The sequence below is a fragment of the Mytilus edulis genome, chromosome 4, assembly GCF_963676685.1.
Source record: "Mytilus edulis chromosome 4, xbMytEdul2.2, whole genome shotgun sequence".
NCBI lineage: Eukaryota > Metazoa > Mollusca > Bivalvia > Mytilida > Mytilidae > Mytilus > Mytilus edulis.
The window spans coordinates 80,813,674-80,869,995 of NC_092347.1; the positions used below are offsets into that span (position 1 = coordinate 80,813,674).

The window sequence follows — 56,322 nt, forward strand, 5'->3', positions numbered from 1 at the left end:
AAGTGTAACTTCGTTCAATAACAGGCGCTATCAATCAAATTTTCAGTATTAAAGTGAAACACATATATTTTTATTTCGATCTAAACCATGACAATCTTGACCAAAACCATGACGAATTTCTAGACTCTTAACCGAACCATGTCAATCGCTTAACCAAACCATAGCAATTCCGATATCTTGCTTATTCTGCGTTAATTTCGTGAGACAACAATTCCAATATAGATCGTTTGACCTCCAATATAGATTCAAACATCTTATTTGCTTTTTATCTGCTTGTGTGAATAGAACTGAGGCAAAACTTTAGGGAAGCAACATAAATTAACCATGTCAAACTTATCCAAACTATGACAAAATCACTGTACTAAACGCTCCTCGATATGACGACCTTACTACCCGTGATAGACGTCAAATATTGTAATTAGTCGGTACCTATCGCCAGTTGCTGGTTATCTCTGACATGTTATTACATGACCAAACTGGAATCAAACACACCTGAATCAATACCAACAGGTATCAAATAATATTTATATTGTATAGTAATTAATACAGTTCATACATGCTTAGGTGTACATGTATGTACCTATTCATACAAACCAAAGGGCAAAGATAGTTTCCGGTTATAACAAAATATGTTATTCTGTTTAGAAATATATGTTATAGTGTATTTATAATGTACTAGTGATACTTGTTTTCACCTAGAAATATATACATAGAAGAAAATTAACTTGGAATAAGCAATAATAAACCACAAATTTCGGGCAAAAGTACGAGAACTTAAGAATTTATGGCATAGAAAGCATACAAGTGGCCATAAGTACTTACGAAATACCTATTAATTCTTTTGAATTGTTACATTGTGAAAGAGAAACAGAATTCTTTTGAATTGTTAGATTGTGAAAGAGAAACAGAGACGGGGAATCAATACTCTCAGTTAAGGTGTGTTTTTTTTTATATTGTTCTTCTAAAACCAATTTCACTTCATTTATATTTCATCTAAGCTGTTTACAACCGTTTAGTGATTACGAAAATTTCTCATTTGATTCTATAATTCTTGACCTTTTCACTTATTGTACTGTAATAGAATGTCTGACGAGATTAAAATTTTAAGAATCCAATTTGTAAATGCAGCTCTGCTTAATAAGCGAAGTCGACTTCCGGAACAATGAGATTAATCATTAGCTTTTGGAATTTAGAATTCCTGTACCTACACAGTAAGTGTTGAAATACCCTTTGCTAATTGTGTGTTGTGTTGATGTATAGGTGTCTTATATAACAAATTACTACTTTTTGTGAGATAAAAACTGCAGAATCCCAATTTTAATTAATGAAATTTATGTGAAAGATATGTTGAGAAAAGGCTTAACTAAGATCATTTATTTTTGCACTTTTCAATTTCCTAAAAAGTATACTCGTAAACCTCTTTGGAATGAAAAGTTGTAGTTCTAAGTCTGAAAGTCAGAGTTTAGTTTCGGTAATATTATAATCTTCAGTTTTTCAGATCTTTGTCTTTTTTTTATAAGTCAAGATGTCTAGTTAGAAATCATAACACGTATACAAATAGGGAGATGCGGTACAGGTGGTCAAGCCAAGTTTCGAGGACAAAGATGTGAACTGCAGTGTGTTTTTTATATGACCGTACGCAAACTCTAATTACCTATACAGTAAACAACTTTTATAAATTTCATATCCACAATTATAATATAGAATTGAGAATGAAAATGGGATATGTGTCAAAGAGACAATAACCCGACCATAGAACAGACAACAGAAGAAAGTCACCAATAGGTCTTCAATGCAGCGAGAAATTCCCGCACCCGGAGGCGTCCTTCAGCTGGCACCTTAACAAATATATATATACTAGTTCAGTGATAATGAACGCCATACTAAACTCCAAATTATACACAAGAAACTAAAATTAAAAATAATACAAGACTAACAAAGGCCAGAGGCTCCATACTTGGGACAGGCGCAAAAATGCGACGGGGTTAAACATGTTTATGAGATCTCAACCCTCCCACTATATATATATACCTCTAGCCAATGTAGAAAAGTAAACGCATAACAATACGGTTCAAGAGAAGTCCGAGTCTGATGTCAGAAGATATAACAAAAGAAAATAAACAAAATGACAAAAATACATAAATAATAACAGACTACTAGCAGTTAACTGACATGCCAGCTCCAGACTTCAATTAAACTGATGGTTTTTACCAGTTATGTCTTAATAAGCTATTGCCTATTCATCTTTTTTTCTTAAAATCGGGAGTCTAAAACCATGAAGGTTGGGCTATGTTTATTATGTGAATTTCGGGAATTAGTTGTCATAGCACTAGGCAACTCATTTGAAAAAAAATGTTGCGAGTAATCTAATAGTTCTGATCACTTCAGTCTATTTTCTGTCTAGTTTGTTCATTAGCTATAAGTATACAAGTTTTCATCAGTTCACCCATACCAATGTGACAAATCACATGTAAATAAAGTGCAAATTTATAAAAAGGAGCGTTGTTTTATTTTTTTTAAACTATATATGATACGATCCAGCATACACGCAGAACTTCATCGTCATACTTATTGAGTGGGCGCATTGGCGTGCAATGATATTGGTCTACAGTAAATATAAAAAAAGAAGATGAGGTATGATTGCTAATGACAACTCTCCACAAGGGAACCAAAATTATACAGAAATTAACAACTATAGGTCAACGTACGGCCTTCAATAATGAGCAAAGCCCATACCACATAGTCAGCTATCAAATGCCCCGAAATGACAATGTAAAACAATTCAAACGAGAAAACTAACGGCCTTATATAAGTACAAAAAATGAATGAAAAACAAAAATGTAACACATATACACAAACGACAACCACTGAATAACAGGACCCTGACTTGGGACAGACACAAAGTAAAGCATGTTGTCCTACCTAGATACATTTTAATTTAGATATATTAAATGTTTTTTTAGTCGAAATGCACATCTGGTGCGGTGAAATTTGTACCGTTAATGATATTACTTAACCCAGGGTGACTCGAATCAAAAAGCATCTTAGTATTAATTGATCAGAACTGCATGTGTTAACCTCGAACTGAAGATAAGAAGCTTTAAATTTACAGAAGTTAAAAATAAAATTGAAATATTCAAATGCAACACGAATGCATACGTTGGTACTATCTCGTCTATCCATGATTATATATTCTAATGTGTATGCGTAAATAATTGTATTTCAAGGTTAACATGAACGTATATATTAATAATAGCTTTATTTAGTTGTTAACTTTACATATTGTAGAAAAAAATCTTTTGTACGAGAAAGGACGTACTGACTGCAAAATCATATCATTTTATGTTCGTGTTCAAGACGCTTGTTTCTTGTTCAAGTTTCAGACTATGATTTTTGAAATCTGAAATGTGGTCAGGTAATATGTAAAGAAAGGTAACTATTATCTGTACATAATAATCGATTATTTCTAGTTAGAATTATCTCCCTTTGTATAACAGATAAAATTTGAAAATTGTATGTGTTGACGTTTATAATAGATTGATTGTAGATTGATTGTAGGTTATTATTTACAAATTGGACGATTGTTGTTTGCTTATTGTCGAGAGGCAAATGTTTCATTAAGACGAAAGCGAATCAACAATAAATACGATATCTACAAAAGAATTCGACCGGACAGGTAGACTGCATACTAAACGATGACTTCTTGAATGTGTGCAGACATTCCTTCTTGAAATAAGGTCTCCAACGCACCCCTTTGAAATAGAATTAATTGCATAACAGTGTGGTCGACAGTAAAACGTTTGTAGGTTGTAACTTGTTTGTCAACGGCTATGATTTTATGCTCACCCAGTCTGTCAGAGGCCTTCCAGTGGGGATTGAAATATTCACTTGTTACACATTCCGATACATAAAATAAAACTTTCTTTTTACAAAGCTTGAAAGGAATTTGTTTTAAATATTTATTATAATCATCACATACAACCGTGTCATTTATAAGAATAATAATGTTCAGAGATGATATTATTTAATAATATAAAAAAAAATAGGTTTATCCATTGTAAAAAAAACTATTAAGTTGATGGGGTTAATTCACAAAATATCTCATTGATTAAGAGCACAACTACTTCTACGGTGTGATCATTTAAGAATGGCCTACTATTTATTCAATGCGTATGCATGTAGGTTTTGTTTGTGAAGAGTTCTGGATAATTAAAAAATCATTTGATTTCTTTGTTTAATACCATAAAACGATTCATTCTTTCAGATATTTGTCACTTTGCCTTATCTTCAAGTCCAACACAATTTCTCACGTTTCTTACAAAACTTATATTCTTGTGATGTATTCTTTTGTTGAAAAAAATGTATAGATATAGATAGATATAGGAAGATGTGGTATGAGTGCCAATGAGACAACTCTCCTCCCAAGTAATAATTCATAAAAGTAAACCATTATAGGTCAAGGTACGACCTGCAACACGGAGCCTTGACTCACACCGAACAGCAAGTTATAGAGGGCCCCAAAACTACTAGTGTAAAACCATTCAAACGGGAAAACCAACGAGAAACGAAAAACACATATGAACTACATAAACAGACGACATCATGCATTGTAACTTTTAAAGCCAATTAAGTAAAAAAAATAATCTGAAAGAACGTGCGATATCATATTAGGAAAATTGATGGTCAAACCATAACAAAAAATCAAGTAGAGAATTTTAAGTATTCAACCTTTATAGCTTGCTGTTAGGTGTGAGCCAAGACTCCGTGTTGAAGGCCATTTTTATTTCTTTTCAAATTACAAAGGTTATTCCTGATTAGTATTTTTAATTATTTTATTTAGGCGTTTAGAACCTTTGGTGACCTCACAGTTTAAATTTCTATGATAAGTACGTCGTGAGCAGTGGGCATTACAGACGAACGTTCACCTAATTTCCCCCAGTCAATGAATGGCCATAGCTACACTGTTATGAATTTCATTCTATAGATATGCGGCAGATAATATTTGACTTGTAGAGAGCATGACATTTGCCCGACACACAAAAAATCGGGTTATGATTTCTAAATTTCGACCGGAAGCGACTGCTCCGTATTTGTACATTCTGCAGTCAAAAGGACATCCTTCTTAAGCATGAGTTTTATTGTCGTGGCAAAATCCGTGCGGGGCCTAATTTCTGAACCTCGGTCAAACCATAGGGCTTCTTAATTTATACATAAACAGGAAATATGTAAAACAAATCGAAAAAATATGACGTTTTTAATGTATTTAAGGGGACTATATTTCTGGTTGCAATATGGTTTTATGGTTGATATGTTTGCCTTAGAAGCATGATTAGTTGTTGGTGGCTTTGAACTAGCTGTCAGAAACTGCGAGTATTCTCAGATCAGTACTTCGTGTCTTTTTGTTGTTGAGATACACAAGTACCCGGTCACGTCCACTCTGTTTTTGTTATATTTTTTCTATTTGTATCCATCTGATGAATTAAGCCTTGTTCAACTGATTTTATAGATCGTTCACATGTTGCACGGTTACACCACTGTCTCAGGTGAGGGGAGGGTTGGAATCCCGTTAACATGTTTAACCCCGCCACATTCTGTATGTGTGTGTCTGTCCCAAGTCTGGACCCTGTAATTCAGTGGTTGACGTTTGTTGATGTGTAACATATTTTTTTTTCGTACATTTTTTGTACATAAATAAGGCCGTTATGTTTCCCGTTTGAATTATTTAACATTTGTCATTTCGGGGCCTATTATAGTTAACTACATGTATGTGGAATGGGCTTTGCTCATAGAATGAAATTCAAAACAGTGTAGCTGTGGCCATTGATTGACACAGTAAAATCATCCATTGACTGGGACAATTTACGTGAACGTTTGTCTGTAACGACCACTGTTTACGACGTACATACGATAGACATTTAAACTGTGGGGTCACCAAAGGTTTCTTAACGCCTTTAATTATAAAATAATTCGAAAAATTAATCAGGAATAACCTTTATGTTTTGATTTATATAATTGATATAAATCAAAATATCGTGTTATTTCTGATTAATTTTTCGAATTACTTTATTTAGGTGTTGAGAACCTTTGGTGACCCCATAGTTTAAGTGTCTTTAAAAAGTACATAGTGAGCATTGGTCGTTACATACAAACGTTCACCTAAATTGTCCCAGTCAATGGATGATTTAAATGTGTCAATCAATGGCCACAGCTACACTGTTTTGAATTTCATTCTAGTTGAAGCCGTACGGTTTCTACGAGATTTCTCAGATTTTAATTTAAAAGTGTATTTTTGTTGTGGTTATGTATAAGTACATGTATGTATAAGTATGCTGTCTTTGTTTTTGTAAGATTTATTTAACTTTGTATCGATATGATGAGCAAAGTCCTTCCCAACAGATTTTTTCCCAGGTTAGGGGAGGACTTGCGCGCCTTCAAACTAGTTTAACCTCGCCTCATTGAGAATTGATGTTGTTTAGTTGCTTTCTAAGCTGTTGCTAGTTAAGAAAGACACTACATTGAACCAAAAAAAACTTTTTTTAATCTGCAGATCTTTTTTGCATATAGTTTAATGGTCGATTTTGATGATGAATGATTGGCAGCTGTTTTGACGTCTAGTGGAAGTTTTAAAAAGTCCATATCAAAGACGAGAATAGATTGATGTTATATAAATATGAACACTGTTTTGACGTTATCTAATAGTTCGTTATGTATGTTGCATTGTCGTTTGTTTTTGTTGCACTTCAGTGTTTCTGTTGTGTCGTTGTTTTCCTCTTATAGTTGATGTGTTTCCCTCGGGTTTAGTGTATAACCCGGATTTGTTTTCTCTCCAGGCAATCGACTTATGACTTTTGAACAGCAGTTTGAACAGCGGTATACTATTGTTGTCTTTATCTTGTTCTAGACAAACATGCTGAATCCGATTTTTAATGTGCTAGATCACAAGGTAACAGTTCACAGACAGATATGCCACCTTTAGCAGATACATAATTCTGAATCCGGGTCGCCCAAGTTTTTGCCCTTGTCCATTAGAGACGCGTGCTTAGAGAAGCAGCAGCTAATGCAGACTTTCAAATCTTTGTAAGACCTGCCTGAGATCGAAGCAACGACCTTCCATATTTGGGGAGAGCATGATCGAGACCACCGAAGCGGTGACCGTTGTTGAAGACCGTTCTTTGAACTACTAGATTGCATATATTTATTTTTCGGTCATTTGTTTTTTGATTGGCTTCAAACAATTACCGCAACTAATCAATTTTATGAATAAGAAGTTTGTGAAGAGACCAACGGGAATTTTAGATCAATTAGGTACACAAAGTTTTATTATGTAAACTAGATAACAAATACCATGTCTGCTTTAGATTGGATAGTCTGTGTCTCTTCACAACTTGCGTAATGACAAATGAAGAAAAACTATGCGCTGTAATTTGTCAAATGGCTTGTAATTGACGTTTGATTATCTTTATTTTAAAGTGTTTATAACTGCTTTGATGATAGCCTAATTGGATGTCTTTTATTCAAATGTAGGTAAGATATTTTGATATATACATTTAGAATTAATGTATAGAGAAAAATGTAGTGTCTGTCTACAACTTTGCACGATTTGTTCATCAGTGCACAAGGGTAGCATCAAACAATCTGGTAACATTTTCAAACTCAAATATCATTGGTCCTTGTATGTTGAAATTTTCAACCAATGATGACGAGGCAGTTATTCACTAAAACCAATCAAACATACGTAATGCTAAACAAGGAATTGATGCTCGCATTTTTCTCTTCAGCATAAGAAATAAGCAAAATGGAACGGTGTTTGATTGAAACGAATATTGTAGATTAACATGCATCTATCTGAATATATCAGATGTTTTATTATTTATTCATTTTATTCTTTATTTTTGTTTTCCTTGTTTTTTTTACCATTTATCAAGCTGATCAAGTGATGCACAGCAGAGGTTAAGGTTTTCTATTCTAAAAACTCCAGAAAATATAATAAGTATAAAAATAATGAGAGTTAAAGTTCAAATATAAGCAATTATGTGTCTCCGTACGGCCTTCAATCAACAATAAGCAGAAAGCGCATACTACGTATACATTATACCTATAGTCGTCTATAAAACGCCCCTATGTATTGCTTATGCTGTCTACATGTGTAGCAGGATCTGCCTACCCCTAGTTTTTGAGTGGATTCGTGTTGCTAAGTCTCTAGTTTTCTATGTGTGTATTGCCTACTGTTGTTTGTCTCTAGTTTTCTATGTGTGTTTTGTCTACTGTTGTTTGTCTCTAGTTTTCTATGTGTGTTTTGTCTACTGTTGTTTGTCTCTAGTTTTCTATATGTGTTTTGTCTACTGTTGCTCAGTCTCTTGTTTTCTATGTGTGTTTTGTCTACTGTTGCTAAGTCTCTAGTTTTCTATGTGTGTTTTGTCTACTGTTGTTTGTCTCTAGTTTTCTATGTGTGTTTTGTCTACTGTTGTTTGTCTCTAGTTTTCTATGTGTGTTTTGTCTACTGTTGTTTGTTTGTTGTTTTTCTATGTGTGTTTTGTCTACTGTTGTTTACTGGTAGGATTCGTGTTGCTCATTCTCTATTTTTCTATGTGTGTTTTGTCTACTGTTGTTTGTCTCTAGTTTTCTATGTGTGTTTTGTCTACTGTTGTTTGTCTCTAGTTTTCTATGTGTGTTTTGTCTACTGTTGTTTGTCTTTTGTTTTCTATATGTGTTTTGTCTACTGTTGTTTGTTTCTAGTTTTCTATGTGTGTTTTGTCTACTGTTGTTTGTCTCTAGTTTTCTATATGTGTTTTGTCTACTGTTGTTTGTTTCTAGTTTTCTATGTGTGTTTTGTCTACTGTTGCTCAGTCTCTAGTTTTCTATGTGTGTTTTGTCTACTGTTGGTTGTCTCTAGTTTTCTATATGTGTTTTGTCTACTGTTGTTTGTTTCTAGTTTTCTATGTGTGTTTTGTCTACTGTTGTTTTTTTTTTTTGGGCTAGTTTTCTATGTGTGTTTTGTCTACTGTTGTTTGTCTATTGTTTTCTATGTGTGTTTTGTCTACTGTTGTTTACTGGTAGGATTCGTGTTGCTCATTCTCTAGTTATCTATGTGTGTTTTGTCTGTTGTTTGTCTTTTCGTCGTTTTTCGTGTATCATGGCATTTTCATTTGTTTTCGATATATGGATTTGAATTTCCCTTTTAATATCTTTTGTCTCAGTCTCTTCTGCATATCATCCGTATTGTAAATGTTAAAACGAAAAGACTTGAAAGACCGAGTCACTAGGTAAAGTGAATGATGAATATTGACAAGTATAATTATAAAAAAAAACAAAGACAGCGTAGTAAAGACACAGATCAGCACACAACTGTTTATTTTTTAGACACTATCCGTGTATTTTTAACTACACCAGAAGACCTGCAGTCTATAATCAACTTTTTTCAATAAGTGTCAACAGAAGTATACAAGTATTACTGAGTGGTTTCTCAGCCATGATAGGAATCTATGTCTGTTACAAGAACGAAATAAATTCATCGCGTTTCCCCCCCCCCCCCCCCCTCAAAATATAATATCGAATCTATAAAGCATATTTACAAATTGATAATTATATATGGTAAGTGTGATAAGACGATTCGGGAAGGTCGCATTTTCTTGATATACATTTTGTATATGGATTAATTTGAATTCTAGTAAAACAGTTTGTAATGTTAAATCGTCAGTAAATATCCGAACGTTTTACATATGTAATCATCAGTAATGACTGTCATCCTGACCTTTGGTATGGTTGGGGTTTTTTTTTTTCACTTATGAATACAGATAAATTGATATTGACGTTGGCCCTCTAGTTTTTGTGTTGTGAAAAAAAGTTTCAAGAACATTTTAGGAAAAATATTGATATTTATTTTGATAGGTCTCAATGCCTCGAAAAAGTACAAAAGTCTAAAATAACCAAATCAATAGCACCCTAATATAACATTATTTTCCTGCGTTCTGTTAATTTGGGGTACAATAACAATTAGTGGGGACTCCCGTTCAACTAATGAGACCTGCAAGAACTTTATGATAGTCATGAAGAAGACTCGTGAGTGCAAGAATGATCAACCCCTTTCTTTATGGCACACATTTGATCTTCCGTATACGTACTTTTTACATGCTTCTAATTGTGATTTAAAGCAGGAATTTAGTTAAAATATATGTTAGAATAGTTTTTTGACAGTTTTAGACACAGTAAGTTTAACATGATCTACAATGCATGATTGAAGAAATACATATTTTTTATTTTCCTCTGGTCTTTCAAAGTACAAGTTGTAATATGCTAAATTGTATGTCAATGCACTTTTTATGCTAGACCATTTTTAAAACAATCACTTTAGTAAATTATTAAATATTATAGGTTATAAATAATATTACATTTAAGACACATTGAATTACATCTAACATGAAAAAATGATATACATCAAGGAAAATAGTGATGAAATCTAGTCACCTACAAATGACAACACATGTGTATCTGAAAGGAACCACTTGACCGGTATGTAAGTTAGAAAGAAAGACAGAGAGGGTGTGTGTGACATTTCACCGGGACATACCGATAAGACATAGGATTTCTTGTAAATATTTTACTAATTATTTAGTACAGTTGTATGTAAACCAGGTAGGTATGCAGTCGTGTTTAAGTTATTGTCAACATTATATTTTTTCATTATAATTTTAAAAAATAGAAACAAAATAACAGATGTACAATAGCAGATAATTTCCCTTGAAACACATGAGCCTTTTCAAAATTTCCTTAAACTTACTGTATTATATCTTCGTGCTTATGAACATTGAAATACTAAAAATAGTTTTTTGGTGTACTTCCTAGGTATATGAACAAATGTTGTTTGATATAGCTCAACCTGAAAGTGTTTTGTTCTCTTAGTTTGATTATTTTAAGTAAAAAGATACGAGAAGGACATTCTTTATATAAAAAAAAACAGTTTGAAAACAATCTAAATGTATAAATTTCTATGATGAGTTCTATTTCTATCAAAAATGTCTATAATAGAAATCACTTTTTGATATGATAACAATATGTAAAATTGTTTAAACAAGTATTGGATTTATATCATTAAACTTTTTCAACAACTTTTAACTTTCACCCTTTGAATGAAGCAAATTACATGGCATATTTGTCTGTTAAAACTGATAAGAAGCCAATTGCAATGGAAGATCCAGTTCCTTACTTTTATGCTATTACAATCTAGTTTGTGAATATGATTTATCGAAAAAAGCAAGAATAACTTAGATGCTATATGTAAGTGACATCACATATTCAAAACAATCATTCGTCTTTATGCACAGCCATCATGTATATCTGTTCAACTTGTCAGACGAACATAGATTTTTCAACAACAATCTATTGATCAGATCCCACATCCTCATGCTTTGAAGAAACAGTTCAAAGACGCACCGGAAATAATTTTATATGTTTGACACCTGTTAATTTTCCCAGATGCTTCATCCTCAATATTAACCTCTTCGCCTGCTCATTCTGTCTTTGAATTTTTTGTATCGTCTAAGGTTATGGTTGTCAATAGTTAGTGTGCTATTTCTCTCGTATTGCACTTTGATAGCGCCAGCGCCACACTCTCCGTCTTCAACGCTGATGTCATCTATCGATATATCACCTCTATAACCAGGTCGAGTAACTGCCTCAAATTTAACCTGAGTAAATAGACATATTCACAGTCAATAATTTACATTACAGAAATAAATTTTTTTTTATTTTTTGAAAAGAAAAAAGGAAATGAAAAATGTTAAAATCGAAAGAAAACATTTGTACTGTTACATGTTGAGCAGGATCTATCTACCCTTCCAGAGCACTTGAGATAACCCGATTTTTTTGCGGGATCGTATTGCTCAATTTTTGATTTTCTAGGTTATTGGTCTTTTGATTGTTTTTTTGTTTATCTAATGGCATATATCTGTTTTGAAAACACTCGTACGTAATATCCAAAAAATGTGTAAAAAGTCATTTAAGGTAACAAATGTATTAAAATTAAAAAATGTGTATTATGTAGTTGTTTCATAACAATTTAAAGTTTTAATCAAACAATTGTGTAAATCTTATCATTTTAATTTTTTTGTCAATTTGATTAATAAAAAATTCTACTATTTTGCAGTTTCAGGGTCCAGAAAATGGCTCTTATAACACCTCTTTTATATTCTCTTATCAAAAATAGTAGGATTGTGTTAATTTGTCAAACCTATTATGATATTTATATTAGATATAAACTCATCATAGATACCTGGATTGAAATTTTATATTTTATATTTACGCCAGACTCATCAGTGACGCTCGAATCAAAAAATGTTAAAAGGTCAAATTAAGTAAGAAGTTGAAGAGCATTAAGGACCAAAAATTCCTAAAGGTTTTGCCAAATAAAACTTAGGTAATCTATTCCTGAAAAGCCTTATTTTTTTCAAAAATTCTAAATTTGTTAACAGTTAATTTATGATTATGAACATATCAATGATAACTTAAGTCAACATGGTAGTGTTGACTACTGGGCTGGTGATACCCTCGGGGAAATAAATCTCCACCAGCGGTTGCATCGACCCAGTGGTTGTAAATAAACTCATCATAGATACCAGAATTGCAATTTCATATTTACGCCATGATAACAATGTTTTTTACATGAAAACTGTTGTAGAAACTATGAATATAAACGAAAATTAACACTCATTATAAGAAAAAATGAGTATCTCATTATCTATGAAAAGTGGTTCAGATTGTGTACAACTTTATTGCAGTTTGGGTTTCAACGATACGTTTTGGCCTTTCTGTTGTGTTGTTTTGTTTGCCACTAAGGAATATTATATAGACAAAACACGCCACTGACGTAAGTTATATGGTATCACTAACACAGAAGTCCAAAATCTAGTGCAGTTGATTTCTGTAAATTCACTTTTTTATCAAATTTACTAATCATACGACACATTAAGATTTTTCTAACCGAAAGGCATTGTTAGCCGTATGATTCGAGCATTGCTGTTCAGTCTTTGATTCCTTTGATGTGTTTGAGCTTTTGATTTTGCCATTTAATTAGGGACTTTCCGTTTTGAATTTTCTTCGAAGATCAGTATTTTTGTTATTTTAATTTTTTTTTTTTTGTAGATAAAAACATGTCTCGTGTTCTATATCAAAAGACTGTCATACTTGATGGCTTTGTACACATAATCTCCTACAGTTAATTACGATATGTGATTCTGACATGCATGCATGTTAGTCTGTTTAATTATAATATCCATGAAATTTCAATCAAAGAGAAGCTATTTTAAAGAAATCGTCTCTCTGTCACTTTACTTAATTACCAAACTCGATTGGAATGGAAGAACACTTGACTAAACTCCCAAAATAGTCTAGTCAATAACACTTAACGTACCAAACTAAAATAACGACACTCAAGTGTAATCAGATTTTTCTTGGAATGTATGAAGAAAGAAGATGGCTATAATATACGTTCAGATAAGCCCAGGAATCAGCACTTCATTATTATTGATGTAGTCATAATTATAACATAGCTTTGATTGTTTTTGTTAGAATATTAAGGAATTTCAACTGCAAGGATCTTTTGGAAAAACTATCTTTAATTCTAGTCCTCTTTAATTTCGAACGTTATTTTGCCTTTTTAACCGGATTTTTGTGACAAAAATGTCGGTTATTGATTTGGAGATGTACGGCGGGCGGCCGGGCGGGCGGGCGGGCGGCAATCAAATGTTGTCCGTGCATTAACTCATGAACCGTTCAACCAAAGCTTTTAATATGTTGTTACTGACAACTAAATGAAGGTCAAGTTAAATAATGGACATTTTGACTTTTACCGTTCAGGAGTTATGGTTCTTGAAAGATTGAAAAATGGAGTTTCCAGTCGTGTCTGTGCATTTACGCATGAACTGTTCTACCAAAGCTTCCCAAATTTTAATATGTTGTTACTGATGGCAAAATAGAGGCCAAGTTCAATAATGACGATTTTGACTTTTACCGTTCAGGAGTTATGGTTCTTGAAAGATTGTAAAATGGCGTTTCCATTCACGTTGTTGCATTTACTCATGAACCATTCAATCTAAGCTTTTCGAAGTTTAATATGTTGATACTGATGACAAAATGGAGGTCAAATTTGATATTGACGATTTTCACTTTCACCATTCATCAGTAAAGGTTCTTGTGATATTGCCAGGACACAAATAAATATTAATAAATCCGGTTTGCTGTCGTTGTGACAGCCTCTTGTTTAATTCAAGGGTCACTGGTTCGTCTTTTGTAGTCCAGTTTTTGTAATATAATTTTGGTGTGGCTCGGATTAGATTACCTTATCCGTATTTGGCATAATTTGTTTGGAATTTTGGATCCTCAATGCTCTTCAACTTTGTAGTTGTTTGGCTTTATAACTATTTTGATCTGAACGTCACTGATGAGTCTTGTGGAGAAGAAACACGCGTCTGGCGTATCAAATTATAAGCCTGGTACCTTTGATAACTATTTATACATCCTGCCATATTGTTATTGTGCTATGGCCTTTTTTGTATTCTTGTGTATTTTCATTTTTGCTTTTGAACTTAGTTTCCAAAGTGTCTTTATGCCATGTTTTTTTCTTTATTTAAATAGGTTTTTTTTTGTGTTTTGATCGCGATTTAGAAGTAAATAGGGATAAGTATCGAACCCCTAGGAAAATTCAAATTACAAAACATATCATAGGATGGAAAACAACTGTCATCTTCCTGACATGCTATCATTGCAATCGATCAAGCACTGATTTAACTAAGGGGATACAGAACACATTAGAGAGTGGACTCTTTAAAAAAGACCGAACTTTTAACCACACTCAATTAATGAAGAGAAATCAAGCTGTTCAAGGAAATTTGTGTTTGTCACTCTGGTATATATCCAATGAAATTGTTCCCATGAACTGTGTAGTTCAAACTAATTAAATATCACATATTTGTCAACAGGTTAAAGTTAATTCTTTGTCAAAATTTAATGAAAATAAACGAGCTAAATCTAGTTAGTCAAAGTGTTGGTTACCTCTTTAAGTACGTAGCTTAAGCTTACTTTCAGTAAAGACAGTTTACAAACAAGGAGATTTGTTATGATGGCAAACTATTTTTTAAGATGCGTTTGAAGTAATAATTGTTCATATGTTTGTGTTGTGCCGATGTGTAAAATCGATGTATGAAAGTAACTAACTGCATTTTCTTTATTGATTTTATTTTGCTGTAAATGGAATTGTGTTATTTTATCCATGCATGATATTAAATATAAGAGAATTAGTGACTAGTATTCAAAACTTCTTGTGTAAACCTTCTACAAATGAACTTGTATGTGTATGTACAAAAATATCATAAGATACAAGGCTAAGATTTTGAATGTCAGCGGCGTGGCACATTTCGTTTACAAGACTTATTAAAGCTCTAATCAAATTTAAAACAATCAAAGCCAAATTATCGGAATGTTGAGTTGCAGTGAAAACAATAAAATTCAAAACATTGTGTCTGATCTGGCTGAGGACATAATAGACACTAGTAAGTGTCACTCGAAGCAAAAATGGAATGCCAAATTAAAACAAGAAATTGAAGATTATTGAAAACCAAACTTTGATTCTATAGACTATGACTGTAGATTTATTTTCATCACAAGGTTCCTCCTACTACTGAAACCATTGGTGGCAAAATACCCATCAGCAGTGGCAGCAAGAAAGGAATCTTGGTAATATTTACTGATTCGTTGGTTTTTTTAAATTTAATTGTCTGCCCTAACAATATGGCAGTAATAGTTGCCCGACATTTGTTTTACTTTTTGTCCGGTTTGTTTTCCAAGCTCTTTATTTTTAGTCAGCTTTGACTATGAAAATAGTTTGGCCTCGGGCATCGCTGAAAAGATTTATTTACAAAATGCGCATCTGGTGCAGAAAAAAATAGAACCATTAATTCTATTAATAGTTTTTTTTTAGGGGGAGGGCTTTGTCTCAAAACTTATCAAAACTCGAATCGATTTAAGGAAGGTTATAAGAGTTACCAATAGTAGATCCACATTAAGGTCTATATATCTTTTATGCTTTTTATTACATCTATGTTTGATACCTATATTTCATTATGTCTGTATTGTAGTGGGAGCTTTAGAAACTTTAAATCCCACAACCATCAATCAACTTGCCAGAATTCTTTATTAAACGCTGTTTTATTGTTAAATTTAAAAATTCACACGACTTATATAATGCTAAAAAATCTGAATAAGTAATCATTACTTGTCTTAATTTATGAATGAAAAAAAAACGTGCAAAATCTTTTTTTATTTCGAGACGGGTCAAATGAAATATACTGATTGCATCTTTCTTTTTTCGCGACACCCATAAACAACGTATGTAGGTGTATTTCAACGAATAGGTTTCAAACAACGATATGTGTTTGTGAGTTATAAATCCTTAGGGTATGTATGTATTATAACTTCAAAGTTAGAAGTAAAGTTATATGGTTGAAACTTGACCACACAGAACGTCCACTATCAGATGAAGACCGATATACCTGTAGATAGTAAAATAGTTTATTATAATAGTTATTGAATGCATAAATTGCTTAATTATATGGTTTCTATACATTTAAGGGAAGGCTGGTGTATGAGATCTAAATACATGACCATATAGTTAAATAATCTAAACATGTACGTATTAAAATTGTATTTATCTTATTTTTCGCTTTGTATTTTCCGATAATTTTGTGTGCATATTCACGCCATGGTAAACATAACTTGTTCTTCTCCTAGCTAACGCCCTGAATGAGAGAATAATATGTCCTCATAAAATTTTAAGGGTATGATATGAAACAGACCAAGCTATATCAGTTGTATCTTTTATTTAAGGAGGTAAATAGAATGTATGAGTTCAACAGGCAATGATCCTTAAATTCTTAGGCCCAACCATCTAATCTGATCCATGTACATATGCTCCACTTGAACTTATTGGATTGCTTACTTGTATTTTATTATTTTTGCAAGGATTGATTTATAATTTTATCGCTCACGACATAGAGAAGTGAATATGAAATAGATAACAAATTCGAACATGGAATTATTCAAACAAAAGCAATGTGTCATGAACACATTAAACAATCTTTTTGCATACTACTTGAATATCATTCAAACTCATAAGTTGAAAATAAAATGGTAACGCCATGGCTAAACAAGTAAAAGGACCAACAGACAAACAATATTTATCTTATTTTTCGCTTTGTATTTTCCGATTATTTTGTGTGCATATTCACGCCATGGTAAACATAACTTGTTCTTCTCCTAGCTAACGCCCTGAATGAGAGAATAATATGTCCTCATAAAATTTTAAGGGCACGATATGAAACAGACCAAGCTATTTCAGTTGTATCTTTTATTTAAGGAGGTAAATAGAATGTATGAGTTCAACAGGCAATGATCCTTAAATTCTTAGGCCCAACCATCTAATCTGATCCATGTACATATGCTCCACTTGAACTTATTGGATTGCTTACTAGTATTTTATTATTTTTGCAAGGATTGATTTATAATTTTATCGCTCACGACATAGAGAAGTGAATATGAAATAGATAACAAATTCGAACATGGAATTATTCAAACAAAAGCAATGTGTCATGAACACATTAAACAATCTTTTTGCATACTACTTGAATATCATTCAAACTCAGAAGTTGAAAATAAAATGGTAACGCCATGGCTAAACAAGTAAAAGGACCAACAGACAAACAAAACTAAAGACTGAGCAACATGAACCCCACCAAAAAACTGTGCTGATCTAAAGTGCTTCGAAAGGGTTAGCTTCCTTGTCAGTAGCAATCATCTATCACAAGGAAATCATGATAGGAAATACAAGCCCTTGAATATCGTGTCAACTGAGATATATATACCCCGTAAGCTGGTACTTCTGAAATGTTGCGTTATAGAAATAGAAAGTTAACAATTTGGAAGCTAATATCATCTCTTTTGACGTAAAGCTTTGTTTTCAATCGACCCTCATTGTCCATTTCTAGATGTAAGTTCAGATATGAGGCACATCTAACTGTATCTGTTGTATCCTTCATCTCAAATTCGATTGGATAGAAAATAGTTTGTAGTATTTGATCAAAGCATATTAATTTCCCAAGACGTAATTCTTCATTTTAATAAATGCCTAGTTGTTAAATTTCTCACCCGATATCCTGTTCTTGCTAAAGCTTTTGGTATTTCCAATGTTGACTTAATCCAAACGTTTCCTTGGTTTCCATATGCTCGCCATACAGAATTTAATTCAGTTTCGAAGTCAGTCTGAAATAGAAAGATAAAAGTAAAAGTATACGTATTAAAAAGTACAAAGAGAATCACAAAACTAAACATTACTATAGACATCACTAGTCACAAGCATCTGACTACACCTACAAATAAAACCATGACCAACACATATTTCAGATATTGAGATAAAAAATGGTGGGGTTATACTAGTTGGTTTTATTAACACCAACATCCTCCTCTTTTATCCATCTTATCCATTTGTTCTAAAGGTAAATACAGGCTAACAATACTCAGGCCTATTTAATTTCCTGGACACCACAGCTGCTCCTTTGTGTATGTGATATTACTTTGTGTATATATAACACATATATGCAGCTGATGGCTTTTCTATTAAATTTATGTGACGGGTGTCACACGTTGAGCAGGGAAAAACATATCCTTTCTGATCACCTGCGATCACTCCCAGTTTTTCGTCTGGTACGTGTTGTCAGTCTTTTGTTATCGATGTTGTGTTTTGAACTGTTGTTTGTCTGTTTTTCATTTTCTTATAGCCCTGATGTTTTCAGTTTATTTTCGACTTTTAAAGTTCGAAGTTTAAAATGTTCTTTTGGTATCTTTCTCCTCTCATTTTCCATACCCGCAATACCACTTCGGAGTATGTAATTTTAAAACAAGATTTCAACGAAAGTATTCAGCTTTTTTTGTTAGTTAAAATAAAATTGATTAATTAATTAAATTTGCATATGTATATGCCTACATCGTATCATGTGATGCTTATATACAGCAATGCATTCTCAAACGTTGCTGTATGTTTTAAGATTTGTTTAGAGATGAAGGATGAAATTTAAGTAACCATTGAATCTTGCTTTGTACTTCTAGTTTCAAGGCAGAAAACTTCAAATTTGCTTACAAAATGTGCATCTAGTAGGGTACGTGACAGATAAGGAAATATAAAACTTACGAGTTAGATATTTGAAAATAAATAATATGAATACCATTCGTAAATCACAAATGTAGTGACCATATTTATGTATCGAATAACAAACAAAAATCTAGGCGAAACATAAATTCGACTTACTGTTGTGTAGACATTAAGTGTTCCACAATGTTCCCCATACATATGATAGTAAAACGAAAAACACTGAGACTTCAGTCCTCTATATTTTGGAGATATCATTATGGCTTTCTTTCCGTCATTTTTACCAGAGGCTTCAACGAACATATAATGACCTGAAACAAGTAACCACATTAAAAAATTAAATATGTACCATCGCTACATTCTAACAACTTTTAAGATGGAGTCTTGTATTGGTATATTTTGAACGAATAAGACAATGTTAATAGTATAAGCTAACCAGATGACTGATTACTAAGGTTGAATCTATCTTTGGAAATATTGTAAAATAATTTAGTGGTTCGGTTCATCCTTTTTGTGGTATTTTTTATCCAAAACATTTTGACCTCTCCAGAATTCATGTTGAAGTTTATTCTAGACATGTTATTTATTCAAAATAAATAGTACGCGCAATATTTATAGGATATCTAATGCAATATATTTATGACATTTCATGCAAACAGCTTTATTCATATCATCAAAATTATATATCAGAACAGAAAACCATTCTTACCGCTTTTCTTTTCAGCACATGTATGATCCATTTCAGGTCCTGTTCCACTGGATGGTGTCCTTCCAACGTTTCTAAGCCAGTCAAAATCATCATTTTCTTCTTCCTGTGTGAACCCACATACTTTATCATCTTCAAAACCACAGAAACTCTGTGTTTTAGCTGTAAACGGAAAACAGTGAGATTATTTTATGAAATTGTTTTATGCGTTGATACGAATTGTAGAAGTTATATTATTTTGGATTGATTAAAAGAGAAGATACCAACCGACCAATGGACATCAAACGTCGAAAAATAACAAACAACACTATGGATAAAATGAAACGAAACACTGAATACCAAGGAAACTAATAAAAGCAGCCAGAACCTAATCAAAAAACGGTTCCTGCATGATTGATCGCTTGTCTTACATGGTATACGATATTCATAAAGCAAGATCTTGTTGGTAAATAAAGGCAACAGTAGTTTATCGCTTTTCAATAGTCATAAATCGATTAAGCGAAAACAAATCCGGGTTCTTTAAAAACCTACACAGAGGGAACAACTATGAGAGAAAAACATAGGAACAACAGAAATACTAAACTGCAACCAAAACAAACGCCAACATACAAAACATGTAACAACTGTCATATTCCTGAGTTGGTACCGGACATTTTAGGAAAACAAATATAATCTAGTTCAGCATTTGGCAAGACTTATTAATCATCATTATGAGCATATGACTACTTCTGGTTGATGATATTGATCGTTATGCCAATGTCTTATTCATAATTGTAATTAGCAAGTTACAAAGTCTATTTGCCAATCTTAATCTTCACATTGAAATGTCGAATCGATAAGTTTAATCAACGAATTGCTAGGTCTTGCAATATTGTATTCAATGTTGTATTCAATATTAAGGTACTGCATTGGCTCGGTAAACTTCAAGTGAATTCAATTTTGATCAGTTACAAGTACCGTGATAAGTAAAAAAAATTGTTTTTAATCGATGAATATTTTTCAAAATGTTAATTATTGTACAAATATTTGTGAGTAGATCGCCGAGTTTTAACATCAATAAATATGAAAAAGATTAAATATGATAAGATTAAACATACATCTCGTTGATAATTATATTTTAAGATGATTATGATAACATTTATAGTAAAATAATTCCTAACAAACTGAATGGGAGAACTGTTAATGAAAGAAAAGTTTAAAGGTTTGGTCTCATGAGAAAGTGATAAGGCCATCTAACAATGATGATTAAAAAAACAAAATTGTAAATAAGCTACGAGACGTATGGTTTCAACTGATATAGTGCATAAAAATGTTTGGCCTAATTCTAAAATCTATTCGCTCACTTTACATAGATTATAAATTTCTTTTTTATCTTTCAAATATCTCGAGGGTGCAAATCTAATATGCATTAGAAAACATAAAAAAGTAATATTTCAGTTCGGTGCAAAAAAGTCATCACTCGGTTATAGTCATGCAAATGTGACGATGAAAATAACTTAACCGTTTGATGGTTTATATAGGCAAAGAGGAGTAGAGGGCGAGGTGCACACGAACAACTAGTTAAATTCCAAAAATATGTGCACGTACCAAGTCAGGTTAGCTGAACCATGTTTTTTTTGTTGTTTTAATACGTCCTTTTTCTCGTAGAAGTCGGATGTAAATGTCTGGTGTGTTTTTTTAATTGTCAAATATTATAGACTCTTGTTATTCTTTTAAAGTATTGTATTAGATAAAATGAAAAGACAGTCATATGCACAACAGGTAACTAACGACAGCAACAGGAACCTCACCAAAAATGGTTCCTGCAAAATCGATAACTTGTCTTACATGGTGTGAAATATTCATAGGGCAATATACAATTGGTAAATAATGGCAACAGTAGTATACCGCTGTTAAATAGTCATAAATTGGTTAAGGGAAAACAAATTCAGGTTCTTGAAAAAACTTAAACCGAGGGAACACGTCAACTATAAGAGGAAAACAACGAAATAACAGAAATACTGAACTGCAACGAAAAAAAACGAAAACATATGCAGAAACGTACTATTTGATATCAATTGCTGCATTCCTGAATTGTTACCGGAAAGTTAAAGTAAATACACTTAAGATCAGCATTTGACAAGTCTTAAGAATAATCTTGATAAGCATATGACAAGATCTGCTTGATGTTATTGATCATAATGACAATGTCTTATTGATCTTCATTTTGTTGCAAAGTATAATTGCCAATCTTGATCTCCATATGGTAAGGTCGAACTAATAAGTTTGAACAACATATGGCATGTTCCCGAAATGTTTTATTCAATAATTTGTTCAACATTAAAATAATTCATTAGCTGGGTATACTCTAATATTGATTCAATATTTAGATACAATTGTGATTAGTTATTGATGTTTTATTCGTTCAATCAATCAATACATGTTTTTTTAAATTTGAATTCTTGGATTGTCAGAATGTGAAAAATATTCATCGATTAAACGAATTATTCTATGAAAATTTGTGGGAAGATCTTAGAGTTTTCACATCAATAGATATGAAAACGATGTAATCTGATGATTTGATCACACATACATCTAGTTCATAACTATATCTTAAGAAAATACATTTCTGATTAGGTATAATATTATGATAAAAGTATAAATAAAAGAATTCGTAACAAACTGAATGGGAGAACTCTCGCTGTTAATGAAAGAAAAGTTCAAAGTACTTGGTCTCCTGAGAAAGGGATAAGGCCTTCCTACAATCATGATTAAAAAAATCAGCGTACAAAAAATTGTAGACACAATTGTACTTGTTTGGCCTAATTTTTAGATCTATTCGTTTATTCTAGATAGATTATTAAGTTTTCATAGTTATTTTTTAAAATTAATATCCCACGGGTGCAAATAAGAAATTTAACAGCTGTCAATCTGATACGTAAAACATTAATAAGTAATATTTTAGTTCGGTGCATAAAAGTCATCATTCAGTTTGACGATTATCATTAACTTTACCGTTTTCTGGTTAATAAATACACAGGAGTAGAGGGCGAGGTGTTCATGTACAACTAGTTTACATTCCACCATTGTTTGTGTCCGTACTCAGTCACGTTATATAAAAGTAAAGAGGAGGAGTGGGCATGGTGCTCATGTACAACTAGTTTAAATTCCACCATAGTTTGTGTACGTACGAAGTAAGGTTATATAAAGGTAAAGTGGAGGAGTGGGTGTAGTGCGCATGTATTACATTTTTTTACACCATATTTTGTGCCCGTACCATGTCAGGTTGAGGAGGAGTGGTCGAGGTCCGCATGTACAACAGTTCAATTCTAATATAGTTTTGCCCGTTACAGGTCAGGTTATATAAATTAATATTTTTTGTAGTTTTATTAACGTAATAATCTAGGTTTGTCCGACTATTATTATAGAATTAAAGCTGTCATAAATCAAAACAAAAGTTGTAATTATCATCAGAGAGAGTATCATTATTGAGGGCTTTCTTTCAATTCAATATGGAAAGGATTAAAGGTCAATGATAACGTTACGCACTCTAAATAAATAAATAAACTGCACAGTACGCTTCTTAATGATCAAATCAGCTGGTGTATACTGTATTAATATTTTAATTGATAGACAGACGTAATCAGACAAATAAAATTAAGATTTATTTCTACATCTATATGTAAAAAAAAGAATCAAATATCCAATTTGACTAAAATAGTCATATTTGATTCCTAATCATGTAAAACATTTATCCAAATTATAAAAAAATCTTAAATAAACAATTTACTTGACAAAGGGTCGATAATATGTGGCCTCGTTTCGTGTGTATTTAGTCTTGACGACGCCATTTATTAACTATCGAATTGACCTCCCAATACCTCCGATGGTCATATAAGCGATATAAACATAGATATCAATATTAATAGAGCGCAAAATCGTGCTATTGGATATTTCTATGTCTGTTTTTATTTCATATTACAGATCAAGAATATATGTTCAACTCGTTTTTACCTGTATAAGAATGACTTTTTGTGTATTGAATCAGTCAATCAAATTATTAACCTTTGTTTCGCTTTCAATTTTGACATTCTTTTCCTTTACATAACTTAACACGCACAATACATGCGTTGTACGTCTCTAGCTAAGGAGTTAAATTGAAGTTCACATGAATACGGATTCAATGAGGTCGAATTATTTACTTGCAAGTGAATAATTCATCATCAATGTTTCTTTGCTTAATTTGACAAAATTGACCATACTGGCTGCTATAAGCGAATTATTATTTTACTATTTCACTTTCATCAATGATTTAACAAAAACAAATACTTTAGATTTTTAATATCGTAGCTAGTGCCCTTTTAAAAGCGAAAATAAAATAAGCAGCAATATAAAAAAAAATAGAAAAATATAAATACTAACTTTTAAGACTACAGTTAAAATAATTTATTGTGTATTTCCGATTTTCTGTATGATAATCAGAAAAGAAAAACAAACCAGACGTGAATATAAAACATCATAAGATTAAATAAAGGCAACAGTAGTATACCGCTGTTCAAAACTCATAAATCCATGGACAAAAAACAAAATCGGGGTAACAAACTAAAACCGAGGGAAACGCATTAAATATAAGAGGAGAACAACGACACAACACTAAAATGTAACACACACAGAAACGGACCAAGCATCAGACAAAATTCCACGAGAATAACAAATATAACATCAAAACCAAATACATGAATTTGGGATAGACAAGTACCGTGACACGTCTTATCGCAATGTGAAATTACACTCAAAAATAAGAGAAAACAAACGACGCAACGTTAAAATGTAACACACACAGAAACGAACAATAATATAACAATGGCCATATTCCTGACTTGGTACAGGACATTTTTAACGGAAAAAATGGTGGGTTGAACCTGGTTTTTGGCATGCCAAACCTCGCTCTTTAATGGCTATGTTAAATATAACATTGAAAAGACAACATAATATTACTGGACTACAATACAAATCAATAGGAGAACGTATTAGACAAAGACACACATGATTAATGGATAACAAAAAACATAAGGTTTAAATTCATTACGCCAAAAACCCGCCTCGTCCACACAAGACTTACCAGTGACGCCCAGATATAAAAGATCGAAAGTGAAAAAAAGTGCAAAGTTGTACAGCACTGAAGATCAAATACGGCTATGTTTTTACAAATTCCAGAGGTTCAAAACTTTGGACATGCGACGGAGTTAAACATGTTTAATGAGATTTCAATTCAACCCTCCAACTTTACCTAACTAATTTTCAAATATTTTGTTTGACGTGACCAGGGTTTTATTATTTTTTAGAAAGCGACAGATAAGATTCAATAGAAGAAATTCAAAAAAATCATTCAAAGAAAAACAAACTAATCCAACCTAAAAACAAAATAAACGAAACGACGAACAATCTACAAATACAACACAGAAATCGTAATCGTACGCATCATGCAACACATTTATATAACTGTGTGTTTAAAATATATCGTCCATTGCAGACCCAAAACGAAAGGTTTTCAAAAAACAACATTTATGACACCCTGGCAAAATTAGGATTAAAACACTTAATATACAATATTATATAAATTTTCAATAAACAACTTATTGCATGAAACTGCATAAAATATGATATTAATTGAGATGCATGTTTAAAAAATATTTTTCGTAAAATAAAGATGCTCACTCTCATAGGCTTTGAAATTCTGCATATACATGTTTTATAAGCAATTATATATTTACACCACGACGATATTAACTATGCATACTGTGCTTTATCAGTTAATCACAAAGTATAAGTGGCGAAGTATTCGGATTACTAGACAGATAAAATGCATGTTGATATTTGTCAATTTATAATAAAAGTTAAGATAAAATAACACAGACAAAATCTATGATAAACATGCTGTATCCTTTTAGACATGAATAAAATTGTATATTAACTTGTACTTTAATCTCTGGAAGATATTTAGAGTAAATCTTATTTTATAATTTATCATCAAAGTGATTTTCTGGAAAAGTTTTCTTTCTAGAAGTGCATTGTGGTAATTGAACGAATATCCACTTTAAATTGACGTATATTCGTACTTTGAAACGACGATCACTGGCATATTTTCTTTGTAGAAACTGCACATGCAGCATAATTCAAGATAAACAATAACATAAAATGCTAACCTACTCATAGAGTTCCAGATTTAAAATTTTAAAAGACTAAAAGACTAAAACAATCAAATTGAATATTTCATTTAAAGTTCAGGATTTAAAACTGTACAATATGGTCTGAGAATGACATTTTCAACCTTCCTTAAACAAGATTAAAGCACTTCTATATTAACCATGACCTTCCAAACAAGAAACAAAGAAAGGATTAATTAAATGTATAGTAAGAACTTCAGGTGAAGTAAGGTAGATTTAAAGTATTTAGATTCTAAATGACGAACGTCCAAAACGACAAATAACCTCCATTTCACTTTATATGTTTTACCAATTTGGTGCTATCTCATAATTGTCGTATATACGCTTATAAAGTGTTGACTTTTATATCATTTTGAACAAATATTGGTTTACTATATCAACATTCCACCTGCATATGGCTTAAATAAATTACGGATCTTCCTTGAAATCAATTTAGTTCGTAATTATTATTGCGACGAACTGTATATGCTTTCCTTAAAAAATGCCCTGTACCAAGTCAGGAATATGGCCATTGTTATATTATATTTCGTTTCTGTGTGTATTACATTATAACGTTGTGTCAATTGTTTTCTCTTATTTTTGAGTGTAAATTCACATTGCGATAAGACGTGTCACGGTACTTGTCTATCCCAAATTCATGTATTTGGTTTTGATGTTATATATATATGTTATATTTGTTATTCTCGTGGGATTTTGTCTATGTGTGTTACATTTTAGTGTTATGTCGTTGTTCTCCTCTTATATTTAATGCGTTTCCCTCGGTTTTAGTTTGTTACCCCAATTTTGTTTTTTGTCCATGGATTTATGAGTTTTGAACAGCGGTATACTACTGTTGCCTTTATATATACTGTCTTTTAACTTTAAGGCATGTTTGGTCCTCAATACTCTTCAACTTCGTACTTTATTTGGCCTTTTAAACATTTTTTGATTCGAGCGTCGCTGATGAGTCTTTTGTGGGCGAAGCGCGCGTCTGGCGTATATATAGAATTTTAATCATGGTATATATGATGAGTTTATTAACAGTAGATATATATTATATGTAAAGCCTACGGGCATACCTTTGCATGTGACGTGTGCATTTCATTGTCCTTTTGGTGTCTTTTACTTTTTTTAACATATCAACTAACAAACGTTGTATTTCATTCAGTTTTTGTTGATAAGTCTGTACAAAAAGGTAGTTTTAGTGGGTTTTTTTTATCTGATTGGCTATCCGATGATCAGCATTAAGAAAACAGATTGACATTCGCTCTACGAGCAACTTGTATGATAGTTATCAGAGATACCAGGCTTATAATTTGATACAACAAAAAATTGATGTTTTGTCTACATAAGACTTATAATAAAAAAAAAATGTTTACCGTTTTTCCTTTTAAATATGCATGAAAATATTCATCAATGTGACAGCGAAAGTATTTTTCGAGCTTATATTAACTTCCCAACAGTGCCTTTCCTTAACTGGATAGCTTTTGATTTATCTTTACATGGATAGGTAAAGAAAATATGTAGTTTCGTTGATATCATCTTCCAAATTAATTATGGCCGCTATCACAAATTTTTGAACAATCGTTCAGCAACTCCCACCAAAATGACTTGAAACATAACTATTATGAAGTTATTTAATGATACGCTTCGAGGTCATGTTAGTTAGTTCTAACTTATTCCAGGCTTTAAATGGTTAAATTGACATTTAAGTTGCAAGTCACGTCTGATTGATGCATTTGTACCATAGGATTTTCATATAAAATTTAAATCACTGCATATTTTACTTTGTGATATTGTCAAAATATCTATAATCGTTATAACCGGATTACTCTTCAGTGAAATCATAACTTTATAGCGGATAATATAGATTGCACTGATAATATCTACCATAAAGGGCGTCAAACTATTTTATAAACTTCAACTTAACATCAAGTAAAATCAAACCTAAATAACTTAATAATATTTCTTCTCTGTGCATCCTTTTGAAATCGTTTTCTTCTATATTTCTTTGAATGTCGTCTCAAATATCCTCAGACCTGAGCCTCAGACAGATAAATTACAAGTATTCCGTTTAGGTCTTTTGGTTTGTAGGCTTTTTTTAAATCTTAGTATGTAGTGTACATCTGTATAATTAGTTATCAAAGGTACCAGGATTATAATACTTTCATTTCAGATATTGTACTATTAATTTGTACAATTAGTTTTAACAAAGTACCGATCTTCATGGTAAATATAAAATGTGGGAAGTTTATAAAACCTGACAAAATCAAAAGGGTTGACTATATCAACAAACGGGACGTCAATTGTCATACTCCGGACTTCCCATAGTCATTTTATTTTTGCCTCGTAGTATGCGTATTTCAAATGGTTTTTGCATTTAATCACAATTTTCAGGAAAACTCTAATACAGCTTTCTTTCAAAGCTTACGATACATCTTTATTTTATAAAAGAAATCGTATTAACATGCGCCTCAATCGCATATCTATACAGTTTTATACAGAAAGTTGTAAGTTCGAAATTAATACAATGAATATCATGTATTATGATTGTCATTTCGTCGCTTGTCATAATTGCTCTGTCTTAACAACTATTAGTTTTTGTTGGTCAGTACAGGACAATTGACTTCATACACGATTTTTTAAGTTTCTGTTTGTCATTTCGTCTAATTGAATTTCGATCATAGTGTGCCTCTTTTTTTCACTAATGTTATGTTATTTTTATTTTTGTCAGTTTGTCTCCCGGGTCAACCAGACAATAAAGCTTACGGCAATAGTGTGCTAGAGTTAGGACCGTGTCTATGCAATTAGGGTTACATGTCTTCCTGCGTACTTTTAGTTGGGCTCGGCTATAGTCCGGCTCGTTGTGTTGGTCTTGTACAAGAAGAGATACACATCAATATAACGTTATTGTTCTAACATTAACGTAGTAATTATCACTTGACGTTAAACGCCAATACATCATAATCATCATCGTCCTGACTAAAGAAGAGGTTACTGTTTCAACATATGCAAATTTCATTATACGTTTGTTGTTATTCTTTTAACGATATAAGTATGATTCGTCGTCTCCTTATATGTTGTGCAAATCTGTACATCTTCCATTAACTATAGATTGAACATGAAACTGTAATGTGTCATTTCAAGCGATTCTAAGTGGTGAAACTTTGCTATATCAATATTTAATGTGGTTAATAACAATGTGGTTGTATCGTTTATATTTTGTAACGTTTAAATTTCTACAATAGTAAAATGGATGAATTCATCCGAATGAGGATGATTTAGAGTTTGCATTATACTTTGTTCACTTTTCGTTTTCCAGATCATCTGGTTTAGTTTTTTCTAGTCTGATATATCTCACTGATATCACTTCAACATAAAGAAGTATAAATTATATTTAGTAAACTGCAATGTATCCATATGCTCACAGAGGGCGTTATTGAGTTAAATCATATCCACATTGTATTGAAAGAGAGCCCTAAATAATGACTTTCTCACTGATGATAATGACTACATTTGTATTACTTTATGCTAGTAGAAATGTTGTTGCAACAGACAAAACGCTAGATAACTGCGTCGGGAATAGTTCACCGTCTTACATTGATCAAACTATTACAAAAAACCAAGACAACTCCCAAATCTAAACACATCAAACAACACCTTCTCAATCAAAAGAAATTGAAAAACCAGTTGCGTCTTCTTAATTCAATTTTAATTAGTTGAACTTGAGTAAAATATAAGTTTCATTTAACAAGATTGAAAATGTAAATCATAAATCGTCATCAATCACATTGCTTTTCTCTAGAATCAAACGAGGGAAACGTATATCAAAAGAACTTTGTAAATAAATTAGGTTCGAATATTATATATGTTTTTCTCGAATTAAATTAATACATTTTATTTATAATATAACTAATATGAATATTAAAACCGAATAAAGTAAAAAATGAATGTGATGTACACACACTGTATGCTAATTAAACTCAAAGGAAATATTGTGAAAGAATAATAAATACTGATGTTATTGTACAATTAGGAAAAATGTTCTCGTATATTACCTTAATATTGAATTAGATAGTGTTTTATGTTTGCATATTAGACAACTTTAATATAAAAAACAATAAGAAAGAAACAAGGATTTAAACAGCTAAGGGTCATAGTACGGCCTTTAACAATGATCATAACTTGTACTGTATAGTCAGCTTAGAACCAACGTAGATCACATTCTTTTTTTAAAACATCAATGAAAATGATCATGGAATACAAAACTTAAACTGTTTAAATGTTTTGTGAGTACTCAATAGTACACTCACCTTGGACAGGTATGTAACACCACAAAATAAGAACAAAATGTAAGAAAACTACTGTCAATGCAACTGGAAATTTTTCGAAAAAAAAAGGATAGAAATGTTTTTTATAGAAGATAAAGTCATTCGTCTCCTAATATGTTGTTAAAACGTTAATAGATACAGGCCACAATGCGAAATCAGTATGCTAGTCGTTTTCAAGCAAAATACGTCTTTTTTAATATTGACAAATAAAGTGCCTTCAAATTCTTATAATTGAAGAGTTTGTTTATTAAACATTTATATTGATCCTCTTCAAAACAATACATAAAAATGTATAGCAGGCATCTCTGATATTTGACAGTACAACACAAACCAACACCATACGATTCCTCGACGAACAAACAACGACAAAATTAAAAAGAACATATTCTCATTGTAACCTGATTTGGTACAGGTACTTAATATGTGTAATTGAACCAGTTTTATGTGCGTATGATCCTGTCCTGTGCTTATATATATACTAGTGTCGAACCGAACCAGTAAAAATTGTCGTCTCATTTGTATTGATAAAACAGATCATGATTGATTATTGTTCATCCACAGAATTGTAACTCATTTATATATTTCTTATCGGATTGACACGTTTTTATATCAAATTTGTTCCTACGTCTCGTTTTGAGAATAAGTAGAGATAACTTGATTATCCATCTAAAGTGAATGCATTGATTTTAAAAGTAGATCAAAAGAGCATAATTCAGTTTGTGTATTCGTTCAAACCATACAACTTGTTGTTTTAGGTCGCTGTTGTTTTAAATGGGCCATTGAAAAATACACTTGCATCTAGACTTTAGTGCGACCCACTGGAACGTTCTGATTAGGAGAATTTTATTAAAGATACCGGACTTATAATAGTTTTGTACTGTAAAAAAACCAATGAAGGTAGACTGATCTTTAATCATTTAAGTCATGTTTTAATAAGAAAAAAGGTAAAATAAACCATTTGAGTTTGTCTTGCATCTAGGTTACAATCACAACTCCATCTTGCTTTAGGTTTCAGTCTTGTATTACAACTCCCTTTTTTCTGGATCCAATTTATTTTGTTTGATTAAAAGTTAAGGCTGAATTAAAACATATATTTAAAAACCTTGCACTTTTTGGGGGATATAGAACCAGGAAAGTGAAGGGATATCATGTTTATTGGAACTGGTGCGTCCTAGTAAAAACAGCAAACAAATGCAGACAAAATAGTTTTGACTTCTGGGTTACTAAGACCAGCTGTTTGGCATGTAAGCCTATGTAGCAGTCATTACAAGACTGAAGCCTTTACCATTTTCAGTATCTCTCTTCAACAGCACACAAAATAGTTCTCAGTAAGTATCGATATTGGACATTCTTTAGAAGAGGGAATGGTCGGAATTATTTTATTATGCTATGTGGATCTAGACGTTTGAAAAGCGCAAATTTAGTTGTTATAGGTTAGTGGAACACGCTGGATTTGAAACGGATAAATCTGGAATAGTCTTGTAAAAAGTGTTGCCATTCTTATTCTACGCATCAGTAAGCTAAACTGGGACATGATCTGTTTTCCTTGAACGTTGAAAGAAATGCTTGATAAAGAATTCCTCATTTTCAAGAAAACTAGTTGTATGGGTTGTTTTTTTTGTAGATAAAACACAGTACGTCGTCCAGATTATCTAAAACATCGTTTTATCAATATTTACTTTAAAAATTGCTGATTTGATCAAAATGTGTGAAAGTTGCAGAAACATGCAAATATTTTTGACATTGCACATACGAGATAATTGAGAGACAGCTGGGTAGATGGGCAGACAAACAAACAAGAAGTGCAAAACATACAAACCATAGAGATTAATTATGCTTACACTCTAAATAGTTAAATAGTAAAATCATTTTTTTCTATTCTTACAGAGACGCAAACGTTCAAGCCGAAGGTTATTCGTGTGTGTATTGCAAACCCGTATTACATTAATTTCATTACTTCAGTCAAATTATAAATATGAACTACTATTAACATAATATTTTACGATTTTCAACAACTTGAAGGTTCTTGCAAATAACCTTAACTGCGGCTCTTTTCACACAAAATCTTAAGAACAAACATACTCATAAACATTTCAGTATAACTTACTATCAATTTTACTCGTTTAATTTTTGCGAAGAGAGTGGCTGATCTACCAAATGAATAAGTGCATTACTACATGCGATTTTTTTTTCAAGGAATGTAAATTCGTTGACGACATTCATACTTCCATTTATTTATTTTTTCTTCTACTTATTGACAGTCCACTAGGTATTTTATCTATGACTATCATTAAAGTCACACCTTGCTAGCTTGAACACTGACATCTAAAACTTAAAGCACTGCGTGCAGTCTCATTTTTCGCCAAATTTAACACTTAATTGGATGTATCTATGCTTTGATGTGGGAAGACCTACTTTCTTGACACAATTACAACAGCTGACAGACCAGCAACGGAGGTCATCACTCGATTTGTATCAGATGTTTTAGTTTTCTGTGTTGTGATATAGTAAACTTTTGTCAGTCTTTTTGTCATGGTACTTTTTGTTATTCGAATTGTTGTGCTTTAACTGCATAATTTAGAAGCTCTTGCCACATATCAAAATCACTGATTGCAAATTGTTATCAAAATTGTGTTAGCTATAATGCTAAACGAACAACAGGGGTTCAAAATAATAAATTTTCTTATTGTTCATAGTAATCCTAAATTCAGTTGGCATAATTTTCTCATTATTTACATTGAATAAAAACTTATATTGTTTCACAGCAGATGTTGCAAAGCTTCAATTATTTAAGAGGGTTTTGATGCTAAACTTCTCTTTTTAATTCTTTTAAAATTCATAAGAATCTTCATTGCAGATATATTTGTTGAAACAGTCAGTTTGATCCGTTCCTGGCATGCCATTTTGTAGCTATAGTCTGTTATTTGGAAAGTAAAATAACAAAAATACCGAACTGCAACAATAAAAAATCCGGAAAGTCCCTAATTAAATGACAAAATCAAAATCTCAAACACATCAAATAAAATGATTACAACTGTCATAATCCTGACTGGATACAGGCATACATTATGTTATAATTCAGAACTATCAGCTACTAACTACGTATTCATCATCACCGGATTTATAATTATGACCACACAATTTATTTAGCGATACTTATAGTTTAGAATTACTATAACACAGATTGTAAGACAGCCATGTAGCTTTCCAAAGAAATCAAAACAGTTTTTGATACGAGCTGCACAAACAGCAAAATGTTGTTTGCTGGTAAAAACATAAATGACTGCACATGTTCTTAGAATCATATTCAAAACAGTGTAGCTGTGGCCATTGATTGACAACCTTAAAGTATCCCATTGACTGGGGCAGATTAGGTGAACGTGTGTCTGCAACGACAACTGCTCACTACTTTCTTATAATTGAATTTAAACTGTGGGGTCACCAAAGGTTCTTAACGCCTTTAATATTAAAATAGTTTGAAAAATTAATCAGGAATAACTTTATGTTTTGATTTATATTATTGATATAAATCAAAACATCGTGTTATTCCTGATTAGTTTTTCTAATTTCTTTATTTAGGTGTTGAGAACCTTTTGTGACCCCACAGTTTAAGTGCCTTTAACAAGTACATAGTGAGCAGCGGTTGTTACAGACAAACGTTCACATAATCTGCCCCAGTTAATGGGATAATTTAAGGTTGTCAATCAATGGCCACAGCTACACTGTTTTGAATATGATTCTATTCCTAAAAAAAAAGGTTTTAAGTGAGATAGAAATTACAATGGGTTTTAATCAAAAAAAGGTTTTAACTTAAAAGACTTTGCAGAATTCTCGACTGTTGTACTTTACTTCTTACACTGGATTCTAATACCATGCGTTTTCTTTTTGCTCACAAATAAACTTATTTCACATTTAGCAAGAAACATTCAGTTTGTATGGACTCCCAATGTAATTCCATAAGGTAGTCATGGTAATTTGGTTTACAATTAAAAACGATAGTTTTTACTTCTTTTTACTAAAATGTTACTTCTGGAACAAAAACAACTCTTACATTGTAAAATGTATATAACAGACATTTGTAACCTATGGTTTACAAAATATACTGGAAAAATCGATGTTAGTTGGACTTTTAAGAGCCATTCTCTGTAAGGACCAAAATTAGTGTTCACACCTATGTCACAGATTTTTACCATTCTTTGTACACATACTACATAACTAATATACTTAACTACTAACACTTTAAAAATTGATTTTGGGCTTTGTTACTATGGAAATGGCGGCCATTTTGATTTTGGGCTTTTTTTTCAATGAAAATTCTAAAAAAAATCCTAAATATCAATGCTTATTTTCCCGTTATCCTGACAGTAATTGATGCAGACACTTGTCACATCTCAAAGCTGTTACCTTTGTCTTTTTAAAAATATATTACATATTTGGCTGACAATTGCGTACATATGCTTATTTTCTATTGGAGAAGGGGGTGATTCTGACATCTAAATGAAAACCAGATTTCACCAAAATTCATTGAAGCTTTGAAAAAATTTCTAAGATAGTTTTTTGAAAAGATTGTCAAAATCATAAAGATAAACCCCCCATTTAAAAATTAAAAAAAAATTCAGGGATGTGTTTTTTGATTTAAGAAAAAAAATGTGGATTGAAAACTTGAAGAAATCAACTATGTGTCTATGAATTATCTCCCCTTTATTGTTCTTCTTCATTGAAAACATAAAGAAACAACAGGAAGTACAAGGATTAATGCCCAAAATAAAGTGCAGACGAAATGCAGACACTGATAAAACCATTATAATGTTGGTAAAAATAAGATATTTCAAGGTAGATAGTACTATGGAGTGCAATTTCTCTCTAAAGTTTGTGGATTGTGATAAACTCATTTGATGAACCTCTTGCCAAACACTGAAACAGTGAAACACAGGCAGTACATACATGTACCAAATGTTTGCTATTTTTTCTGAGAATGGTCTTAAACCATCAGTAGCTCTAGATCTTCACATCAATATTGTATTTCAATTAAATGAAGAAGAAAAAACAATTCAAATTGTGCACGTCGCATGTTATGCCAACAAAAAGTTTTCATCCAGATATTGACCACATCAAGGATTCTGGACTCAAGTCGTTACCTTACAGAACTAGCCTTAAACTAGCAAGTAGTGGACCGAGGGAAAAGGATTTTATTCATCTTATTAACTAGACAAGAATGTGAGTAATGAAAATAAAATGAAATTGTCATGCCCCCCCCCCCCCCCCCTTTCCCCCTTTTATAGTTTGGATTAGTTTATGTAATATTTAGATTTTCATAATTATCATTCATCATTGATTATTTGTTAAACATTCTCAATTACTAAGACAATGCAAACATTTATTTAGTTTCAAAACAGATATATAATTTACAATGTACCTCCTTTCATGACTTTCATGAGTGTAAGAATTGGGGTCCTCTAATTTTTATGTATTATTTACTTTTTACACATTTTCTAAAACAAATACTTATTCTGTACAATTCTAAGGAAAATGATTTTATAATCAAAATGTAGATTTCTGTAGTAATTTGATTTCTTTTTAATGTTTGTCCTTCATTCTGCGATTTATAATCTATCTTGTCAGTGGCAGATCCAGAGTGGGGCCCACTGACTGACCTAAGAGTGGGGCCCGCTTCAGTCAAGCTTCAGTGATTCCCTAGACAAGCAACTATTTTTTTTCCTAAAAAGGGGGGGGCGGCCCCCTGGGCTTCCCCTAAATCCGCCTCTGATTGTTTTACCTTATTTTGTTTTCCACAGTTATTCTTCTTACTTTTGCATCCCATTATTCTCTATTTTAATTATGATCAATTATGTGTGCTTATTTACAAAATGTATCTCCAATTATTATGTTCATATTTATTTTTTAATTCAATAATTTGCTTATATTAATTATTCTTTGTTTGGTAAACCCTATTAAGCTTCTTAAATGATGTGTTCATGGTTAAATCTATTATTTTTACAATTTATGAATTATTTGTTATTGATTTCAAAACAGTACTTTAGCTGTAAAATTGTCAAAACTTTAAAACTCCTATTTTCATAACACCATTGTTGTGAATATAAATATTTGATTTGCATTTAATATCAAGCTCCCCACCCCCTCCCCCAAGATTAAATGTGAATTCTATATCCCTCCTCCCCATCTCTGAGATTTGATCAGGTTTTTAAAACATCCTAAATAATGAATATCTTTTAACAATGGTTTGAAACTGTAAATAACCGGCTTCCCCCCAAAAAAAATATTGAAAACAAAATTGTATAATGATAGAAAACAGATGAGTACTCTGTTGCAAATAAAATCTGTGTATGGTTTATTACCTTTTACTTTAACATATGAATAATTGGTATGCAATATTACAGCTAATTTCTTAATGCATGTAGAATAAAATTTTGGTTAGCCTGCTTGCTTTGTTTGTATATTGTACACTCATAAGGATAACACCCAATTAAATTCAAATATGATATATAGGTTTAACTATGCCAATATAAATTGTTTAAAGATGTCATTCTTATTTATAAAGCTTGTATAAACAATTATACAAACAAAGCAAGCAAGAAAATCAAAGTTTTACTTTGTAAGCATTAGGAAATTAGCTGTAATAAATTTTGAACAGCAATACATGTATAGATTAACACAGAACTTGTTTCAATGTTTAACTGTAGTTTTATAAATAATTGCTATCATTTTTTCCAGCATGTTGTACTTTGTTTCTGAAGAAAATAAGAATAGATGTCAATGATGCAGTACTTGAAGGTGAAATGATGTAATAATAATATATTGTTTAAAAGTAATCCTTGTTTCTTCACCAAAGGTTCAGCATGTGTTTAGCAATAATACTATGATATACAGGTACATATTTGTCATACAAAGTCTTCACAAACACGGATAGAGACAGGTAGGCTAGAAAAATATATATTAGAGAGTCTTGTCCTTTTCACAAATTGCATCTATTTAAATTTATTTAAAAAATTATACTTAACTGTATCATAATAAATTTTTTTGTCTATGAAAAACTAATCATTTTAACAAAAATTACAAACCTTATTTGCTGTTTATATTGCTGATTCTTATTTTTATTCTCCATTTATATAAGCTGAATCAATTTAATTGTTGTGTAAATATAGAATTGACGATTTAACCCAAGTAATCCAATATGAAAGGTGATACAATTGACTATTAATGACAAATGACATACATTTTTATACATTTAGTCTCGTAATGAAATATATAGGGGTGCCTTTTAGACTATTTAATGTGATACATCACCGTCTTCATTTTCCCTTATTAATACAAGTTACGTTCACCAATCCGATTTTATAGGTTGATAATACAAACGACTTTTGTTCTAGCAAAAACTTAGCTTTACCATAAATAGAAAGATGTAATCTCCAAACAACACGGTAAAAAACTAGGACCATCCAAAGGTAAACATACAGTCGTCAGCTTGCGTAAACCAGGTTATTGGTGTTCTCTTTTGGATTATTTCCCATGTTGTCAGGAATTTTATAGCTAATTATACATAACTGATTTTGCTATTTTTTGCGGACACATACGGTGCATGTCGATGTCAATGTTTTGTAATAACATTTTTTGTTTGATCGTTAAATATTTTCCACTGAAAAAAAAACATGAATTAGTTGTGCATGTCTTTCCTCTGTATAAGTGTGATCTAACGAGTTGGTTTTTTTTTTTTGTTACCTTGCGTAAGGTCTTTGAGTGTGTACTGAGTATGTCACGTTAAGATTTCTGTCTTTGGGTACAATATGTCATTATGAATTATAGTTATTTTCTTAGTTGTTTCATGCAGTTGCATGTGCATATCAAAAACCTTATCAGATTACTCATTTTACAGCTTAATTAATATGTAAGCTACAGTTATATGCAAAATCTGTCATCAAATACATCACCCTTAATTATCCCGTCATCATCTCGCAATAAAAAAATAAACTCAATACCTTTTCTTCATCAGACCACACATTATATTGCAAAAAAAAGGTGTAAATGGAATCCATCCCATGCAATGAATGTCAAATCTTAATCTGTTTCGTTGTTTGGCGAATGAATTAGGCATTAATGGCACATCTTTAGCTTTTTCTGTTAAATTTATTCTCATCTTTTATAGACTTTGACGATTCAGAGTTTTACCTTTTATATGGACACTTTTTTGTTGTTGAAGAATAATGTTACTCTGTATGTGTTATGATGTTATTTTTGTAGTTGGGTTAAGTTCTTATTTACTTGTATCCAATTTCGTCTTTTATTCATATCGACTAGTTCAACGTTACGCTTAACCATGTGCCACTTAGGGTGGATCATCACTTCACAATTCCTCAGATAGAATTTTCTAAAACTTTTCCAGAACAATTATTTTTCAAGGCCTTTATTTAAATATTCAAAAGTATGGGTTTTTCAAGCTAAAGTTGTCCAAACTTTCCCAATTTTGTATAGATTATTCATGAAAAAACCTTTTTTTGTTAATAAATAAGATTAAAGAGATAAAATTGAGAATGGAAATGGGGACATAACATTTTTAAAATGATTATGAGAAGATAGGGTTTCTAACATGCTTTAAGAAAATTAATCACAGATACTGTATCTAGCTACAATTAAAAATAAATGAAAATTCCAGAATAAAATGTTTGCTGTACGAGCTATTTCCGCTTATAAAGCTAAGTTGAAAAATTGAATCGAACAAAAAAAAAACATTTTGTATTTGTTAAAACAGTCTAAATATTGCAATAAATAACTTAATAATTTAAAACGAATTACACATTAACTGCCAATTAGTCTAAATAGTTGACGATTAAAGCGAAGATTTAGACCAATAGTGTAATGATATATTTTACAATCCAAGATTGCGGTATACAGTTAATTCAAAGGAAAAATATCAGACTGATGTATAAATGCTAAATATTTTTTCAATTTCTTTTTTATTAAATGTAACAATGCACTGAGCTGTAATCGACTTTAGCCAATATTTATTTATATTTTAAGAGAGAAAAATGCTGTATCAATATATAAAATGCATCAATGGATAGAAAAATCTCTTTCTATACTAAACAAATATGGCTCATAGAATAAGTCTTTAAGTCTTCGCAATATTTTTTATAACTAGTAATAAGTAGTGCAACTTTGGCCGTTTTTGCTTTATAATGGCACATTATGGATTTAATCACCTCCTTTAGCAAAACTTCCATACTGTTGAAACAGTTTGATGAGTAACATATTACTTCGCTTTACTGATTGTTGTATGTTAAAGTAAAGATATTTGTTTTCATTTAAATATTCGAATTACTAGAGTAGAATTACAGGATTATTAATCAATTTATTTTTTAAAATGGAATTAAACTCTTTTATTTTGTATGTAGATGAACCAAACTAAAACTAGAAACTGCTCAAGTATATTGTCCGTTTCACTAAGTCGGATGTTTTACAATAAGTAGCAATATTCGATTGGTGACTTTAAATGAGCCACCTCTCTGTGCTAAAAAGAACATTAACAACATTTATCTGATGGTCCGTCGCAAGGAAAAATGTATGTCCAGTTCCCAACAAACCCTTTTTTTATGATTTTTCGCCCTTTATTTCGGTTGCTAAGCCTTACAGAACCTTCTTTTATTCTCAACATCAATAAACACGTTATTTCACATTCAACAATCAGCAATCATGTAACTGTCATTTTCTTCATTACAATACCTTGGAAATAATTTTCATACAATAAAGAAGTCAGCAGAAAACACAATCTGGAATAATTTGCCACCTCATTAATCATTGAAAAGCAAGGTCATTGTTGTCCAATATTACGGCTCATAAATAAGTTACATCGAAACCTGCAATTTTCTTAACATCTTGACGATACATCAATAAAATTGTTAGAACGATCTTAAAGTCACTGAACTTTCTGGTGTTTTTTTAATTACTTACAACGAGTGTTATAAAACTACTCTATAACGTATAGATAAAAAAAAAAACCTTTTGTTGTTCATGTCTGACACTTAATATCTAGTAATAATTTAACAACAACAAAAAAGATAGGTTATAAATCTATGATTATTTCGGTAATCATTCGAAAGAAATTTAGTAACTTGAGAGTTCGAAAAAAATGTAATTTTCGTAGATTGCTATTCGTAACAAATTGTCTTTATTCGGATCGTTTCAGCCACCATAATAACTAACTGTGACCAACCTCAATATTTCTTGGCGGCAATCATGTGATTTGGGGTTGATTGGGTTTACCCAACAATCAACCCCCCAAAAAAGAAGTAAGACATACGAATTAAAATTAATGTCGTGTTATTGAACGCATTTTGAATCGGAAATGCTCAAATCTGTATTTTTAAAGGTAAGAAGTTATATGACGACAAAACAGTACATAAAAAACCAATTTCATCTTCGGTCAACTATGCCTTAGTGACATGGAATATTAGTTTCTATATAATTTGTTAGTTAATCAACGGGGAACTTGAGAAATGTGTCTTAAGATATATCGGTACCGAATCCCTATCTAATGATACCCTCGGGATCTTACAGTCCACCTGCAAGAGTATCAGCCAACAGTCATTGCATGAAGAAAAACCCCCAATTTAACACTGTTTGTCCGTCAGAATAACACATAGCACGACGAGAAAGATCAGAATGTCAACAATAGAATGATCCAATATATTTATATGACAATCTGTTGATATGATATCACAAAACATTAATTTGTTTGACTTCAATCTTGGCGAATTTCAAAAAAAGTTATTATAACAAAAATACCGAACTCCAAGCTAAATTAAAAAAAGAGGTAATTCATAATTAAAACTGACAAAATTAATTGCTTTCAATCAACTACACAAGTGAATGACAACTGTCATGGTTCTAACTAGATACATGCATTTTCCGAAGAAACGTGACTCCCGAGTACGAATTCAATTTTTGTTCAGATAAATGACATTTATAAGCCACCGATGAGCGTAACTGGCCAGATCGTTCCAAATGCTCATTGATTATGGTACATAAACAATGAAATGTAAGAACACTGGCTTCTTTGTTCGTCCTCCCAACGGAAACAGTTGGTTTTCTACATGATACTATTGATAATAAAACACAGGTGCAGTTTAATTTGCACTGACATGGCTGATACCATTTACGAGTTACGCTAGTTACGCTCATTGAAGATGGAGGGAAAACAAACTTTAATGATTTCTAGATTATTATTACTTGGAGAATGCTTAATATACAAGATCATATACCTACCTATCAATTATAATGTAACAAAGATCAGGTCTAGTTGGAGTTATTGTATCTTTACGGTGCATTGTATCTATCCTTTGGAATATTGAAAAATGCTGATTTTGACAATGTAGATAATTGCAATTTAATTTTAGAGGTATTGTGATTAAATTTGTTTTTTATAAATTATATTCTATGAATGAAAAACTTTTGATAGACTAATTATCAAAAAAGGAATGAAATCGCTTAAATTTTTTTATTTATAAAGATGGAAAAGATACATAATCGGGTAATTTAAAATCTAAAACTTGAGAGTAAATAGAAAATGGAAGTATGTTGCATATTTGTTATGGGTTTTTTTAAGTGATTAAGATTATAACTCAATGTTAACTTCTCTATTTTTTTGACATTTTTATTATAACTATCATGTCTGTTTGTTTTGTTCACACATTGTTGTCAATATTATGGAATTGTATGCAAATGTCATACAAAAAGTAATATCACAAACATACCGAACTCCGTGTAAAATTCAAAACGGAGAGTCCCTTATCAAACAGCAAAATCGAAACCTCAAGCACATCAAACGAATGGATAACAATTGTCATACTCCTGACTTGGTACAGGCATTTGATTATGTAGTACAAGTGAGAGGTTTAGGTAGCTATAAAACCAGGCTTAATCCATCATTGTCTACTTAAGAAAATGTCTGAAGTTGTCAGGAATGTGGCAGTTGTTATCCATTCATTCGATGTGTTTGAGCTTTTGAATATGCCATTTGATTTATATGGACTTTCCGTTTGAATTTTTATCAGAGTTTTTTTGTGATTTTACTTTTTTATAATGTCGCATTAATTCTTTACTCGCTTTTAAAAAAACATATAATTATAATTAACGTTCATAGTACCTCTTTATGATGTTGTCCTAATTTTCTTTCGTTTAATCGTTTCAGTTTTCGATTAGCTGTAGTTATAAACCATACCTCCAAGTATTACTCAGTATGCTGTCAGTAGCGGTATCAATTTGATTAAAGTTAAAATTTTGATAACTTTTAAGCGAAAATAATCGTAAGTGCACATACATTAGATAGGTAATTAACCCGGTTGTAGCACAGATCATTAGGTACACTTTCATTATTAAACAAGTCATTTTCAAATTAAAACTATTTGCAATTGTGTACGAAATTCAAAGAAATGTGAACCAGAAACGTACGAAGGACTGTGAACCTTTTAGCGTACAACTAAAAATTCATATAAAAATTTTATCAGTTTTATTCTTTTTCAGTCTTGCCTACGTATTGCTATAACTTTTATAGTACACTATATTATAAACCCCGTTAAAAATTAAGACGGTTTTACCTGAAGTCAACATCAAGGTTAACAGTATAAACAGTAAAATAACTATAATACCGACCTTCAAGGATTTGTTGATTTGTGTTGCTGTTTTTTAAACCGTATAAAAAAATCTTAACATTCGTATTAAAATTATTTCTCAAAGTAAAACTGAACAATATAATTCAGGTAATTTTGAGTTTTACGTAAACTAATATCCGACAGCTATGAAAACATCAAATATGTCCGCTCTGTCGGTTTGAAAAAACATCTCTGCTGACATTTCCTTCAAGTTATGGAAAAAACAAAAAGGTACTGATGCAAGGGAAAGGGTAAACGCCTTTTAATTAGAATATCAGTTTTTTCAAGGAAATAGCAAAATGTCAAAACATAACTGCAAATATCCCTACTATAAAACGATGTTGTAATTGCAGAACATTTGAAAGACTGCACATCATAAGTAGGGCGTAGAAAGTCTGTATTTCTTCATATAGCATCTATGCATAACATTATCACGAGAAAACTCAGAAACAGTTAGTAATCGTCTCAGCTACGCGTCGCTCACCGGAAGCTAAGTGCCATGGTGTCACCGCATTTTCGGATTTATATAGCAGTGACAACCATAATCATACTATTGATAAAGAACAAAGTAAGTTATGATTGGCGATAAGGTACCACTTATGAGAACATATCTCATTATAACTACAAGCATAACTATTTAACTTGGTGCCCAAACCTAATTGCGTGACCAATGTGACAAAACAAGTTGATCATGAAAATGGATAGACATGACAGTTACAAACAACAAAAACCATAAAAAGTCAATTGTAATAAAAGCTTCTTTGAAAACTTAAGAAAAAAAGCAAAAGAATGCATGAATAATTCGACCACGTGAAATATGGGAATACCTAACATTATCAAAAATTAGTATTCTAATTAATGCTATTATATATATAAGATCTAGTTTTTTCTTCCATAACACACATTGTATGCCCACAAGATAGAAAAGTTGTGTTAAATTTCATCCCTACTGTTGATCATCTAAATTTGTCAAGTCTACCTGATACTTTTGTGAGCTGTGTGTTAATGTATATCATATGACAATGAAATATGGGATGTACGTAAAACACCTACATTGATATAATGTATTTGAGCTTAGTTGCAATTATATTGATGTGAAAAAATATGTTAAAAGTCATTGGTATGAATTGGTATGCACATAACTAGTCCAATTTCTTGAAAATTGTATACAGATGGAGTGCAGATGATTTCTGGCGTCTTGTATACACACGCGTCTGGCGTATATATAAAATTTAGTCCTGGTATCTATGATGAGTTTTTTTACAAAATTAAAATATTTTGGTCAATCTAGAAATATTGTTAAATAATGATACTTTCTCACGACGCCCTCGATATAAAAACACTTCTCATGACAAATAAAGCAGCATGCAAGCTTGCATATGAACATAAACTTCATTCAACAGAATGAAAATTGTTATACTTTATGAATCAAATCGAGGCACCTGTATAGGACAGTGCATTTCAACGATGCCCTTGATCTATTAATATATTTTGCTTGCATTTCCTATGATTCACATCTTTAATAAGTTTCTACTCACATGGACGCTTTTAGATTGCGGCTTACATATTGAAGACATACTTTTTTTTTACCTTTAAGATTTAAGGACACCACTAAGATTTTGATACATAGGCGGCTCTAGGAAAATTTGGTTGATTATATAGGGAATCACTGAAGTATGACTGGGGCGGGCCCCCTTAGTTCAGTCAGCTCCCCCCCCCCCCCCCTTTTATGAAAAGTTTTGGATCCGCCACTGAGATAGACCTATGTGATATCTGTGTGACTCCACGGATGTGTTCCAATAGGAATAATCACAATCACAATCACAATAACAATTTTTTAAATGTTGTTTGATGTACTCGGTGTCTTCAGTTTTTTACAAGAAGTCTTTGTTTTACCTTACATATTTGACTTACAAGTATAGAAACATTTAGAAAATACATTTCCCTTAAACATGCATGGGAGATCAAAGTTGAAGGAATCTTGTACCTGGAAGGTTAAATATCACTTTTATTAGCATTATGATCGTTTCATATGTAACACTTAAACATTCTTTTGATATCGTTTCTGACATGTATGCACATTGTTATCAGATATGGCATACAATCCTCACCGTTTAGTATGCTAATGAAGTGTGTGTCTTATGAATTAATATAAAATGATATGTTACTAATAATATATAACAGTTGCATGTCCTTCTACAATTACATTTTGTAAAGAGGAGACTTGAACAATATATATGTTGTGTTACGCTGTCAATGAATAATGAAAATGTTAATTTTTTGCTTTGGAAATATGAAAACATTTTGAAGTGAAACACAAATCTCGTGTTACTTTTATACTAGGTCATAATTTGATGACAACTAAAAATCTTTCGGAAATTATTTTGGAGATGTTAAAACGAAAGAGGATGATCGATGTACATTTTTGTCAAATGCATTTCATCTAAAAACGAGCTATGCATATCTAAAAAAACAGTTGTTTTGTATTTATATATTTGAATGACTGTCACAGCTTATTATGACCGCACCTATATTCAATTTGTACCTTAATGCTACTGATAAATGAATAACAGTAGTATACCGCTGTTCGAAATTCATAAATCGATAGAGAAAAAACAAATCCGGGTTAAAAATTAAAACTGGGGGAAACGCATCAAATATAAGAGAACTACGACACAACAGAAGCACAACATTAAAACGTAACACACACAGAAACGAACTATAATATAACAATGGTTATTTTACTAACTGAAAAATATAAAGAATTATAGCGACCCTTGTGAGAGCCAACCACTTAAAATGCCTTTCCTCTTATGATATTATAGTCTCTAGGCCACCTTAGTTAAAGCCAACAATGCACAAGACTCTTACCTTTCAACATAAGAGCTTCTACGCGAACGAACCTAGTTAGATCAAACCAGATTAAATGACTCTCCTTTTGCTTCATCCGAGTTTATATGCCACTCTGGTAATTAGAGCCAAACATATAAAAGAGTGTCCATTTGCATTATCACAGTTCTTTGCCACCATGGTAAAGGTCAAACAGATAAATGGAAAGAAGCCACCATGGTAAAGGTCACACAGATAAATGGAAAGAAGCCACCATGGTAAAGGTCAAACAGATAAATGGAAAGAAGCCACCATGGTAAAGGTCACACAGATAAATGGAAAGAAGCCACCATGGTAAAGGTCACACAGATAAATGGAAAGAAGCCACTATGGTAAAGGTCACACAGATAAATTGAAAGAAGACTTTATCCAACATAGAAAACAAATATGATATCAATCACAAGCAACAACGGAAGACATGGGTGAATGCTAAATTTTAGGAAACTAATATATAAATAGTTTGATGCAATAGTGCTACAAAAAAATCTGTCGGGTTTTATTTCAATTAACTCTTTATTTGTTAAAATATATGAATTATTCATGCTTTAAATCATAAAAATGTGTGATCCATTTATTTGTTAAAGGGGTTAAATAATATACTTCAATAACAGAATTTCACAATGGGTTTATTAGAGAAAAACTTTTTTTAATCTGTCTTTAATTTACACAAGAGTTGCATGTGTAACAAACAAAATAATTAAGATACTCAATTAATATACAATATTTAATTTAGATAATTTAAAAATAACTTTGAAGAAGTATGGTAAATAGTTTACCGAAAATTCCCAACATCAGATAAACAAACCGCAATACAGAGATATCTTTTCTATCGATATGCTTGTAAACACTTACCGCAAACATGCAAAAATCATTAAATATCGCTTACCAGAATAAAAGCGATCTCAAAGAACATTTTTTTTTATTTGCGTCAAAATAAATCTTGGCTTAACTACCAACTGTGAGGTTAAAGAGTATTTTCTTCACAAATATTACACATAAATCAAACTCGATTTACAGTTGAACCGTGCAAACACAGATTATAGAGAGAAGATGGAAATTTATTTGTTTCATATTTAAACCTACGTTGATTTTCAACAATCGTCTTCTTGATTTATAATTACTAATGTTTGTGAATCAAAACATACCTACATATGTACTCGAGACCAATACTTGGAAGACCAAAAATGTAATGTTGGAGTGCATAAACATAGTAGTGCCTACGCAGTTCTGAGTTCAATTCTGCACGAGGAAGTTTCTATCATAGATTTAGAATCTAAGGGCATAAATTACCGAAGAAAATGTCAACGTCATAGTAATTTGTTCTTTTGACAAAATCCGTATGACAATTTCCGTTTTTAGCCCATAATATTCAAATCGTCAACCAAAGATGGAAAAAAAAATTATTATAACTGTAAGCTATGTTGTGTCTTCTGTACTATAATTTGTCTGTTTGTCTTTTTATTTTTTAGACATGGCGTTGTCAGTTTATTTTTAATCTATAAGTTTGATTGTCCCTCTGGTATCTTTCGTCCCTATTGTTTGAATACGAAATATGAAAATAGATGACACATATATGCATATCTTCACTTTTTTCTTTCTTAATTGGGTTATTCTAGGTGTGAAAAAAGACTTTTATTAGTAGAAAATTAAAAGTCGGTTGAGTGTTCAACACTATTAAACCATAGAGGATGTCCTTGGTTTTCTTACTTTATATATACGAAGCATAATAGGATTTTTTATTTTTTATGAGAGAAGCAGTTATTCATCCAACATTTTGTCAACCGATTCAAGGCTTTTTAAGCCTTACAATATCGTGCATAGTTGGCGGTGATAAAATGGAGGTAAATTTACAAATGGTATTTATTCTGAAGAACACATATACATTTTAAGGTGATAAAGCACTGCGGTCATGGAAGACCTGAGGTCGATACCTACCGGACGTTGTGAGAATGTGCATTTTTTTTTTTTTTTTTTTATCAAATTGCAATATCGACTTTTATTGGAATTTGTTCATGTATGGACGTTTGCATGTGGTTATAAAAGTACAAAAACTTGGATACCCCAGTTGATAACTCTGACATATAAAATAATATAATGCGTGTCATTAATTATTAACAAACAAGTCTGTCTGCGTCATTACGAAATGTATAATTATAAAAATGTTTAAACTAACTTACAACAAATGCCTAATTATAAGTGGATATTGTCAGTCTGCACTTAATATTGTCAGTACTTATATTAAAACTACATTTGGGTAAATCATAATAGTGAAGTATATATATAAAACTTCTGTTTGACAATAAATCTATGTACACTTTTCAAGCTTTGAACTAAATGCAAGCAAGAATGCTATTTTAATGTATTTCGGTCATGTTTCGGAACTGAGCTTAAAACAGTTCAAATTTTCATCATTTTTGCATTTAATTGGTTTTGAGATTGTTTTTTTTTTTAATTGCTTTGTGTTCAGTTACTTATATATACTTTGGAATTGTATCCTTTACGGAGAAAAACGTTTTATCTCATTATGTCGCTATTACAAAAGTGATGTCAATAAATTCTATAGTTTCCACTCAGAGTATCTTTGAAGACAGATAGAATTACCATTCACAAACTTTTCAATTTAAACTTAAACACCCTAACAAACGAAATGAAATAAACCTGATATCACTTGATATCATGATTATAATACATTGTTAATTGAATTATTTTTACTTTTTTTAAATCGGCTTTATTTTAATTTTAGAGTTATTTTTTTCTAGTGCATATCACAGTTAATAAATAACACATCTTGTAATTATCTGACATGACTTATGTAGACTATTTCAAGTTTTCTCATTGACCTTACGGATACACCTGGAAATTAAGTTACAAGGACAAATGCTTATTTATTAATTAATAATAGTAGGTTTATTCTAATTAATAAGGATGTTCTTAACCCAGGCAGAAACCTATAACCGTATTGATCCAGGCAGAAAGCCTTAGCCGTATTGATCGCAACGTTTTGGAACTTTTGGTCCTCTGTGCTCTTGAACTTTGTACTTTTTTATTTTTTAGACATGGCGTTGTCAGTTTATTTTTAATCTAGGGGTTTGATTGTCCCTCTGGTATCTTTCGTCCGTTTTTTTTAAAATTAGAAATATGAAAATAGATGACACATATATGCATATCTTCACTTTTTTCTTTCTTAATTGGGTTTTTCTACTGTTATTAGTAGAAAATTAAAAGTCGGTTGTTAACCATTTACATAACTATTTTTGCAAAATGTTTTTAAATCATTCCCTTTTTTTTTGGAATAGTTGAATATTAATAATAGTAGGTTTATTCTAAAGAATAAAGATGTTCTTAACCAAGGCAGAAACCCATAGCCGTATTGATCCAGGCAGAAAACCCTAGCCGTATTGATCGCAACATTTTGGAACTTGAATTTCGAACAGCGGTATACTACTGTTGCCTTTTTATACATGGTACTTGGGGAAATGCCTGTAGCAGCAAGTCATGACTACGACAGTTGTTTTCCATTCGTTTGATGCATTTGAACTTTTGATTTTGTCATTATGAAGGGCTTTCCGTTTTGGATTTTCCTTGAAGTTTGGTATTGTTGCTTTTTTAACTGTTAGTTAAAAAGGAAAAGATAAAGTAGGTTTCAGCTAACAAGTTTGTATCTTAGTGTGGGATCTATAGGTAGGAAGATGAAAAGTTTTTGATACTGAAACAACTAAAAAAAATGTCAAAGGCCTGGATTAACCTTTACTTTTTGTGAAACATAACTGATTTATCAAATGGCTGTTTATTTTATTTTTAGAAAATGCTCATCCTAAAGACATGAGATTTTCATCGCTATTGACTCGTTTGATTTTTTATTTCAGGAAAATCATATGTTTATAGGTTTTGTATTATCATTTTGACTTTAATTAAATAAGACAAACGTGAAATTTTGATTCAAATATACAGTATATACATATCTAGCGGGACGGCTGCAGTGCAGGCGATTTGGTGTCACGATATCACAGTAGCATGGGTTCGAATCCCGGCGAGAGAAGAACCAAAAATTTGCGAAAGCAAATTTACAGATCTAACATTGTTGGATTGATGTTTAGACGAGTTGTATATACATTATGTACACAGCCATGTATCCCCATCATTGATGGCGATCCGACGGATACATCTGTTTTAGAGTTGTCACTGACTCAGACGTACTTATAAATATAATTATTTTCTGTGACTGTATATTACATTAATTTGTAGTATCCTTTACTATAGATAATTTAGCTGATCTGTAACAATAACATCTTCATGCCTTATACATCATGTACTGTAGCACGCCTCTAGATTAAAACTGACGTGGAAAGGTAACACACGGCCAGCGAAAGCTCTTTTTTTGAGAGCCCAGGTGGTCGTGTGGTCTAGCGGGACGGCTGCAGTGCAGGCGATTTGGTGTCACGATATCACAGTAGCATGGGTTCGAATCCCGGCGAGGGAAGAACCAAAAATTTGCGAAAGCAAATTTACAGATCTAATAAAATTGACGGTACCAATTTTCTTGCACCAGATGCGCTTTTCGACAATACATGTCTCTTCAGTGATGCTCGTGGCCAAAATATTTGAAATCCAAAGCTTATATAAAAGATGAAGAGCTATAATCCAAAAGGTCCAAAAAGTATAGCCAAATCCGTGAAAGGAATCAGAGCTTTGCATGAGGGAGATACATTCCTTAATTTATAATAATTTCTATCATATTGGGTTGATGTTTATACGAGTTGTATATATATATATAAAAGAAAAAAGAAGATGTGATATTATTGCCAATGAGACAACTCCCCACAAGAGACCAAAATTACACTGAAATTAGCAATCATAGGTCACCGTAGGCCTTCAACAATGAGCATAATTGCTTAAAATTGTAATCGAGAGTTGGTTTTCCTTCATTACAGTTATTAAAAAGAAGTTACCTGTGAAACATTCCATTAGATCGAATTCAGCTTTTTGCAGTGTTTGTTCTGTCTTGTGTAACTTCTGTTGTAATCCGGAATAATTTCCTTGCAGTATTCCATATGCTTTTTCCACCTGCGACAATTTCCATTTATAAGTTCCAATTTCTTCTTTTAAATTTGACTCCGATCTGACCAATGTGTACAGTTGGTTTTCCAGATCGAATACCTTAGCATCAGTCACGTTAAATCTAATCTGTAATTCTTTAAATTTTTCAGTTGTGTGCTTTACTTGATTTTTCAATATATACCTTTCTTGTTCAAGAGTCGCTACTTTGTGTTCTGAAATCATCAGCTTGTCCCCCTGATCGAGAAGTTCGTCTTGGGTTTTAGTAAATAAATGTGTGGTTTCATTCAATTTTGCTTCTGTATCTAAAAGCTGGGTTGTTCTTTTATGCAAACGAGTCCGTAAAATTGAAAATTCATCGTAAAGTTTTTTAAGTAATCCACTTTCAGAATGGTTAATAGTACCTTGAGGGAGAGTTCCAATGATGACCTGGTCCTCGTCTAAACGTCTTGTTTTAACTTGTTGGCTAACAGGTCCAGCCACGGCAGATCTTAACAGTTTTTGAACGGAAGCTTCCAACTCCTCGATTCTGTTTTTATGTTGTTCTGTTACAGTATGAAAATCGTGCTGCATCCGAGACATTTTTTCATCATTTTGTCCGTATATATCGTTTTCGTTCGCCATTGGAATTTTTGTTCTTTTAGATTCGCACTCAGTATTTGAATTTGATAGGTTAATTTCATAAGTACACTTGCCATTTTGAAATGAACACTGGTTTCCGTAACTCACACAAAAGTTGTCCAAAACAATCATTAATATAACTAAATATTTTTCAAGATGACTAAATATAACACGGATCTCCATTTCTTATCGAATTAACACAAAAAGAAATATTTACCTACAAATGTAACTTCTGAACAGATGGTTTGGCAAAATAATCAAAAGAGTAGCTATCATATTGCATGCTGAATCCACTTCCAAAATAAGTTGACATGGCGTTACATAATCCTAAATTAGCATAGAAAAAATTTATATAAGAAGTCATTGACAAATAAACACACCAGGATAAATGAAAATAAATAGATATACGCCTCAATGAATTGCCACAAATCTTCACATTTAACTGGCTAATGTATATGGATCTTTTTAAAGAAAGTCAACTTTGTGTTTAAATGATCAATGGCAATTTGATAATAATAAAACAACACACGTCAACGCGGAATTTATTTACTCTCGGCAACGGTATGTCATCCTTTAGGTGTATTACTTTTTATAATCTTTTAATTCACTAACCGTGTAATACGAAATTATAGGTTAGACTTAATTAAAGTATATATTACAGCGCATCACCATGCGTACATCGTTATACAAAAAAAGAGGTCGTTTCACCGACTTGATTAAAAAAACATATCTATCAGCATTTTATTGAAGCCATGGTTTTGAATGTGAATTAAACAGTGCAACACCTGTTTCAAAGAACAGTGGATGTACAGACATTTGACATTGATAATTATCTTAAACAGATTTTTTAATTGGAGCTGAAATTATCAACTGTTACGGCTCGCTGTTGAAAACAGAATTGCGTATCAATTGGATACACCAACTGCTTGTTCTGATGATACACAGATAACTTTTTTTTGTATTTTGAAACGGCTTTTATTCTTAAGTATTGGTCAAGACTTTTAATTATATCTGTGTAAACGTTATTGATTAAACTGCTTCTAATGTTCAATGAATATATCAAACGTGTCAATTTGATCACAATACTAAGCTTCTTGAGTACTAACCTCATCGACATAACATCGTCGTAACTAAAGCTTTGAGATCTTTTTATTATTTTCTATTGTGGAAAGATTTATTTCGTCGCAATTACACTGATCACTGTTAAGTGTTCTTTCCGTTTTATAGAAGAATTCCTATAATTTAAAATTTTAACTAATCTTTTCCTCTATTTTTTTTTGTATTAAGAAACGTTAACAAATTAGCAATTATCCAACTACAGTCCATTTGAAAGACTGAATGCTTTAACTCAAGAATTCAACTATTTATTATAAAAAAAATGTTGTCATGAATCAAGGAGATATCATAATTTCACAAAAGAATTTAATTTTTTCGCCATCGCAATCATTTCTGAAATCAATCTTTATACCAATGTCAGATATAATTTGCTGATTGTTCATTTTGAAATAATAATGTAGTGGAATAAACTTAAAAGATAAGTGAAATCAAAATTTTCAACACCTATTTTTAATATTTGTGCAATATGTTTCTAATTTAGATCTATTTCTAGTAAGTAGGGTACATGGTTATCACCAAAGTGGATACTTTAAAACATGTTTTATTGTTTCTACTATGCTAACTTTTACTTGACATTTAGAATTGTATCGTGACTGTAAGAGTTTTAATTGTACCTTGAATTTTCAAAGCGTGAACATTCAACTGTGTTTTATTAGGATTTTTTCACACAATCACATGCATTGAATCAGATACCACGACTTATTACGATCAAAGGTTTATTTGATATTTTTCTTTTTGAAATGTTCAAATGCATGTATAACATTTGAAAGTGACACGTAGATTTTTAAAAGGGTATTTATAAAAATTGCAAAAAGAACACTTGTTACATATGTATATAGTTAATAAAAATATAAGTCTATATGATGGTGACAGAATATCAAGATTAAGAAAATAAGAAACACTCGTTTCTGATGCTTTCTTGACGCAGGTAACACATTACGTTGGCAAACCTGTATCTTTCCCACCTGTTTTATTCCAGTAGATTTCAGTCTTCATTAAGTGATAACAAAAAGTATGTCTGCTTATTCAGAAATGGCATGTACTTTGCTTTGACATTGACATTGTTCAAATATTCTTATATTGATATACATTCTAGTAGTTTTACCACTCTTTATTATTCTAAAATAGGGTGTCAAAATTACCCCTTCATTTATTTTAGATTTTGACTGCTTAATTTGATCCTTCTTGGTGAAGGTTAATCTGACAAGATCGGCTACAATATTTGAATACGCTTTAATGTCAGAGATTTTTTAACGTGACATTGTAATAGAATGAATGTCTGAACAGCAAAAAGGTCACATTGTTGGGGTTTTGGTAAGTGTGTGTCACTTATATACGTCATTTTGAAAGGTGATCAGTAAGAGAACAGAAAATATTTTTTTTAGAAAAATAGATAAAATATCAGAATTCTAAAATGATTGACAAGACAAAAAATGACAATTCCACAAGGACGTAGTGATATCTCAACGAAATTCGCTCTAGTGCAGAAAAGTGTGATTTTAATAGTGCGTTAAATAAAGCTTCATTCCGCAATGTATTCTTACAGAAACTGTAGAATCAGTAGATGGTGTAGTGATTGTAGATATCCCATCTATGCAGCATCTATAATATATACTCTTAAGCTATCAAAATTAGATTTAACATTTGTATTATGGACCATATACCTGACATTATGTTTTTTTTTCCAAACGGCTATGTCGAGTGGAACATTAATTTTCATCTGGAAACGAACACAAAAAAAAAACCTCTCGTCAGTGTCAATCGAAGATACCAAAGATCATTTGACTGACGGCTGCCATCTGTTGTGCCGGATTTTAAAGAGTTGTCTATAAAGTACATAGTCGGTGTTCATGACCCAACTTCCTCTGCGTCTCTTATGATGGGGCAGGATCCCAGGCTTTATATATCTAATGTAATTAGACATCATGATAGTAGATTTTGCAATTTTGCAGGGTATTTTGGCATCAGATGAGTTATTTTGATTATACATTTGAGGAAGAATGTCAGGGGTCCAAATTAAGTTAGATTGCAATTAGTTCCAAATGATTGGTCTCGGGGTTTTTTTATAACATAAGCTATTGATGAAAAAATGTAATTCATTTAAATGAAAAACGAAACACAGAAAACAGAAAATTATTTTATCGATTCAAAATTTTTAAACTGTGCTTTATCAATCAGTTTTGTATTTTTTTAACTACGATAAATGTACATATTTTGTCATATTGAAAAAAAAAAACGAGTATACGGTAATCCAAATCATTGTTGTTATTTGCTGAATACACACCATACGAGCTATCTTTTCAAATTAAAAATTTTATAGTCTAGTTTTCTCCATATTTACAAAAAAAAAGTGCTTCTACCATGTTTAATCCTTATGCCCGCGTCACACTGTCCCGATTTTTATATACGATGGACACCCGAATGCGAAAATTGTAAGTTCGTACGAAGTTGGGCCCGATCTCGTTAAAATACCAAAAAGTGACCGAAGCAAGTACGATGAATAACGAAGTCTATACGATGGTGCCGAAATTATATACGACAGCAAGAGATGGACATACGTAGGTTAACCGAAGACGGGTATTTAAGCTTCATATCTCAGCCGAAGCCTACACGATGGATCACGAAGGCTACACGATGGATTACGAAAGCTACACGATGGATTACGAAAGCTACACGATGGATTACGAAAGCTACACGATGGATTACGATGATGGCGCGATGGCCATACGATGTCTAAAAGATACGAACAGAATTTCGACAACATATCGTTTCTGTACAAGTCTGCCATGCATGGCGGGAAATCGATCTTTTTGTCTAATTCTTATAAAACTTAGTTTATTATCCCCTCGCCTACTACATGTAAGTTGCGTGTAGATAAAATTGTTATGGACACTCTAGAACCAAAATGCTCAAAACTTGGTATGGTGTTACTCGTTAAGAATATCTTAAGCGCTATTGACTTTAAAGTTCAAAGGTCAAGGTCACAGTGGCAGTTGTAATACAAGGCGATATCACCCTTGTGGAAACTATAAAACCAATATGCTTCAAAAGATTTTAACCACATTTGGTATATTGTTCCTCCTTGTAATGATCTGACATTTTTTACGTTCAAGGCCAAAGGTCAAGGTCATGCAGAGGGACTTTTTTTCCTCCTTGAAATAGCATAATACACAGGAAACTGGTTGCTCATTTTTTACCTGCTGGTTCTAAAGACAATATTAAACGTATTTCCAGTAACTGAATGTTTTGGTTGATTTCTAAAAAAATAGTTTATGTATCAAATATGCATACCGTATTCAATTTACCATTTTCTGCATGTGTCATATACAAATATAGTGTCCATATTTGTCCCCAATATGTTACATACGAGGGGATGCCACGTTCGGCATTGCCTTGTTTGAACTGTAAAATATGTGCACTAGTCTGAATAATCACCCATAATTATGCCAATGTTTACTGATCTATCTTAAAGGTAAGGTAATGGGTTCGTTGATCCCTTTTATTCAAAAAGAGCTCTTTCCAGGAGAATATCATAATAATATAGACAAAAGGAAGGATGTGGGGAAAG

General features: G+C 31.7%; 1 protein-coding gene across 1 annotated transcript; it reads right to left on the reverse strand.

Annotated features, from left to right (window-relative positions):
• Positions 1–9,855: 9,855 nt before the first annotated feature.
• On the reverse strand, positions 9,856–52,127 carry LOC139520681 (uncharacterized). The gene is made up of 5 exons (XM_071313548.1): positions 50,912–52,127; positions 19,899–20,057; positions 19,349–19,500; positions 18,193–18,306; positions 9,856–11,684 (listed from the first exon to the last, which is right to left on the reverse strand). Exons 1-5 carry the CDS (start codon positions 51,819–51,821, stop codon positions 11,490–11,492), a joined length of 1,530 nt encoding a protein of 509 aa, XP_071169649.1. The 5' UTR covers positions 51,822–52,127; the 3' UTR covers positions 9,856–11,489.
• Between the last annotated feature and the right edge of the window lie 4,195 nt (positions 52,128–56,322).

Bases quoted from the DNA above. Each gene is read 5' to 3' on its own strand.
- LOC139520681 (XM_071313548.1), bottom strand. From the start codon at position 51,821: ATGGAGATCCGTGTTATATTTAGTCATCTTGAAAAATATTTAGTTATA. The intron at 19,501-19,898 runs GTAAGAATGGTT...TACTTGTTTCAG, and splicing joins ATGTGCTGAAAAGAAAAGCG to GTCATTATATGTTCGTTGAA. The intron at 18,307-19,348 runs GTAAGTCGAATT...TTTCTATTTCAG, and splicing joins CACTTAATGTCTACACAACA to ACTGACTTCGAAACTGAATT.